The following is a 72,089-nucleotide window of genomic DNA, read 5'->3' as shown; positions in this document are numbered from 1 at the left end:
AGCGTTAGAGGCTCCTAACGCTGGTTTTTACCGCCCTCTGGTATTTGGAGTCAGTCAGGAAAGGGTCTAACGCTCACGTTCCAGCCGCGACTTTTCCATACCGCAGATCCCCCTACGCCAATTGCGTATCCTATCTTTTCAATGGGATCTTTCTAACGCCGGTATTTAGAGTCTTGGCTGAAGTGAGCGTTAGAAATCTAACGACAAAACTCCAGCCGCAGAAAAAAGTCAGTAGTTAAGAGCTTTCTGGGCTAACGCCGGTTTATAAAGCTCTTAACTACTGTGCTCTAAAGTACACTAACACCCATAAACTACCTATGTACCCCTAAACCGAGGTCCCCCCACATCGCCGCCACTATATTAAATTTTTTAACCCCTAATCTGCCGCTAAGTACACCGCGGCCACCTACGTTATCCCTATGTACCCCTAATCTGCTGCCCCTAACACCGCCGACCCCTATATTATATTTATTAACCCCTAATATGCCGCTCCCAACGTCGCCTCCACCTACCTACAATAATTAACCCCTAATCTGCCGACCGGAGCTCACCGCTACTATAATAAATGTATTAACCCCTAATCCGCCTCACTCCCGCCTCAATAACCCTATAATAAATAGTATTAACCCCTAATCTGCTCTCCCTAACATCGCTGACACCTAACTTCAAGTATTAACCCCTAATCTGCCGACCGTAGCTCACCGCTACTCTACTAAATTTTTTAACCCCTAAAACTGGAATCAGCCAATCAGATTCAAGTTCAATCTGATTGGCTGATCCAATCAGCCAAACAGATTGAGCTCGCATTCTATTGGCTGATCGGAACAGCCAATAGAATGCAAGCTCAATCTGATTGGCTGATTGGATCAGCCAATCGGATTGAACTTGAATCTGATTGGCTGATTCCATCAGCCAATCAGAATATTCCTACCTTAATTCCGATTGGCTGATAGAATCCTATCAGCCAATCGGAATTCGAGGGACGCCATCTTGGATGACGTCATTTAAAGGAACCGTCATTCGGCGAGTAGGCGTCGGTTGAAGAGGATCGATCCGCGTCAGCTGGGAAGAAGATGGCTCCGCTCCGCTCCGGAAGAAAGAAGATTGAAGATGCCGCTTGATAGAAGACTTAATCCCGATGATGGACTTCCGACTTCAGCCCGATGATGGAGTTCTTCAGCCGCCGCTTGGATCAAGACTTCGGACCCTCTTCTGGACCGATCGCTGAACCCGGTGAGGTGAAGACAAGGTAGGGAGATCTTCAGGGGCTTAGTGTTAGGTTTATTTAAGGGGGGTTTGGGTTAGATTAGGGGTATGTGGGTGGTGGGTTGTAATGTTGGGGGGGTATTGTATGGTTTTTTTTTACAGTCAAAAGAGCTGAATTCTTTGGGGCATGCCCCACAAAGGGCCCTTTTCAGGGCTGGTAAGGTAAAAGAGCTTTTCTATTTTAATTTTAGAATAGGGTAGGGCATTTTTTTAGTTTGGGGGGCTTTGTTATTTTATTAGGGGGCTTAGAGTAGGTGTAATTAGTTTAAAATTGTTGTAATATTTTTCTAATGTTTGTAAATATTTTTTTATTTTTTGTAACTTAGTTCTTTTTTATTTTTTGTACTTTAGTTAGTTTATTTCATTGTATTTATTTGTTGGTATTGTATTTAATTAATTTATTGATAGTGTAGTGTTAGGTTTAATTGTAGATAATTGTAGGTATTTTATTTAATTTATATATTGATAGTGTAGTGTTAGGTTTAATTGTAACTTAGGTTAGGATTTATTTTACAGGTAATTTTGTAATTATTTTAACTAGGTAACTATTAAATAGTTATTAACTATTTAATAGCTATTGTACCTGGTTAAAATAATTACAAAGTTGCCTGTAAAATAAATATTAATCCTAAAATAGCTACAATATAATTATTATTTATATTGTAGCTATATTAGGGTTTATTTTACAGGTAAGTATTTAGATTTAAATAGGAATAATTTATTTAATAAGAGTTAATTTATTTCGTTAGATAAAAATTATATTTAACTTAGGGGGGTGTTAGTGTTAGGGTTAGACTTAGCTTTAGGGGTTAAAAAATTTAGTAGAGTAGCGGTGAGCTCCAGTCGGCAGATTAGGGGTTAATACTTGAAGTTAGGTGTCGGCGATGTTAGGGAGAGCAGATTAGGGGTTAATACTATTTATTATAGGGTTATTGAGGCGGGAGTGAGGTGGATTAGGGGTTAATACATTTATTATAGTAGCAGTGAGCTCCGGTCGGCAGATTAGGGGTTAATTATTGTAGGTAGGTGGCGGCGACGTTGGGGGCGGAAGATTAGGGGTTAATAAATATAATATAGGGGTCGGCGGTGTTAGGGGCAGCAGATTAGGGGTACATAGGGATAATGTAGGTTGCAGCGGTGTACGGAGCGGAAGATTAGGGGTTAATAATAATATGCAGGGGTCAGCGATAGCGGGGGCGGCAGATTAGGGGTTAATAAGTGTAAGGTTAGGGGTGTTTAGACTCGGGGTACATGTTAGGGTGTTAGGTGCAGACTTAGGAAGTGTTTCCCCATAGAAAACAATGGGGCTGCGTTAAGAGCTGAACGCTGCTTTTTTGGAGGTGTTAGGTTTTTTTTCAGCTCAAACGGCCCCATTGTTTTCTATGGGGGAATCGTGCACGAGCACGTTTTTGAAGCTGGCCGCGTCCGTAAGCAATGCTGGTATTTAGAGTTGCAGTGGCGGTAAATATGCTATACGCTCCCTTTTTGGAGCCTAACGCAGCCATTCTGTGAACTCTAAATACCAGCGGTATTTAAAAGGTGCGGGAGAAAAAAAGCACGCGTAGCTAACGCACCCCTTTGGCCGCCAAACTCTAAATCTAGCCGATAGTAACTTTGGGTCTGCACCAGTATACTAAAAAGTATTTTTTGAAAACGTATTAAGGTACATAATTAATGTGTTGAACTTGCTTACCATTATTAGAAAATACTGAATTATCCTCCTCTGATGAGGATCTATCTGGTTCAGAAGATCCTACCTCAGATATTGACACTGACAAATCTACTTATCTCTTTAAGATGGAGTATATTCGTTCCTTGTTAAAAAAAAAGGTGTTGATTACTTTGGATATTGAGAAAACTAGTCCTCTTGATACTAAAACTAGTAAACGTTTAAATTTTGTTTATAAACCTCCTGTGGTTATTCCAGAGGTTTTTCCAGTTCCTGATGCTATTTCTGATATGATTTCAAAGGAATGGAATAGGCCTAGTACTTCTTTTATTCCTTCTTCTAGGTTTAAAAAATTGTATCCTTTGCCAGCAGTTAGGTTGGAGTTTTGGGAAAAAATCCCTAAAGTTGATGGGGCTATTTACACTCTTGCCAAACGTACTACTATTCCTATGGAAGATAGTACATTTTTAAAGGAACCTTTAGATAGGAAACTTGAATCTTATCTAAGGAAAGCTTATTTATTTTCTGGCTACATTCTTAGGCCTGCTATATCCATTGCTGATGTGGCAGCTGCATCAACGTTTTGGTCGGAAAGCTTAGCGCAACAGGAAACAGATCCTGATTTGTCTAGCATTGTTCGCTTGCTTCAAAATGCTAATCATTTTATCTGTGATGCTATTTTTCATATCATCAATATTGATGTTAAATCTATGTCTTTAGCTATTTTAGCTAAAAGAGCTTTGTGGCTCAAATATTGGAATGCTGATATGGTATCTAAGTCTAGATTACTATCTCTTTCTTTCCAAGGTAACAATTTATTTGGTTCTCAGTTGGATTCAATTATTTCAACTGTCACTGGGAGGAAGGGAGTGATTTTTACCTCCGGATAAAAGATTTAAGGGTAAATCTAAAGCTTCTAATCGTTTTCGTTCTTTTCGACAGAATAAGGAACAGAAAGCCAATCCTTCCCCCCAAAGAATCTGGTTCCAATTGGAAAACTTCAAGTTGGAATAAATCCAAGCCTTTTAAGAAACCAAAACCAGCCCCCAAGTCCGCATGAAGGTGCAGCCCTCATTCCAGCTCAGCTGGTGGGGGGCAGATTAAAATTTTTCCAAGACATTTGGGCAGATTTTGTCCAAAATCAATGGATTCAGAGTATTGTCTCTCAAGGGTATCGAATAGGTTTCAGAGTAAGACCTCCTGTAAGAAGATTTTTTCTCTCACACGTTCCAGCAAATCCAGTGAAGGCTCAGGCTTTCCTAAAGTGTGTTTCAGTACTAGAGCTTTCAGGGGTAATCATACCAGTTCCGTTTCAGGAACAGGGTCTGGGGTTTTATTCAAATCTATTCATTGTCCCCAAAAAAAAAAATTAATTCAGGCCAGTTCTGGATCTGAAAATTTTGTAAGAGTGCCAACTTTCAAAATGGTGACTATAAGGACTATTCTGCCTTTTGTTCAGCAAGGTCATTATATGTCCCCGATAGACTTACAGGATGCATATCTTCATATTCCGATTCATCCAGACTACTATCGGTTTCTGAGATTCTCTTTTCTAGACAAGCGTTACCAATTTGTCGCTCTTCCATTTGGTCTAGCGACAGCTCCAAGAGTTTTTTGAAAGGTTCTTGGTGCCCTACTCTCTGTAATCAGAGAACAGGGTATTGTGGTGTTTCCTTATTTGGACGATATCTTGGTACTAATTCAGTCTTTACATTCTGCCGAATCTCACACGAATCAACTAGTGTTGTTTCTTTAAAGACGGTTGGAGGATCAATTTACCAAAACGTTCCTTGATTCCTCAGACAAGGGTCACCTTTTTAGGTTTCCAGATAGATTCAGTGTCCATGACTCTGTCTCTAACAGACAAGAGACAAATAAAATTGGTTTCAGCTTGTCGAAACCTTCAGTCTCAATCATTCCCTTCAGTGGCTATGTGCATGGAAGTTTTAGGTCTCATGACTGCAGCATCGGAAGCGATCCCCTTTGCTCGTTTTCATATGAGACCTCTTCAGCTTTGTATGCTGAATCAATGGTGCAGGGATTATACAAGTATATCACAATTAATATCCTTAAATCCCAATGTTTGACTCTCTCTGACTTGGTGGTTAAATCACCATCGTATAGTTCAAGGGGCCTCTTTTGTTCGTCCAACCTGAACTGTAATCACAAAAGATGCAAGTCTTTCAGGTTGGGTAGATGTCTGGGGATCTCTGACAGCACAAGGGGTTTGGAAATTTCAAGAGACGAGGTTACCAATCAATATTTTAGAACTCTGTGCTATTTTCAGGGCTCTTCAGGTTTGGCCTCTGTTGAAGAGAGAACCATTCATTTGTTTTCAGACGGACTATGGGGCCTATCTATCAAGCTCCGAAAGGAGCTTGACAGCCCGTGTTTCTGGCGAGTCTTCAGACCGCTGCTCCATAACCCTGTCCGCCTGCTCTGAGCAGGAGGACAGGAATCGCAACAATTTAACCCGATCGAGTACGATCAGGCTGATTGACAGCTCCCTGCTGGCGGCCCATTGGCCGCGAGTCTGCAGGGGGCAGCGTTGCACCAGCAGCTCTTGTGAGCTGCTGGTGCAATGTTAAATGCGGAGAGCGTATTGCTCTCCGCATTCAGCGATGTCTTGCGGCCTTGATCCGCACTGTCGGATCAGGTCTGCAAGACATTTCTTAAATATGCCTCAATATCACAACTGTGGCATATGTCGATCATCAGGGTGGGACTCACAGTCCCCTAGCTTTGAAAGAAGTATCTTGGATACTTTTTTGGGCGGAATCCAGCTCTTGTCTAATTTCTGTGGTACATATCCCAGGTTTAGGCAATTGCGAAGCGGATTATCTCAGCCGTCAGACTTTACATCCGGGGGAGTGGTCTCTCCATCTAGATGTGTTTTTTTTCAGATTGTTCAGATATGGGGTCTTCCAGAAATAGATCTGATGGCTTCCCATCTAAACAAGAAATTTCCCAGGTACTTATCCAGGTCCAGGGATCCTCAGGCAGAGTCGGTGGATGCGTTAGCAGTTCCTTGGTTTTACCAACCTGCTTATATCTTTCCGCCTCTAGTTCTTCTTCGAAGAGTGATCTCCAAGATCATCATGGAACAATTGTTTATGTTTCTGGTAGCACCAGCAGGGCCTCACAGGTTTTGGTATGCGGATCTTGTCTGGCTGTCCAGTTGCCAACCTTGGCCACTTCCTTTAAGACCAGACCTTCTGTCTCAAGGACCGTTTTTCCATCAGGATCTCAAATCGTTAACTTTGAAAGTATGGAAATTGAACGCTTAGTGCTTAGTCATAGAGGTTTCTCTGACTCAGTGATTGATACTATATTACAGGCTCGTAAATCTGTTTCTAGGAAAATTTATTATCGAGTTTGGAAGACTTATATTTCATGGTGTTCTTCTCATAAATTCTCCTGGCATTCTTTTAGAATTCCTAGAATTTTACAGTTTCTTCAGGATGGTTTGGATAAAGGTTTGTCTGCAAGTTCCTTGAAGGGACAAATCTCTGCTCTTTCTGTTTTATTTTACATAAAGATTGCTAAGCTTCCTGATATTCACTGTTTTGTACAGGCTTTGGTCCGTATCAAGCCTGTCATTAAATCAATCTCTCTTCCTTGGAGTCTTAATTTGGTTTTGAAGGCTTTACAGCCTCCTCCTTTTAAGCCTATGCATTCTTTGGATATTAAACTACTTTCTTGGAAAGTGCTGTTCCTTTTGGCTATCTCTTCTGCTAGAAGAGTTTCCAAATTATCTGCTCTTTCTTGTGAGTCTCCTTTTCTGATTTTCCATCAGGATAAGGCAGTTTTGCAAACTTCATTTAAATTTTTACCTAAAGTTGTGAATTCCAACAACATTAATAGGGAAATTGTTGTTCCCTCTTTGTGCCCTAATCCTAAGAATTCTTTGGAGAGATCCTTACATTCTCTGGATGTTGTAAGAGCTTTTAAATATTATGTTGAAACTACTAAAGATTCCAGGAAGACTTCTAGTCTATTTGTTGTCTTTTCTGGTTCTAGGAAAGCTTCTGCCATTTCCTTGGCATCCTGGATAAAGCTTTTGATTCATCAGGCTTATTTGGAGTCGGGTCAGGCCCCACCTCAGAGAATCATTCTACTAGATCAGTTTTCACATTGTGGGCTTTTAAGAATGAAGCTTCAGTTGATCAGATTTGCAAAGCAGCAACTTGGTCTTCTTTGCATACATTTACTAAATTCTACCATTTTTATGTATTTGCCTCTTTGGAAGCAGTTTTTGGTAGAAAAGTTATTCAGGCAGCTGTTTCAGTTTGATTCCTCTGCTTATGTTTTACGTTTTTTCTTTTTAATTATGAGAAAAACTTATTTTTTTGGATGTGGATTAAATTTTTTCAGCGGAAAATGGCAGTTTTTATTTTTATCCCTCCCTCTCTAGTGACTCTTTTGTGGAGTACCACATCTTCGGTATTACTATCACATACGTCACTAGCTCATGGACTCTTGCCAATTACATGAAAGAAAACATAATTTATGTAAGAACTTTTCTGATAAATTCATTTCTTTCATATTGGCAAGAGTCCATGAGACCCACGCTTTTTATGGTAGTTATGTTTTTTTTGTATAAAGCACAATTATATTTCCAGTTCCTTTTTTTTATGCTTTTTACATCACCCCACTACTTGACTATTCATTAAACTGAATTGTGGGTGTGGTGGGGGGTGTATTTATAGGCATTTTGAGGTTTGGGAAACTTTGCCCCTCCTGGTAGGATTGTATATCCCATTGAACTCTTGCCAATATGAAAGAAATGAATTTATCAGGTAAGTTCTTAAATAAATTATGTTTTTTCCGGGGGTCCCCCACCAACCCCCTTGAGTATGAGATATTTGTCAGGGATCCTCTCTTCCCCGTATGTCTTTTCCGCTCTGTATAGGGAGTGTTGGCTGTAGACTCTGAGATCAGGGTGCTTGTCTCTTCTATATCTGCAGGCTGTAATTTGCTAGGTGTCGTCTTGTTGTATTGCGATCTTTGCTCTGCAATGGACTACATCTCCACATGTCTGTGCCACTACTGTTTGTTGCATGGAGCAGAAAAGACTGTCTTCTGTATAGGGATTTCTTGTATTGCATTCACAGCTGGACAGCGTTTCATTAGGAAATCCATCTGTGCGTTGTCTAAGAGGCGCTGAAATAATTTCTCCAATTTTTGCCATTGCACACTGATAGATCCACGTGGGCCTAATTCATCTACCATTATCATTTCAGTTGTAGCGTAATGATATACTATAGTCAGTCGTTATCCTTTTCTGTTATGGTTGTCCCTCTTTGTTCAATTAGGAGACTGAAGGTAATAATATTGATAGAGCAGTTTGTCAGGATAAGGCAAAGTACCTCGACTTGCCGAGGGGGGGGGGGGTAACACCGCCTGTGAAGTGCCGCCGCGCCAGGCCCATATTGTCTGTTTCTGAGCTCCAGTTTCACCCACACAGCGTATAGTACAGAATGTTTGGCTCCACTATATGTTGTGATGCCGCAGAAGGTTAATTCAATTAACTTGCTGTAATTAGTCCTCTTTTAACTGGCGGATTAGCAGAGAATCAGCCGGAGCCCTAGAAAATGTGACTGCTTCAGATTGCTGTCTAGACATGCCCCTAAGTTAGTGTTTTATGTCTAAATGTCTTCAAGGGACATCAAACAGGGCTTGAGTAACAAACATTACACGAGAGCAAAGAATAAACAAAATAATGTCTTTAACAAAATAAAATAATTAATTTACCTGTTATCACTCTAAACAGGAACTTTGAAGTTCCCTGCTAAGCCAATGCTTGCAGGATGCATAGGGAGCTGCCGTTTTAGGGATAAGTTTTCTTTGTGCATCCTGTCACATGACCTTCTCAGAGAAGCTCTACTAGGCATGTGTAAAACCTTGATTCCTGCTGGCAGACTGTATAAGAATGTGCATGTTGTTGGCTAGCAACAGATTTGACAGCTATATTAAAGGGACATTAAACACGTTTAGATGGTAATTTAAAATGATAAATTGTGTGTGTGTATATACGTATATATAAAACTCTAATATACTTTCGTTATTTATTTTGTCCTCTTTTCCTGTAATCCCATTCTGAAATTGTGAGCTTTTCTGTTTCTGTTAGAAATGGAAGTGCAGAACACAGTTATATTCCACACGGCCATTGGCTGCACACACTAGTGACCTATTTATAACTAATTGGCCACAGCAGAGATGGTAACCTAAGTTACAACATGGCAGCTCCCACTGTTTTATAGACACTACAAATTTACATTTGTTTTGTCAATATTTAAAGAGCTAATGAAACTTTTAAAAACATATCTACATGTTATTCTCAGACTAATCCTTTTCTTTAAATGCATCATTCTATCTAGCATTTACTGACGCCTAGATTACGAGTTTTGAACTCCTTCTATGTTTGTGAAAAGCTGGTGAAGCATTTTTGTCCTGTTTTGGAGGTGAGGAACCTTCTGTTTACAAAAGTGCACTGTTTCTGTTTAAAGCTATGGCAGAAAAAAGCAGTACACCCTGTTCTACCTCTGAATCTGGTGTGTTTTCCTACTCTGAAGAGGATTCTGCACGCATTGCTACGTTTGCTTTGGGACCAAGGGAGTTTCTGATGGCACCTGACAAAGATTTATTTTCAAAAGATTTGGAGAAACTCATTAAAAGACAATGTAGTGTTCAGCTACACTCTTCTACTCTAGCTGAATACCACTGGGTCAAACGCATCCCAAGGGGGATGCGCTCAAGATTACAGCCTACTTTCTTTAAAGAGAACTCGGAATTTTGCCAAAGATATCAACAAATTTTCAATAAATGCTCCTTTGACTTGATGATCCTTAACATTGAGTTCTCCAAAATGGAGTTGCTTACCCGTGAGGAAAAGGTTAAAGCGCAGGAGGAACTACTCCGGGAGGCATTGACGGAGAAAGATTTCAAACAGCTGGTACAGACAGCCAAAGATGGCGCAACAGCGTTCTGGAAGGAAGTGGAGGAACGTAAGCGCTGGAAGTTCAGACGTGATGGCAGTCGGGAGCATTTCAAAATCGGCCCCGGGCGAAAGTATGGAAGTCGCAACGAGGAAAAAAGCCTTCCACCGATCTAGCCTCTACCGAAGCAAGTTCCTCTTCAGCGTCCTCGGGGGACGACAGCCCAACTCCAAACGAAGGAGGCAGCGGAGCCAAAAGCGAGCAAGGAGGTCAGAGTCAGGGCATGCAATGGCAAACACGCCGAATGAAGAAATAGGTAATTTTGACAATGTCATTAACATTTCCAGCTATGAACTCTCTATTGCGGAACTTTCAGTGTTGTCAAGGGGATTAACATATTGCCCTGTTGAACCATTAAACTAAAAGCTTTTTTGGGGGAACCTGTATCTAATATGGATACTGGTCTTGATATGGATAAATGTTGTTTTGATTCATCTATGTTTGGTTTACATGTCAAGAGTCAGTTTATTCCATCTGTGTACAATCATTCAGTTGATACCTTTATTAATGTTATCAATAGAGAATTTGATGTGTTGGTCAGCAAGTTTTCAAGTTTGGATTTAAAACATAACTTAACTATGGCTGAGAAGGTGGCCCCTGATAATTTGAAAAACAACCCTGAGGTCACCTTTTCTTCTTTTAGGAAGGGTAATTCTATTGGTAGACAGCTAGTAAGGGCAAGGGTCAAACCCTCAAGGATTACACAACGGGTCTTCAGACCTGTTAATAATGGGACTTTTCCTTGTTTAAATTGTTCTCATTGTAACAGTATTATTAAAGGCAAAACTATTAGTCATCCCTTTTTTGGTAAACTTTTCCATATTAAAGGTCATTTTAATTGTAAATCGTCTTTTGTGTATGCGCTCAAATGCCTATGTGGCTTATTATATATTGGTGAGACGACACAGCCCCTTAAGGATCGCTTAACTCAACATAAGTCAACCATTAGGAATCCTAAAATGAGACACCTTCCTGTCCCCTACCATTTTTTTGATAGGGGACATCAGGTGAATCAATTGCTCTTTATGGTACTAGATCAGGTGTCCAAAGGAACTATAGGCTTTGATAGGGAGAGAATGTTACTTAAAAAAGAAGCCATGTGGATACATAGGCTTAGCACGTTACATCCTAAAGGTCTTAATAGGGAATATAACCTTACAGGTTTTTTCTAGTTTATCTGTTTTTTAGATAGAGAAGGAGGAAATATAAATAAGATAATGGATAAGTAGGGAGATACTAAGTTAGTATTATCTTTTGATAAGATATTAAATTAAAAATGTAATCTAAATTTACAGTGGATAACATTTATAGGAAGTCTAGTTTAAGGGTCACATTTAGCTAAGACTATTTGTGGTACTATAAATATTTTGTATTTTTTTTAAATGGTCATTTATTTTGGTTGTTTTTGGTTATGTTAGGTTAAACATTTTCTTTGTTAAATTGTGTTGGCACTTTAAATTTATATCACATGAGGGTTTTCATGATGTCATGATTGAAAGGGGGTGGGACTGTTTGGCTATTTAAGGGTTGCACTTGGCATTCATTTGTATTGAGCCTGAGGAGGGGGTGTTAACCTACAGTAATGCTGGTATTATGGGTCTTTAGAAACCCGGCGTTACCGCAAAAAAGTGAGCGTAGAGCAAAATTTTGCTCCACATCTCACCTCAATACCAGCGCTGCTTACGTTAGCGGTAAGCTGGCAAAACGTGCTCGTGCACGATTTCCCCATAGGAATCAATGGGGGAGAGCCGGCTGAAAAAAAACCTAACACCTGCAAAAAAGCAGCGTTCAGCTCCTAACACAGCCCCATTGATTCCTATGGGGAAATACTTTTTATGTCTACACCCAACACCCTAACATGAACCCCGAGTCTAAACACCCCTAATATTACACTTATTAACCCCTAATCTGCTGCCCCCGACATCGCCGACACCTACATTATATTATTAACCCCTAATCTGCCGCTCCGGACACCGCCGCCACCTACATTATACTTATGAACCCCTAATATACTGCCCCCAACTTCACCGACACTTACATTATATTTATTAACCCCTAATCTGCCGCCCCCAATGTCGCCGCCACCTACCTACACTTATTAACCCCTAATCTGCCGCCCTCAATGTCGCCGCCACTATATTAAAGTTATTAACCCCTAAATCTAAATCTAACCCTAACCCCCCTTACTTAAATATAATTTAAATAAATATAAATAAATATTCCTATCATTCACTAAATTATTCCTATTTAAAACTAAATACTTACCTATAAAATAAACCCTAAGATAGATACAATATAACTAATAGTTACATTGTATCTAGCTTAGGGTTTATTTTTATTTTACAGGCAACTTTGTATTTATTTTAACTAAGTTCAATAGATATTAAATAGTTATTAACTATTTAATAGCTACCGAGTTAAAATAAATTCAAATTTACCTGTAAAATAAATCCTAACCTAAGTTACAATTACACCTAACACTACACAATAATTAAATGAATTACCTAAACTAACTACAATTAAATACAATTGAAAAAAATTATCTAAAGTACGAAAAAAACAAACACTAAATTACATAAAATAAAAAAATAATTACAAGTTTTTTAAACTAATTACACCTAATCTAATCCCTCTAATAAAATAAAAAAGCCCCCCAAAATAATAAAAAGCCCTACCCTATACTAAATTACAAATAGCCCTTAAAAGGGCCTTTTGAGGGGCAGTGCCCCAAAGTAATCAGCTCTATTACTTGTAAAAAATAAATACAATACCCCCCAACATTAAAACCCACCACCCACACACCCAATCCTACTCTAAAACCCACCTAATACCCCCTTAATAAAACCTTACACTAACCCCTTGAAGATCACCCTACCTTGAGAAGTCTTCACCCAGACGGGCAGAAGTCTTCATCGAAGCCGGCCAGAAGAAGTCCTCCAGGCGGGCGGGTTTTCATCCAGGCGGCATCTTCTATCTTCATCCATCCGGCGCGGAGCGGCTCCATCTTCAAGACATCCGACGCGGAGCATCCTCTTCTGGTGACGCCTTCAAAAAGAATGAATGATCCTTTAAATGACGTAATCCAACATTCATTCTCTTTGAAGACGTCGGTAGAAGAGGATGCTCCGCGTCGGATGTCTTGAAGATGGAGCCGCTCCGCGCAGGAAGGATGAAGATAGAAGGTGCCGCCTGGATGAAGACTTCTGCCTGTCTGGAGGACTTCTGGCCGGCTTCAATGAAGACTTCTGCCCGTCTGGAGGACCACTTCGCCCGGCTTTGTTGAGGACTTCGGCCCGGCTGGGTGAAGACTTCTCAAGGTAGGGTGATCGTCAAGGGGTTAGTGTTAGGTTTTAAGGGGGTATTGGGTGGGTTTTAGAGTAGGGTTGGGTGTGTGGGTGGTGGGTTTTAATGTTGGGGGAGTATTGTATTTATTTTTACAGGTAACTTTGTATTTATTTTAACTAAGTTCAATAGATATTAAATAGTTATTAACTATTTAATAGCTACCGAGTTAAAATAAATTCAAATTTACCTGTAAAATAAATCCTAACCTAAGTTACAATTACACCTAACACTACACAATAATTAAATGAATTACCTAAACTAACTACAATTAAATACAATTGAAAAAAATTATCTAAAGTACGAAAAAAACAAACACTAAATTACATAAAATAAAAAAATAATTACAAGTTTTTTAAACTAATTACACCTAATCTAATCCCTCTAATAAAATAAAAAAGCCCCCCAAAATAATAAAAAGCCCTACCCTATACTAAATTACAAATAGCCCTTAAAAGGGCCTTTTGAGGGGCAGTGCCCCAAAGTAATCAGCTCTATTACCTGTAAAAAAAAAATACAATACCCCCCAACATTAAAACCCACCACCCACACACCCAATCCTACTCTAAAACCCACCTAATACCCCCTTAATAAAACCTTACACTAACCCCTTGAAGATCACCCTACCTTGAGAAGTCTTCACCCAGACGGGCAGAAGTCTTCATCGAAGCCGGCCAGAAGAAGTCCTCCAGGCGGGCGGGTTTTCATCCAGGTGGCATCTTCTATCTTCATCCATCCGGCGCGGAGCGGCTCCATCTTCAAGACATCCGACGCGGAGCATCCTCTTCTGGTGACGCCTTCAAAAAGAATGAATGTTCCTTTAAATGACGTAATCCAACATTCATTCTGTTTGAAGACGTCGGGAGAAGAGGATGCTCCGCGTCGGATGTCTTGAAGATGGAGCCGCTCCGCGCAGGAAGGATGAAGATAGAAGGTGCCGCCTGGATGAAGACTTCTGCCTGTCTGGAGGACTTCTGGCCGGCTTCAATGAAGACTTCTGCCCGTCTGGAGGACCACTTCGCCCGGCTTCGTTGAGGACTTCGGCCCGGCTGGGTGAAGACTTCTCAAGGTAGGGTGATCGTCAAGGGGTTAGTGTTAGGTTTTAAGGGGGTATTGGGTGGGTTTTAGAGTAGGGTTGGGTGTGTGGGTGGTGGGTTTTAATGTTGGGGGAGTATTGTATTTATTTTTACAGGTAATAGAGCTGATTACTTTGGGGCAATGCCCCACAAAAGGCCCTTTTAAGGGCTATTTGTAATTTAGTATAGGGTAGGACTTTTTATTATTTTGGGGGGCTTTTTTATTTTAATAGGGGTATTAGATTAGGTGTAAATAGTTTAAAAAACTTGTAATTATTTTATTATTTTATGTAATTTAGTGGGGGGGTTTTCTTCGTACTTTAGATATTTTTTTTTCAATTGTATTTAATTGTAATTAGTTTAGGTAATTAATTTAATTGTAGTGTTAGGTGTAATTGTAACTTAGGTTAGGATTTATTTTACAGGTAAATTTGAATTTATTTTAACTAGGTAGCTATTAAATAGTTAATAACTATTTAATAACTATTGTACCTAGTTAAAATAAATACAAAGTTGCCTGTAAAATAAAAATAAACCCTAAGCAAGCTACAATGTAACTATTAGTTATATTGTAGCTATCTTAGGATTTATTTTATAGGTAAGTATTTAGTGAATGATAGTAATTTTATTTTGATTTATTAAAATTATATTTAAGTTAGGGGGGTTAGGGTTAGACTTAGATTTTGGGCTTAATACATTTAATATAGTTGCGGCGACGTTGGGGGCGGCAGATTAGGGGTTAATAAATGTAGGTAGGTGTCGGCGATGTTATGGACGGCAGATTAGGGGTTAATAAAATGTAACTAGTGTTTGCGATGCGGGAGGGTGGCAGTTTAGAGGTTAATACATAGTTTATAGTGGCGGCAATGTCCGGTTCGGCAGATTAGGGGTTAAAATTATATTTTAGTGTTTGCGATGGGGGGGGGGCTCGGTTTGGGGTTAATAGGTAGTTTATGGGTGTTAGTGAACTTTTTAGCACTTTAGTTAAGAGCTTTATGTTACGGTGGTAGCCCATAAAACTCTTAAATACTGACTTTTAAATGCGGTACCAGTCTTGACAGGAGAGGCTGTACCGCTCACTTTTTTGCAGACTCGTAATACCGGCGTTATGCAAGTCCCATTGAAAATATAGAATACGCAATTTACATAAGTGGATTGGCGGTATTTTCGAGTCTGGCCAAAAAAGTGAGCGGTGAGCCTGTCATTTCCAGACTCATAATACCAGCGTTAGGAAAAAAGCAGCGTTGGGACCTCTTAACGCTGCTTTTTAAGGCTAACACTAGACTCGTAATCTAGGTGTTAGTGTTTAATGTCCCTTTAAGAAAAAGTAATAGCTAATTAAAGGGATAGGAAAGTTAAAATTAAACTTGCATGATTCACATAGAACATGTATTTTTAAGACACTTTAAAATTCACTTCTATTTTTAAATGTGTTTCGTTCTCTTAGTATCCCTTGTTGAAAAAGAATACGCACATATCATACATCAGTAGGAGCTTCTGCTGCCTGCACACATTTGTCTCTTGTGATTGGCTAACTAGATGTGTTCAGCTTCCTGCCAATAGTGCGATGCTGTTATTTTAGCAATAGATAACAAGAGAATGAAGCAAATTTGATAATGGAAGTAAATTGGAAAGTTGTTTAAAATTGTATGTTCTATCTAAATCATAAGACAATTTTTGGGTTTACCATCCCTTTAAACACATGAAAGGTGGTTTAAAGCAATACATATCTAATTTAAAAAGATAAAAATATAATGGCTGTGATTGCTTTTAACTGCCTTTCAGTAGCTGTATTTATTATAATATATAGGCATACACACACGTTTTGCATTATAATGTAAAATTATATATGGTAGTCATTACTTTGCACAACCTTATAGTAGTGGTATTTGTCATTTTTATTTTTGGCTATGGTGGTTATTAAAAAAAAAACCCAACCAAATCAACTAAAAAGTAGTGCATAGCAATTACCACTATATACAAAAATGTATATAACATTGTAAGACAATAAATATAACTTTAATGAACAGTTGATAATATTCATTTCATTTATACTTTTATATTAAATAAAAAAACAACATAACATAGCAAAATGAACAAAGCATTATAAACAGTTGGACAAAGAAATATGCTCTTCTGGGTTGTCTATCTGACAATAAATTATTTACTCATGTCAGGTTTTTTTTAGGTATATTGAAATAAGTATCGCAGTAGAATCGAATGTTGTGGAAAAGGTCCATATGACCGTTTTAAAAATAGTAATATCTTTCTAGTACCTGTATTAGGGTTTTGTTAAAGGGATAGTATACACTCATTTTCATATAACTGCATGTAATAGACACTACTATAAAGAATAAGATGCACAGATACTGATAAAAAAAAATCCAGTGTAAAACTGTTTAAAAACTTACTTAGAAGCTCTCAGTTTAGCTCTGTTGAAAAGGTAGTTGGAAAGCCCACTGCAAGTGGGAAATAAGACCCCCCCCCCTTCTTTTGCATATGAAAAGACCCTTTACACAAACAGGAGCAAGCTGGAGAAGGTAGCTGACTGTATTCTCATAAAACTTTGGGGCTTGGTTAGGAGTCTATTTAAAAATAAGCAAAACTATATAATTTAAAAAATAAATAAATAACTTTATGGGCTATATAAAGAGATCATCTACAAAACATGTATGCAAAGAAAAAATGAGTGTATAATGTCCCTTTAACCTTGTTTTCCCATGCAGACATGGAAGGTACCTCTTTTTTTCCCAGTTAAGCGCTATCTAGCAGAGTTTAGTAAAATCTGGTATAGAGCCTAGTTTAATTTTGCATCTAATCTCTTCTTGAAGATTAAACAGACATAAATGGGGAATGGGAAGTAAGTCACTAGACAATATTGTGTTAATTTGTTTTATTATTTTAGACCAAAAGGTCTGTATTTTATGGCAAGTCCACCATATATGTGACATATTTCCCTTTGTCTCTCCACATCTCCAGCATTTATCAGATGCAGATGGGAATATTTAACCTTTGTGGGGTAAAATGCCATCTGTGGAAGTTTTGTATTGGTTTCTAAGGCCTGAAGCAAGTGTGTCGTATTCTGGAAGATACGCTTCCATGTGTGGTTAGCAAAATCCTCCTGCAATTAATTTTCCCACGCTAGGGTATATTTGTGTGGATTTGGTGATGAAGCGGTAAGTAATAAGTTATAACAAGTGGAGATGATTTTAGTGTTTATGGCAGGTGTTAAGACATAGTTTTTCAAAGCTTGTGAGTGTTCTCGTTATCTCATTTCTTTGTTTATGGGTGGCCAGATAGTAGATTGACTTGGTGGTATCTAAACCATGATGAAAATAAACCTTCCCAATGTCTCTTAAATCTTGAATTGGTTTTGGTAGCGTTTTATCTAGTAATATGGTAATTGGTATAACGCCTGTAAATGTAGTGTTTAGGATGTTTGGCCAGTGCTGACCTGCGGGAAGATCAAGGTTATTTAAAATTGGTATGAGGGGGGATCAAAGTGATGAGACATAGTGTGTGAGAATGTGTTGCCAATCTGTGAGGTTTCTGTAATAGTGGGGATATTGCTTATTTTTGCCCAATATTTCGAGGTGTCTAGGGTTCCAGCAAGCGCCACGTAATTGTGTTGAGTTTGTCAAATCATATTCTAGCTGCACCCAGCTTCTATAATTTGTAGTGCAGTGCTGGCACCAGGACCATATCCTTTGAAGGGAGATTGCTCTTTTATACAATAGGAGATTAGGAACACAAAGACCTCCCATCGCTTTTGGTGAGTACATGATTTTCTTGGCTTTTTTTCTCATGATTCAGACAAAGCATGCAATTTTAAGCAACTTTCTATCTCCTGGTATCTTTATTTGAAACAGCAGAAATGTAAGCTTACAAACCGGCCCATTCTTGGTTCAGCACCTGGGTAGCACTTGCTGATTGGTGACTAAATGTAGCCACCAATCAGCAAGCGCTATCCAGGGTGCTGAACCAAAAATGGGCCGGCTGCTAAGCTTACATTATTGCTTTTTCAAATAAAGATATCAAGAGAACGAAGAAAAATTGATAATAGGAGTAAATTAAAAAGTTGCTAAAAATTGCATGCTCTGTCTGAATCATGAAAAATAAAAATGAGGTTCAGTATCCCTTTAATGTTAGCATTTTGTCTCTATATGGAGAAATGAACACCAGAATTTTTATTGTTTCTTTCATGTAATTGGCCAGAGTCCATGAGCTAGTGACGGATGGGATATACAATCCTACCAGGAGGGGCAAAGTTTCCCAAACCTCCAAATGCCTATAAATACACCCCTCACCACACCCACAATTCAGTTTTACAACCTTTGCCTCCCTATGGAGGTGGTGAAGTAAGTTTGTGCTTTATTTTCTTCTGTGATATGCGCTTTTCAGCATTTTGAAGCCCGATTCCTCTCAGAGTACAGTGTTTGTCAGAGGGATGTAAAGGGAGTATCACCTATTGAATGCCATGGTTTTCCTCACAGGAGATCTATTTCATAGGTTCGCTGTTATCGGTCGTAGAGATTCATCTCCTATCTCCCTTATTCAGATCGACGATATACTCTCATATTCCATTACCTCTACTGATAACTGTTTCAGTACTGGTTTGGCTATCTGCAATATGTGGATGGGTGTCTTTCGGTAAGTTTGTTTGCATTACTTAAGACACTATCAGCTATGGTTTGGCACTTTATGTATTAATATGAAGTTTTAAATATATGTATTGTACTTTATATTTGCCATGAGTCAGGTTTATGTATATTTCCTTTTGCAGACTATCAGTTTCAAAATTGGGAAACATATTTAGGAAGTTATTTTTTCTTACCTGGGGTATAGTCTCTTCTTCAAATTGACAAATTAGGCTTGTGAGGTCGCAAAATGCTGATATTTATTGAGTCATTCTTGGCGTGAGAATTTTTTTGGCGCGAAGGTACGTTCGGTGACGCAAATTCGTAATTTCCGGTCTCTTAGTTGATGCCAGGTTTCCTTGCACAAGGTCGCGTCTGCCATGACGCGAGTTGCGTCATTTCAGGATGTTGTTAGCGCAAAAAAAAAAAATTCATTTTGGTTGTGCGTCATACTTGGTGCCAAATAATTTAAGTATTTGAACTCCACTTCCTATATGCCCCTTGCCTTTTTTATGCTCAGAGGGCTATACTGTTTGCATTTTTCCCCCATATATAAGGAAATTGATAATTTTGCTAAAATATGTTGTTTTTTTCTCTTACATTTGCAAGATGTCTCAATCTGATCCTGTCTCAGAAACCACTGTTTAAACAGTTCTACCAAAGCTAAGTGTATCTATTGTAAGTTAGCGGAGATTATATCTCCAGCTGTAGTATGTAACAGTTGTCATGATAAACCTTTACTTGCAGAGAATGTATCCATCAGTACTAGTACAATGCCTGTTGTTCCTTCAACATCTAATGTACATGATATCCCTGTGAATATAAAAGATTTTATTGCTGATGCGATTCAGAACACTTTGTCTGCTATTCCGCCTTCTAATAAACGTAAAAGGTCTTTTACAACTTCTCATAAGGTTGATGAAATTTCAAATGACCGACAACATACTTAATTATCCTCCTCTGATGAGGATCTATCTGGTTCAGAAGATCCTACCTCAAATATTGACACTGACAAATCTACTTATCTCTTTAAGATGGAGTATATTCGTTCCTTGTTAAAAAAAAGGTGTTGATTACTTTGGATATTGAGGAAACTAGTCCTCTTGATACTAAAACTAGTAAACGTTTAAATTCTGTTTATAAACCTCCTGTGGTTACTCCAGAGGTTTTTCCAGTTCCTGATGCAATTTCTGATATGATTTCAAATGAATGGAATAGGCCTGGTACTTCTTTTATTCCTTCTTCTAGTTTTAAAAAGTTGTATCCTTTGCCAGTAGTGAGATTGGAGTTTTGGGAAAAAATCCCCAAAGTTGATGGGGCTATTTCTACTCTTGCCAAATGTACTACTATTACTATGGAAGATAGTACTTCTTTTAAAGACCCTTTAGATAGGAAACTTGAATCTTATATAAGGAAAGCTTATTTATTTTCTGGCTACATTCTTAGGCCTGCTATATCCATGGCTGATGTTGCAGCTGCATCAGCTTTTTTGTTGGAAAGCTTAGCGCAACAGGAAACAGATTCTGATTGGTCTAGCATTGTTCGCTTGCTTCAACATGCTAATCATTTTATCTGTGATGCTATTTTTAATATTATCAATATTGATGTTAAATCTATGTCTTTAGCTAGAAGAGCTTTGTGGCTCAAATATTGGAATGCGGACATGGTATCTAAGTCTAGATTACTATCTCTTTCTTTCCAATGTAACAATTTATTTGGTTCTCAGTTGGATTCAATTATTTCAACTGTCACTGGGGGGGAGGGGGAGGGAGTTTTTTTTTACCTCAGGATAAAAGATCTAAGGGTAAATCTAAAGCTTTTAATCGTTTCGTTCTTTTCGACAGAATAAGGAACAGAAAGCCAATCCTTCCCTCAAAGAATATGGTTCCAATTGGAAACCTTCAAGTTAGAATAAATCCAAGCCTTTTAAGAAACCAAAGCCAGCCCCCAAGTCCGCATGAAGGTGCGGCCCTCATTCCAGCTCAGCTGGTGGGGGGTAGATCAAGAATTTTCCAAAACATTTGGGCAGATTCTGTTGTATCCAAAATCAATGGATTCAGAGTATTATCTCTCAAGGGTATCGAATAGGTTTCAGAGTAAGACCTCCTGTGAGAAGATTTTTTTTTCTTTCACACGTTCCAGCAAATCCAGTGAAGGCTCAGGCTTCCGATCTAGAGCTTTCAGGGGTAATCATACCAGTTCCGTTTCAGAAATAGGGTCTGGGGTTTTATTCAAATCTATTCATTGTCCCAAAAAAAGAAAAATTCATTCAGGCCAGTTCTGGATCTGAAATTTTTTAATCGTTTTGTAAGAGTGCCAACTTTCAAAATGGTTACTATAAGGACTATTCTGCCTTTTGTTCAGCAAGGTCATTATATGTCCACCATAGACTTACAGGATGCATATCTTCATATTCCGATTCATCCAGACCACTATCAGTTTCTGAGATTCTCTTTTCTAGACAAGCATTACTAATTTGTCGCTCTTACATTTGGCCTAGCAACAGTTCCAAGAATTTTTAAAAAGGTTCTTTGTGCCCTACTCTCTAATCAGAGAACAGGGTATTGCAGTGTTTCCTTATTTGGACAATATCTTGGTACTAGCTCAGTCTTTACATTCTGCTGAATCTCACATGAATCAACTAGTGTTGTTTCTTCAAAGACATGGTTGGAGGATCAATTTACCAAAAAGTTCCTCGATTCCTCAGACAAGGGTCACCTTTTAAGGTTTCCAGATAGATTCAGTGTCCATGACTCTGTCTCTAACAGACAAGAGATGAATAAAATTGGTTTCAGCTTGTCGAAACCTTCAGTCTCAATCATTCCCTTCAATGGCTATGTGCATGGAAGTTTTAGGTCTTATGACTGCAGCATCGGACGCGATCCCCTTTGCTCGTTTTCATATGGAGACCTCTTCAGCTTTGTATGCTGAATCAATGGTGCAGGGATTATACAATATCACAATTAATATCCTTAAATCCCAATGATCGACTCTCTCTGACTTGGTGATTAGATCACCATCGTATAGTTCAAGGGGCCTCTTTTGTTCATCCAACCTGGACTGTAATCACAACAGATGCAAGTCTTTTAGGTTGGGGAGCCGTTTGGGGATCTTTGACAGCACAAGGGGTTTGGAAATCTCAAGAGGTGAGATTACCAATCAATATTTTAGAACTCCGTGCTATTTTCAGGGCTCTTCAGGTTGGCCTCTGTTGAAGAGAGAACCATTCATTTGTTTTCAGACAGACAATATCACAACTGTGGCATATGTCAATCATCAGGGTGGGACTCACAGTCCCCTAGCTATGAAAGAAGTATCTTGGATACTTTCTTGGGCAGAATCCAGCTCCTGTCTAATTTCTGCGGTACATATCCCAGGTGTAGACAACTGGGAAGCGGATTATCTCAGCCGTCAGACTTTACATCCGGGGGAGTGGTCTCTCCATCCAGATGTGTTTTTTTCCCCAGATTGTCCAGATGTGGGGTCTTCCAGAAATAGATCTGATGGCCTCCCATCTAAACGAAAAACTTCCCAGGTACCTGTCCAGGGATCCTCAGGCGGAGTCAGTGGATGCGTTAACAGTTCCTTGGTTTTACCAACCTGCCTATATCTTTCCGCCTCTAGTTCTTCTTCCAAGAGTGATCTCCAAGATCATCATGGAACAATCGTTTGTGTTTCTGGTAGCATCAGCATGGTCTCACAGGTTTTGGTATGTGGATCTTGTCCGGATGTCCAGTTGCCAACCTTGGCCACTTCCTTTAAAACCAGACCTTCTGTCTCAAGGACCGTTTTTCCATCAGGATCTCAAATCGTTTAATTTGAAGGTATGGATATGGAACGCCTAGTGCTTAGTCATAGAGATTTCTCTGACTCAATGATTGATACTATATTACAGGCTCGTAAATCTGTTTCTAGGAAGATTTATTATCGAGTTTGGAAGACTTATATTTCATGGTGTTCTCATAAATTATCCTGGCATTCTTTTAGAATTCCTAGAATTTTACAGTTTCTTCAGGATGGTTTGGATAAAGGTTTGTTTGCAAGTTCCTTTTTGCTCTGTTTTATTTCACAGAACGATTGCTAAGCTTCCTGATATTCACTGTTTTGTGCAGGCTTTGGTACGTATCAAGCCTGTCATATCAATCTCTCCTCCTTGGAGTCTTAATTTGATTTTGAAAGCTTTACAGGCTCCTCCCTTTGAGCCTATGCATTCTTTGGATATTAAACTACTTTCTTGGAAAGTGTTGTTCCTTTTGGCTGTGTCTTCTGCTAGAAGAGTTTCCGAACTATCTGCTCTCTTTCTTGTGAGTCTCCTTTTCTGATTTTCCATAAGGATAAGGCAGTTTTGCAAACTTCATTTAAGTTCTTACCTAAAGTTGTGAATTCTAACAACATTAATAGGGAAATTGTTGTTCCCTCTTTCTGTCCTAATCCTAAGAATTCTTTGGAGAGATCGTTGCATTCTCTGGATGTTGTAAGAGCTTTGAAATATTATGTTGAAGCTAATAAAGAATTCATGAAGACTTCTAGTCAACTTGTTGTCTTTTCTGGTCCTAGGAAAGGTCAGATAGCTTCTGCCATTTCTTTGGCATCCTGGTTAAAGCTTTTGATTCATCAGGCTTATTTGGAGTCGGGTCAGGCACCACCTCAGAGAATCACAGCTCATTCTACTAGATAAGTTTCCACTTTGTGGGCTTTTAAAAATGAAGCTTCGGTTGATCAGATTTGCAAAGCAGCAACTTGGTCTTCTTTGCATACATTTACTAAATTCTACCGTTTTTATGTATTTGCCTCTTCGGAAGCAGTTTTTTTTTTTTTAAATTTCAAAAGCTTTATTGAAAGTAACATGAGACGGAAGCAGTTTTTGGTAGAAAAGTTCTTCAGGCAGCTGTTTCAGTTTGATTTCTCTGCTTATGTTTTAATTTTTTTCTTTTCAATTATGAGAAAAACGTATTTTTTTGGATTTGGATTTAATTTTTTCAGCGTAAAATGGCTGTTTTTATTTTTATCCCTCCCTCTCTAGTGACTCTTCTGTGTAGTACCACATCTGTGGTATTACTATCCCATACGTCACTAGCTCATGGACTCTTGCCAATGAAATTAAACAATTTATGTAAGAACTTACCTGATAAATTAATTTCTTTCATATTGACAAGAGTCCATGAGACCCACCCTTTTTATGGTGGTTATGTTTTTTTGTATAAAGCACAATTATATTTCCAGTTCCTTTTTTTGATGCTTTTTACTCCTTTTTCTATCACCTCACTACTTGGCTATTCGTTAAACTGAATTGTGGGTGTGGTGAGGGGTGTATTTATAGGCATTTTGAGGTTTGGAAAACTTTGCCCCTCCTGGTAGGATTGTATATCCCATACTTCACTAGCTCATGGACTCTTGCCAATATGAAAGAAATGAATTAATCAGGTTTTATCTTTTATCTAAGCCTCTGCAAACTGCTCCCTTATTTCAGTTCTTTTGACACTTGCATTTTAGCCAATCAGTGCTGACTCCTAGGTAACTCCACAAGCGTGAGCTCAGTGTTAGCTATATGACACACATGTACTAACACCCTCTAGTGGTGAAAAACGGTCAAAATGCATTCAGTTAAAAGGCAGCCTTCAAGAACTAAGAAATTAGCATATTAAAGATACTGACTCCTAGGTAACTCCACAAGCGTGAGCTCAGTGTTAGCTATATGACACACATGTACTAACACCCTCTAGTGGTGAAAAACGGTCAAAATGCATTCAGATAAAAGGCAGCCTTCAAGAACTAAGAAATTAGCATATTAAAGATACTAAGATAATGAAGATAATTTGATAATAGGAGTAAATTAGAAAGTTGCTTAAAATTGCATGTTCTATCTGAATTATGAAAGAAAACATTTGGGTTCAGTATCCCTTTAACGTTTGACAGATTTGTAGTATGTTTCTTTATACATTTACACTTATTAAAGGGACAGTCAACACCAGAAATTTTTTGTTGTTTAAAAAGAAAGATAATCCCTTTATTACCCAATTCCCCAGTTTTGTATAACCAACACAGTTATAATAATACATGTTTTACCTCTGTAATTACCGTGTATCTAAGCTTCTGCTAACTGCCCCCTTATTTCAGTTCTTTTGACAGACTTGCATTTTAGCCAATCAGTGCTCACTCCTAAGTCATTTCACGTGCATGAGCTCAATGTTATCTATATGAAACACTCTAGTGGTCAAAATGCATTTAGATTAGAGGCAGTCTTCAAGGTCTAAGAAATTAGCATATGAACCTCCTAAGTTTAGCTTTCAACTAAGAATAACAAGAGAACAAAGCAAAATTGGTGATAAAAGTAAATTGGGAAGTTGTTTAAAATTACATGCCCTATTTAAATCATGAAAGGTTTTTTTGGACTTGACTGTCCCTTTAATTATGGGGTTCTCTTTGATGGTTTGTACAGTTCATTAAGGAAAAGACTATTTGATTTACTTGCTTTTCTTCAGATTTGAGCATCTGACATTCTTGAGAAAATGTTTTATAGAATGTTACACTGTCAGTAAATAAATCTGGGATCTCAGATTATTATAGTTGCATTTTTGTTAACATGTTTTACTCACCTTTTAATACATAATAAATGAGGTTGAAAAAAGACTGAAGTCCATTGAGTTCAACCTATAAAATAAATCTAATATACTATTAATCTAATGCCAATTAAAACATCCCTATATAATGTACTAAAGACAAATAACTGAACAGAAACACACAAGTGACACAGTATTTAAATGTACATTCATAATTTATTTGGTTGTTTTAAATTAAAACACAATAATAAAATGTAGATGCAGATTTTCTCAAGAAAACTAAGAAGAGAAAGCTTGTATTTCTCAGGCCTCACCAATTATCACAGTATTGACGGAAAGTTTTATTATAAAATATAGGCATTATAACACTCACAGAACCTGTGAAAAACAGCAGCACATTGTTTTAAAAACACATACTAAATACTCTGTTCCCCTATGCGGTGCTTCTATTGAGTGCAGTTGGCAGTAGGATGGATGCTAATCAGTAAAAAGCATGGTTATCTTATCTATACAAGCAGCATGACCACTTCTCAGAAGCAAAATGAGTGTCACTGCAGCATATTCTGAGAGAATTAGTTACAACTGCTCTTGAACAGATAATAGAAATGCAGTTACAGAGGACAACAGGTTTAGGCATAGGGAGGCTGAAACTACAAACAACTTGATGTCCATATGATTATAGTGATTAGAGACTCTCACTACTTCTCAACTACACGTTAAAGAGTTACAATAAACCTGTTCCCAAAAATAAGGTTAGGCAGCTGAGACAACACACAGCTATGGGAAAGTCATTTTGATCACTACAGATCTTACCTAAACTGAAGCTATCAGAGAAGGGGAATGCACATTCAAGTGTAAGCCGCTCCCTTTAACCCACTTTGGTGAAACAGTTTTCAGTGACATAATTAAAAAAAAAACAAAAACAAAAAAACATAATAAAATGCGTCTCCTGTGAGAAGTATTAAAACTAAATATAATAACCGTAATAAATTAATCTGGCATGCATCATTCAATATTACTTATACAAGTGTTTAATTGTTTTGTTTTTGCTTAAATATCTTTAGTCAAAAATTTTAAATGACAAGGTTATCAGTCAGCCCTCTTATTAGCAGCTTATAAGCTTATACTTCAGTTACTCCTGAATACAATGCGGGTATATTCTTGTACTTTTTACTGAATGACTGTAATAGGCATTATAATACAATAAAATCTACATGCACATTTTAAAAGCATAGTCCACCATGAAATTTAGATCTTTTTTTGTACAATCAACTCAATAAGACACTGTAATAACCAGTTTACCAAATATACAAAGTATGATCAATATGCAATAGCCGCTGCTAGACTATAGGATCTTAGCACCATAAGGAATTTGTTACCTATACAGATGATGTAAATGTTCCTTCTACCTCTAGTTTGGAATGAAACAGTATGAACTTGCTAATTAGATTAGCAGCTATCAAACTCTGGTGTTGTTGCTGCTTTACAAACATTTACTTCATTCACAAATTTCTGTAATCTTTGGTCTAGAGGGTTTTCAGAATCCCCAGCTATAGGTCTAAACTGCAGTCATGTTAAAACATAAAATCCCATGGTTATTATGGGTAGCACAATAGCCAGTAAATGGTTGATACATGATTTACTTAACCAATCAGCGGTATATGAAGTACAAGATTGTTCTGCATTGTAGATTCTGTGTCCTTGGCTGGTGAGGGAAGATCCAGCTGAGATACGGAGAAACCAGTCCTTCATTTCTTGGCTAGGACACGCTGCAGGTGCTCTGCTTGGCTTCACGGTTCTGTCCCTGAATCCAGATATTTTGTGAAACGTTTGCAATACCTTGTTTTTACAGATTACCTTTAAACACTTTATTGATGCCGAGGCCAAAGAAAATACATGCAGCAATTCACTATTGAATGGGTTTGAATATTCAGTATAACACCACTCTCTCTCCATTCAACTCTGGGATGGCTATGTAAACTTAAGTTAATGTGGAAACTTTCAAACACCAAAATGACTAAGTGATCAACTCTGTTAAATAAAAAAAGCAATATTGTCTGAATTAGTTTGATGGGTATTAAATAAACGCAAAATAATAATAAAAAAAAAAAAAAAAAACATGCAGATGACACGTTTAAGGGTATAAAATAAAAATATGTAAAGAATTTTTTTTTTTAAATTTTAGAGAATTGGCAAATCTGAAAATCAGTATTAAAACACTCACACCTAAATCTACACTTTGTAAAAGATAACATCAGAATGGAAGAAAAAGAAAAGGCAAGAGTGCATTGCTGACCTTATCAGTTCTATATGCGAGTCTGGTGGTTAATCATTATTACACAGCTAACAATTTGGCACACTCTTATTTAGTGCAAATATCCCCATAACTATTGAGGATGTATTTCACTAAAAGAATATTCAAAACCAATCAGTTTTGGTAATGATCAATTTAATAATGTATTTATAAAAAATACTTTATACTGAAACAAACTTCCATTTTATGTATCTTCATAGCAATTTGTTTAAAGGGACATGAAACCCAAACTTTTTCTTTAAGAGCGACTTTCCAATTTACTTCTATTATTGAATTTGCTTCCTTCTCTTTTTATCCTTTGCTGAAAAGTTTATCTATGCAAGCTCAGGAGCAGTAAAGAACCTAGGTTCTAGCTGCTGATAGGTGGCTGCTTATATATACTGACTGTCATTGGCTCACCCATGTGTTCAGTTAGAAACCAGTAGTGCATTGCTGCTCCTTCAACAAATGATACCAAGAGAAGGAAGCAAATTTGATAATAGGACTAAAGTGGAAAGATGTTTAAAACTGTATGTTCTACCTAAACCATGAAATATTTTTTTGGGGCGTCATGTCCCTTTAACTCTCTTAATGACTTTCTTGGAATGTCTAGGTCACATTTGGAGCTGCATAGTAAACAGTCTCTTAAGGCCACAGCACTAGCAAAGCAGAGATGGACCCCCTTTTTCATACATACTCACCGTCTGTTGCCTTCTGTACTCTTCTTCACTAGCTGACAGTGCTCGTGCTAAAGCCAGATCCTCTTCCTCTTGAGAGCTAAAGAAGTTTTACATTATTTACCTATCTTGCTGATAACACATAACATAAATGAGACGGAGGTATATTTTTCTGTACCATTCAGTGTGAATGATAGTTCATGAATAATAGCAGTTCCCACATGATTTTTATAGAAACAAACCCCAATATGAAATCTATAAATAGGAAGGCACTATACCATCATGTGCATGATTTATTGTTTGAAGTACGCAGCGACATGACTACAGTCCCTACAATAAAACAAGCTCCAGTAGTTTTAGAGAAGAGTATTTAGTGGGTCATGCTTGATAGTCAGCATATTTCCCTTGTGTGATGTAAGATGTGAAGCTGATTAAGTGGAGCGCTACACTAGTGTTCTAAAGTCCTCAGGTGCCGTCAACAGAACAGATTTTAACAACCATTATGAGTTCTACTTTGAGCACAGTGTTAAAGGGACATTGTAATGCAAAATTACATGCTTTAATTTGTTAGATGACTATGTTTAACCCCTGCAAAAGGATGGTGAGTTAATCAGTAAGTAATAAGTGGTAGCCTGACAAACTTATCACTGGTTATGCCCTCGTAGAGAGCTGTAATCCCCTTACAGGAGAGTTAAAGAAAGTTATCAAGGGACACCTATTAAAAAAATGACATGCTCTTACAAATTGGAGGGGGGCAATATTGCATTAGAACAACTCTTTAAGCATAAGTAGGTACTGATTTATTTAAGTAGAAAATCAAAGTCTGTCCTCTATGTAGTCCGTGAGAACTGAAGAAACATATACAAGCTAGGCACTATTTTCTTATAAGGAGTTTCATTTATATGATTGCTGTATGTATCTAATGTGTACCTGTGCTGCTGTGTGTTCCTTGCTGCTTCTGCAAGTGACATTTCCAATGCTCTTTGAAGCGCCTCCTCTTCTGTCTAGGAGAAAACATACTGAAAATAAGCCCAAGAAGGTTGTAGGATAACTACCTTGCAGAATACATTTAAGACAATCTAAGTTGATAAAATTACATGTAGGATAACTACAAGATGTTGTTGGGCATACTGGGCATTTTACAAACCTATCATTTTGTAACTTACACAACCTAAAGACTTAGGCCAATATTACAAATGGAGAGCAATTGATAACATGCTTAGCTTTAATCTTAGCTTAGTTATGCACAATAATGTTTGATGAGAAATTAAAAGTAGTTAGTTAAAATGTTTAACCAAAGCATTTAAATGCACCCTATACATATATAGTACACCTTTAGTACTCTCATTATGGCTCCTATTACAAGTTGGCAGATACGTTTTGTGCTTTTATGCAACCTGTTCTTATTTAAACCTTTTGAAAACCTGGTATTAAACTGTTGGGTATTCAGCATTCGAATATTAAAATGTTCTAAAATAAAATCCTTCCCAAAATTAAATGGATATGGGTGGCTTGGGGCAGTATCTGTTAATGATGTGAAAAGCAGTGCTTATTTCTTTCATGTAATTAGCAAGAGTCCATGAGCTAGTGACGTATGGGATATACATTCCTACCAGGAGGGGCAAAATTTCCCAAATCTTAAAATGCCTATAAATACACCCCTCACCACACCCACAATTCAGTTTTACAAACTTTGCCTCCGATGGAGGTGGTGAAGTAAGTTTGTGCTAGATTCTACGTTGATATGCGCTCCGCAGCAAGTTGGAGCCCGGTTTTCCTCTCAGCGTGCAGTGAATGTCAGAGGGATGTGAGGAGAGTATTGCCTATTTGAATGCAGTGATCTCCTTCTACGGGGTCTATTTCATAGGTTCTCTGTTATCGGTCGTAGAGATTCATCTCTTACCTCCCTTTTCAGATCGACGATATACTCTTATATATACCATTACCTCTGCTGATTCTCGTTTCAGTACTGGTTTGGCTTTCTACAAACATGTAGATGAGTGTCCTGGGGTAAGTAAATCTTATTTTCTGTGACACTCTAAGCTATGGTTGGGCACTTTGTTTATAAAGTTCTAAATATATGTATTCAAACATTTATTTGCCTTGACTCAGAATGTTCAACTTTCCTTATTTTTCAGACAGTCCGTTTCATATTTGGGATAATGCATTTGAATTAATCATTTTTTCTTACCTTCAAAAATTTGACTCTTTTTTTCCTGTGGGCTGTTAGGCTCGCGGGGGCTGAAAATGCTTCATTTTATTGCGTCATTCTTGGCGCGGACTTTTTTGGCGCAAAAATTATTTTCCGTTTCCGGCGTCATACGTGTCGCCGGAAGTTGCGTCATTTTTTGACGTTATTTTGCGCCAAAAATGTCGGCGTTCCGGATGTGGCGTCATTTTTGGCACCAAATAATGTGGGCGTCTTATTTGGCGCTAAAAAATAAGGGCGTCGCTTTTGTCTCCACATTATTTAAGTCTTATTTTTTCATTGCTTCTGGTTGCTAGAAGCTTGTTCTTTGGCATTTTTTCCCATTCCTGAAACTGTCATTTAAGGAATTTGATCAATTTTGCTTTATATGTTGTTTTTTCTCTTACATATTGCAAGATGTCTCACGTTGCATCTGAGTCAGAAGATACTACAGGAAAATCGCTGTCTAGTGCTGGAGCTACCAAGCTAAGTGTATCTGCTATAATTTTTGGTATCTGTTTCTCCAGTTGTTGTTTGTATTGCATGTCATGACAAACTTATTAATGCAGATAAAATTTCCTTTAGTACTGTTACATTACCTGTTGCTGTTCCGTCAACATCTAATTTTCAGAGTGTTCCTGATAAACATAAGAGATTTTATTTTTTAAATCCATTAAGAAGGCTATGTCTGTTATTTCTCCTTCTAGTTTACATAAAAGTCTTTTAAAACTTCTCTTTTTTCAGATGAATTTTTAAATGAACATCATCATTCTGATACTGATAATGGTTCTTCTGGTTCAGAGGTTTCTGTCTCAGAGGTTGATGCTGATAAATCTTTGTATTTGTTCAAGATGGAATTTATTCGTTCTTTTAAAGAAGTATTAATTGCATTAGAAATAGAGGATTCTGGTCCTCTTGATACTAAATCTAAACGTTTAAATAAGGTTTTTAAATCTCCTGTAGTTATTCCAGAAGTGTTTAATCTCCCTGATGCTATTTCTGAAGTAATTTCCAGGGAATGGAATAATTTGGGTAATTCTTTTACTCCTTCTAAACGTTTAAGCAATTATATCCTGTGCCATCTGACAGATTAGAGTTTTTTTGGGACAAAATCCCTAAGGTTATGGGGCTGTCTCTACTCCTGCTAAATATGCTACTATTCCTACGGCAGATAGTAATTCATTTAAGGATCCTTTAGATAGGAAAATTGAATCCTTTCTAAGAAAAGTTTACTTATGTTCAGGTAATCTTCTTAGACCTGCTATATTTTTAGCGGATGTTGCTGCAGCTTCAACTTTTTGGTTAGAAGCTTTAGCGCAACAAGTAACAGATCATAATTTTATAGCATTATTATTATTCTATAACATGCTAATAATTTTATTGGTGATACCATCTTTTGATATCATTAGAGTTGATGTCAGGTATATGTCTCTAGCTATTTTAGCTAGAAAAGCTTTATGGATTAAACTTGGAATGCTGATCTGTCTTCTAAGTCAACTTTGCTTTCCTTTTCTTTCCAGGGTAATAAATTATTATTTCAACTGTTTCTGGAAGGAAGGGAACTTTTTTACCAAAGGATAAAAAATCTAAGGTAAATTTAGGTCTAATAATCATTTTCGTTCCTTTCCTCACAATAAGGAACAAAAGCCTGATCCTTCATCCTCAGGAGCGGTATCAGTTTGGAAACTATTTCCAGTTTGGAATATATCCAAGCCTTATAGAAAACCTATAGCAAGCTCCTAAGTACCCGTGAAGGTGCGGACCTTATTCCAGCTCAGCTGGTATGGGGCAGATTACGTTTTCTTCAAAGAAATTTTGATCAATTCCGTTCTCAATTTCTGGTTTCAGAAAGGTACAGAATTGGCTTCAGTTAAGGCCTCCTGCTAAGAGATTTTTTTCTTTCCCGTGTCCCAGTTAACACAGCAAAGGCTCAGCATTTCTGAAATGTGTTTCAGATCTAGAGTTGGCTGGAGTAATTATGCCAGTTCCAGTTCTGGAACAGGGGCTGGGGTTTTATTTTATCTCTTCATTGTACCAAAGAAGGTCAATTCCTTCAGACCAGTTCCGGATCTATCAATATTGAATCGTTATGTAAGGATACCAACATTCAGTTTCTGTAGGACTGTCCTGCCTTTTGTTTAGCAAGGGCATTATATGTCTACAATAGATTTACAGGATGTGTATCTGCATATTCCGATTCATCCAGATCACTTTTAGTGTCTGAGATTCTCTTTTTAGACAAGCATTACCAGTTTTGTGGCTCTACCGTTTGGCCTAGCCTCAGTTCCAAGAATTTTTTTCAAAGGTTCTCGGTGCCCTTCTTTCTGTAATCAGAGAACAGGGTTTTGGTATTTCCTTATTGGACGATATCTGGGTACTTGCTCAGTCTTCAAATTTTCGAAGAATCTCATACGAATCGACTTGTGTTGTTTCTTCAAGTTCATGGTTGGAGGATCAATTTACCAATCAGTTCATTGATTCCTCAGACAAGGGTAACCTTTTTAGGTTTCTAGAATAGATTCAGTGTCTATGACTCTGTCCTTGTCAGACAAGAGAAGTTTAACATTGATTTCAGCTTGTCAAAACCTTCAGTCACAATCATTCCCTTTGGTAGCCTTATGCATGGAAATTTTAGGTCTTAGGACTGCCGCATCAGATGCGATCTCCTTTGCTCGTTTTCACATGCGACCTCTTCAGCTCTGTATGCTGAACCAATGGTGCAGGGATTACTCAAAGATATCTCAATTAATATCTTTAAACCGATTATACGACACTCTCTGACATGGTTGACAGATCACCATCGTTTAGTTCAGGGGGCTTCTTTGTTCTTCCGACCTGGACTATAATCTCAACAGATGCAAGTCTTACAGGTTGGGGAGCTGTGTGGGGGTATCTGACGGCACAAGGGGTTTGGGAATCTCAGGAGGTGAGATTTCCGATCAATATTTTGGAACTCCGTGCAATTTCAGAGCTCTTCAGTCTTGGCCTCTTCTGAAGAGAGAGTTGTTCATTTGTTTTCAGATAGACAATGTCACAACTGTGGCATACATCAATCATCAAGGAGGGACTCACAGTCCTCTGGCTATGAAAGAAGTATCTCGAATTTTGGTTTGGGCGGAATCCAGCTCCTGTCTAATCTCTGCGGTTCATATCCCAGGTATGGACAATTGGAAAGCGGATTATCTCAGTCGCCAAACGTTGCACCTGGGCGAATGGTCTTCACCCAGAGGTATTTCCTCAGATTGTTCAAACGTGGGAACTCCCAGAAATAGATCTGATGGCTTCTCATCTAAACAAGAAACTTCCCTGGTATCTGTCCGGATCCAGGGATCCTCAGGCGGAGGCAGTGGATGCATTATCTCTTCCTTACAAGTGTCATCCTGCCTATATCTTTCCGCCTCTAGTTCTTCTTCCAAGGGTATCCTCCAATATTCTAAAGGAATGCTCGTTTGTCCTGCTGGTAGCTCCAGCATGGCCTCACAGGTTTTGGTATGCGGATCTTGTCCGGATGGCCTCTTGCCAGCTGTGGACTCTTCCGTTAAGACCAGTCTTTCTGTCTCAAGGTTCTTTTTTCCATCAGGATCTCAAAACCTTAATTTTAAGGTGTGGAGTTTGAATGCTTGATTCTTGGTCAAAGAGGTTTCTTCGACTCTGTGATTGATACTATGTGACAGGCTCGTAAATCTGTATCTAGAGAGATATATTATAGAGTCTGGAAGACTTATATTTCTTCAGGATGGTTTAGATAAAGGTTTGTCCGCAAGTTTCTTGAAAGACAAATCTCTGCTCTTTCTGTTCTTTTTCACAGAAGGATTGCTAATCTTCCTGATATTCATTGTTTTGTACAAGCTTTGGTTCATATAAAACCTGTCATTAAGTCAATTTCTCCTCCTTGGAGTTTGAATTTGGTTCTGGGGGCTCTTCAAGCTCCTCCTTTTGAACCCATGCATTCTTTGGTCATTATATTACTTTTTTGGAAAGTTTTGTTTCTTTTGGCCATCTCTTCTGCCAGAAGAGTCTCTGAATTATCTACTCTTTTTTGTGAGTCTCCTTTTCTGATTTTGCATCAGGATAAGGCGGTGCTGCGAACTTCTTTTGAATTTTTTACCTAAGGTTGTGAATTCTAACAACATTAGTAGAGAAATTGTGGTTCCTTCATTATGTCCTAATCCTATGAATTCTAAGGAGAAATCATTGCATTCTTTGGATGCTGTTAGAGCTTTGTAATATTATGTTGAAGCTATTAAGTCTTTCCGAAAGACTTCTAGTCTATTTGTCATCTTTTCCGGTTCTAGAAAAGACCAGAAAGCTTCTGCCATTTCTTTGGCATCTTGGTTGAAATCTTTATTTCATCATGCCTATGTTGAGTCGGGTAACACTCCGCCTCAAAGGATTACAGCTCATTCTACTAGGTTAGTTTCTACTTCCTGGGCGTTTAAGAATGAAGCTTCGGTTGATCAGATTTGCAAAACAGCAACTTGGTCTTCTTTGCATACTTTTACTAAATTCTACCATTTTGATGTGTTTTCTTCTTCTGAAGCAGTTTTTGGTAGAAACGTACTTCAGGCAGTGGTTTCAGTTTGAATCTTCTGCTTATGTTTTTTCATTAAAAATTTTATTCTGGGTGTGGATTATTTTCAGCAGGAATTGGCTGTCTTTATTTTATCCCTCCCTCTCTAGTGACTCTTGTGTGGAAAGATCCACATCTTGGATAATCATTATCCCATACGTCACTAGCTCATGGACTCTTGCTAATTACATGAAAGAAAACATAATTTATGTAAGAACTTACCTGATAAATTCATTTCTTTCATATTAGCAAGAGTCCATGAGGCCCGCCCTTTTTTTGTGGTGGTTTTGATTTTTTTGTATAAAGCACAATTATTCCAATTCCTTATTTTATATGCTTTCGCACTTTTTTCTTATCACCCCACTTCTTGGCTATTCGTTAAACTGAATTGTGGGTGTGGTGAGGGGTGTATTTATAGGCATTTTAAGGTTTGGGAAACTTTGCCCCTCCTGGTAGGAATGTACATCCCATACGTCACTAGCTCATGGACTCTTGCTAATATGAAAGAAATGAATTTATCAGGTAAGTTCTTACATAAATTATGTTTTTCTCTTTGTTGTGTATTTGTGAATAGTCAACAGCACTGGACATTTATTTTGGTAGCAATGGGCTCCTAATGTAAGTATAAACTAATAAAATAGTGTCTAGCTACACACGATTCTGGCCTGAAGATCTAACTTGGTAAGCGCGACTGCAAAAGTTGTTCGGGTTACAAAATGTCACTGTTTAATTAATACATTTTATTTATTATTAGTTTTTTTCTTAGAATAAACTATGAGACTAAAAAAATTCTGCAACATGATTACAAGAAAACAGCATAAAATATTTAGCATTAAATATGAGTTGCACAGCAATACAATTAGCTTGCTGAAACACAAATAAAACTTACCAAGCCATTCTGCAATGCTGCTGCAGCTGGGGGCTGAGGATTAGAGACGCTTGTTCTGTGGGAAACAGATACAGAGCCCTATAGACAAGGTTATTTATACAAAGATACTGCTACCAGTCACTTACTTTAGAACATTTTATTTAAACATTATGAGACAGATTACAAGTGGAGTAGTATTTAAACGCTCCCGCTCAAGCGTTAAATCCGCTGGAAGTAAGCATTGCGCATGTCGGGTAGTGCTCGTATTACAAGTTTAAACTATTTTCGCTGACGCGTGTAAAAAGCCAAACTTAGAATATTGTGTGCCTTCTTTTTCTTTTTTTCTAACAGCTGGAGACTAAAGCAAATTTAAAGTTTTAGAATATATATCGCAGCAGTTGAAAATTGCATTGCAAATTAGCTGCAGAGGGAAAAAAAAATATTTAAAATGTTGGTCTAATAAATCAAAATACAGCAAAAAAGGTAAAACTGTAGTAATGCTCACAAGAACATCTTGCATTCAGGAGTCACAGCTTTGTAGACCTGGAAAGGCTAGGGGGCGGGGTTAGGGGAAAAAAAACCTGAGTGCCAGTCATCAATTAATATACTGCACTGTTCTTTATTTGTCTGTTCTCTTCTAACTGTGCTTCCTTCTGGCTGCACTGTGTTAAAGGGACATGAAACCCACATTTTTTCTTTCATGCTTTAGAAAGAGAATGAGATTGTTATCAACTTTCCAATTTACTTCTATTGTTTAATTTGTTTCCTTCACTTGTTATCCTTCACTGAAAGGTTTATCTAGGTAAGCTCATGAGCAGCAAAGAACCTAGGTTCTAGCTGTATGTATGTATATATTTATTTATTATCATTGACTCCCTCAAGTGTTCAGTTAGAAACCAGTAGTGCATTGCTGCTCCTTTAACAAATAATACCAAGAGAATGAAGCACATTTGATAACACTGACTTTAAGTCTACATATTAGTTTTGTATCCTCCTGTCTGCAGCTTTTATGTGGGTCTTGAGAGTCTCAAGCATGAACCTACATATTGCCTCTGTGCTGCCGGTCTCTTTCCTCTGGTACAGGACTTTTGCTACTTCCCATCCACTGTTTAACTACACAAGCTATGCTTCCCTAAAGGTTCAAGTAATATAAAGACTGCTCTGTGAGGACAGATAGGATGGCAATATAAGCACCATATGAATAAAGAATCTCTGAATGGTAATAAAAATAACAGAAGAAAAGGTATCCCACCATTTTACTCTTCCCTTTCTGTATCCACCCTTTAAAGCAGTGGCTAAGAGGGGGCAAGGGATAAAGCAAGAGTTTAGCAGCTGCCATCATGAATGCCGAACCACACAGTGCACCTTACCTTCTCTGTTGCACTTTGATTTTCCCTTTGTGCTGTCACCCTGCACCGCACGGGTGTTCAGGAAGTGGGAGGAAAGTGGAGAGAGGAGGGCAGTAAATATTTTACATTGAGCTACAATGGGACAGTGACATCTACAGGTAGAAATGACAATTGCAGGTAGAATCACCAGTTTGACTCCCGCTCTTTCTGCATGCTGCATTTTCTGCGATGACAACACAGATCGCAGCATGTTCTGCTTTGGGGACCCACATTAAAATAAATTAATTAATTTGTCAGGCTCCTTACCACAATAAAAACTATTTCTGTTAAAAATCAGTCTGATTAGACATGTGCATGTGGCAGTTTTGTTAATTGGCGAATGCAATAGAAGGTCGACCCTCGCGGCATTCGGCTATTTTCGGAGCTGGATTTCTTCTTGTGAAAGTGAAACACACTTGCGGCCGCCTTCTTCCGCATAAGGCAGCTAAGATCTGTCGAATGCTCATGCCTAATTAAAATATACTCAAATTAATTACCTACTACAAAAGCAAACTGTTTGAAAAGGAAACAATTCTGACCAAATTATCCCTCAAATACGAAAAATCAGTTTTCTGAGGTTTCTTAGAATACCTGTTACGCTGTGGAGCTGGTTTTGGGGCTGGAAAGCTTGATGGTGCAGACGTCTTTGCAGAGGAGCCATGGGCTCTCATCAATGCTGCATTTCTGCAAAAAACAATGCATTCTTATTGATGTCTAAACTGTGTCTACAGAAACCCTGATTTACAACTTCTAATAATAATTAAAAAAAAACTAAAAGTAGCAAAACAAAAAGGATTCCCTCCAAATGTCATATGCTCAAGGCTTACCCTGCCTTGGAAATGTGAGCATTCTTTCCATTGCAATCATGATCAAGTGGATGTCTGTGCTTGAGACAGAAGTTTCCTTGGCAATCATCACATATAACTTTTATAAGTTCTTTCTGCCGACAGCCTGGCTTTCCACACTTGTTGGTGAAAATCTATTAAACACCAAGACAAACACTATTGTAAATTATATTATAAACCAGGTTAAAAAAACCAACAACAAAAAAAAAACGTAGTATAGGAAGATGAAGTGATTGGTGTACGTTCACATAAACCAATGCATGTCCTGCACCTTGCGCTTCTGTTGTGCTGGGTCAGATTTGCAGTCCCGATCAATATGTTCTCCAACTACAATATCAGGAGTCTGTCCTCGAGTTACTGGGATAGGAGTATTGCAAAGAGGACAAACTGGAACTTGTACATCCTAAAAATAAAGACAGAAACATTACTTGTAAGAGAACCAAGGGGAAAAAAAAAAGTTTTCAAATTCTGAATATAGCAAAATAAAATATAAATTAAAAAGAATTACTTGTTATTAAACTTACACTGTCCATGTTAAAACATATTATAAAATCTATACTATTGAAGGATACAATACACTTTTTAATTACCATAGTTATTCTTAAGAGCTATTGCAGTAAAAAAAAAAAAAAAAAAAAGTATGCTAACCTGATAAATTACGAATGGGATTCACTTCCTAGCCACTAGGAGGAGGCAAAGTTTCCCAAAAACTCTTAAGAGCACTTAATTTTTTCCCACCTCACTGGTATTTCAGTTATACGTAAAGCCAAGCAAGGAGAATATAAAAATAGTAGTAAAAAAAAAAAAAAGTAAAATAGTGCTGCAAAATAGGAACAGTCGCCAAAATAACATTAATTATCCATAATAACTGGGTTGAGCTCATGGACACTCACCACCATGAAAGAAATGTATTTATCAGGTAAGGATACATTTTGTTTTCTTTCATAATGTGGTGAGAGTCCACAATCCATTACAAAAAGCTGTGGAGTCAGCAAGTATTGAAGGGCAGGAAAAATTATAGAAAAATCAAAAAGGGCAGGAATCTATTTTCAAGACACTGCTGCCTGAAAGACTTTTCCATCAAAGGCCGCTTCAGAAGAAGCAAAAAAACATTAAAAAAAAGGTAAGTAGCAAAGTATGTAAGGATGACCAGGTTGCCACCTTTAAAATCTGCTGTACCAAAGCCTCGTTTTTGAAAGCCCAAGAAGTAGAAACAACTAATAGAATGAGCTGTGATACATTTAGGAGGAAGCTTCCCTACCTCCATGTAAGCTTTACAAATCTAAAACTGAAGCCAAGCAACTAAAGAAACAGCTGATACCTTAAGACCTTTCCGTGGAAAATAAATGAAAAGACTAGAAGATTGTCTAAAATCTTTAATAGCCTGTAAGACAACTTCAAAGCCCTAACCACATCCAAACTATGGAGACGTTTTTCCTTTGATTTTTGATGATTAGGACAAAGAGAAAGGACTAAAATCTCTTGATTTATGCTATCAGCTGACACCACTCTTGGCAAAAAAAAACAATTTTCCTCAAAACTGCCTTACCTTGTAGAAAATTAAGATAAGGAGGCTCACAAGAAAGAGTTGACAAGTCAGATAATCTTCTAGCAGAAGCAATTGATAGTAAAAACAAAACCTTCCAAGAGATGCATTGGTTCAAAAGGAGAAACCTGAAATATTTTGAATATCAGGAAACTTTGGAAATATCTTGTGATACAACACAGACAAAGCAGAATCTGACCTTTGAGAGAGCTGGCATATAACTTTTTATTATTAACTTATTTGAGAATATTTATTGAACTGATCAAACTTACTGCCTAGACCTTGCAAAATGTGAGGTTCTAAAAGAATCACCCAGCTAATAACTGCAGAGTGATAAAACACTAAACTGTTAAGCCATTTATAAACAAACCAACTATTCAAATAACTATTAAATGAACCATTCTAAATGTTCATGTCTTTATGGCAGAGTGGTTCTCAGCTTCAGGTATCAAATGTGCCTTCAGCCCCATGCCTTAGTTTGTAGAAAAGGATGATGGTCTCTCTGTGCAGGTCTGTTACAGCACCTCGGTTCCGGACAGGAACGCAATGTAGATCCACATGTGGCCCTGGGGTGCGTGTCATTGATCTGCGTGTGAACAGCCCCAACCTCAAGTAGGAGTCCTTTACCAGTGTCTGGCGTTGCGGTGATCACAGATGATGGATACGGTGGTTTTCATACTCACGGTCCCGCAAAAGCAACCCTCAGACTCCCGCAAGCCTGCAATCTCTGTCGGGTGTTCCCTCATCCGTGGCGGCTGGTTGTGAGTGCCCAAAAGTAAGCTGGTCTTCCTGGCCATGTCTAGCGCAAAAGGTGCCTTTGGGATTACTGCATAGCAACCTTACGGATTGTCCAAAAGTTCCATGTTACCTGATGGCTCACACACTGAGGAGGTAGCCATCTCTATGTATTGAGGTTCTTTTTGTCTGTTGTCCATTATAGGGCTATTGGCCTCTGATGGATCCTCTATCTGCACAGTTGTAGCCCTTATATCGAATAATTTATTCATCAGGAAATCCGATGGGGCTTTTTCAATTAGTCTCTGGCAAAGGTAATCCTGAGGCTGCATGTCTCCTGTAGTGGCCATTTTCGCTGCAGTGTAGTGGCGTTGTGTTGTATTAAAAACCTATTTTTTGGTCTTAATCTACTTCTTTTCACTTATGAATCCCCTTTGCTGTTGATAGGAGTGAGAAGATCCTAACGGGTTTGCCAGTGGTCTCGGCTGTGGACAAGTACCTCGGATTACCGAGGGGGGTAGCGCTACCTATAATGGGCCGCCGCCCTAGGCCTCAGATGTCTGTTTCGGCTCATATTTCATAAACACAGCTTTTTTGAAGGATTGTAAAAGCCCCTACGCAATGTGATGCCTTAGCAAAATGAAGGGATTATTCTTCACTGTAGATTTCTCCCCAAAACGGCGGTTTAGTGGAGTCTCAACAGGAGCTCTGAAGAGTGCAACCACTCGGGCTTGCTGTACAGACACGCCCCCCTCGTCATATAAACTTTTATTCAAATCTTTTTGCAAAAAATGGAAGAATCCTGGGAATTTTAAAAGAATGCCAACTGAAGATATTCTTTTCACACCACAATAAAAAAGTCTTCCAAATCTCGATAAATTTTTTATAGTGAACAGGTTTTCTGGCCTGAATTAAGTTTTCTATCACCTCATACGAAAAACCTCTAAGACGTAAAATCAGGTGTTAAATCTCCAAACCTTCAAGTTGAAAGACTCGAGATCCTGATAAAAAAAAAGGACCTTGTGATAAAAAGATTGTGTATCAGAGGAAGAGACCTTGGGAGTATAAATGGACATCAGAACTAGATCTGTATACCAAGTTCTTCGAAGTCAAGCCAGAGCAATCAAAATTACAGATGATTGTTCCTGTTTGATTTGAGATATCACTCTGGAAAGAAGAACAATAGGTGGAAAAATAAAGGCAAGAAGAAAACACCATAGAGCTGCTAGAGCATCCACTGACTCTACTTGTGGATCTTATAAAATATCTAGGAAGTTTTTTTGTTTAAACAAGAAACCATAAAGTCTGAGGGTGTCTTGGTTTTCTGTGTTTGCTGGGGTACGAGAGGTTTTGGAGTTTGTATTTGTAAGGCGTCACAGAATGTTGACAGGTCGTCCATATTGCGGAAAGTCACTGTTGTGTCCGTTAGGCTAACGGGAAAGCCCCATCTATATGGAATTTGATGAGATCTTAGTTGTGATGTAAGAAATTGCAGGTCTCTTCTTTTTTGTAATGTTGCAGGGCTGAGGTCTTGGAAGACTTGAATTTGTATGCCCGCGTGCATAATTTGACGCTTCTGCCTTGCTTGCCTTAGGATTTCCTCTTTGTCCACATAGTTGAGGAACTTTACTATTATGTCTCTTGGTGGAGCTTTTGGGGACGTTTTCGCTCTCAGTGCCCTATGTGCTCTTTCTAGGGCAACAATGGGCGAATCACTAGTACCATTTATGGTTCTGAATAGGTCCTGTAAATAGTCTTGCATTGCCCCAGGTTGGATAGATTCAGGTGCGCCTCTGATTCTCAAATTGTTTCTGCGGCCCCTGTTGTCCAGATCTTCAATTTTCTCCATTAGATTATGGATTGTTTCTTCTTGGTTATATGTTAACTGTCAGAGATGTTGAATGTCTTGCGTGGTAGTGTTGTGACTTTCTACCAATATTGATACCCGACGATCAACTTTTCTAATATCTTTTTTCATTTCGTTGAACATATATCTCTCATGTCTGACATGGCTGTACGTAGATCATCTTTTGTGGCAAGAAGTTTTAGATCCTCTTTAGTGATTTCTGAGGAGGGGGGCAAATCTGCAATTGCAGGTGCCAGCGCCATCGCTGGTGAAGCCGTCAGAGGCGATGATGCAGGGGAGTTAATGACTTCTGGATGCGGGTTATCAGCCTGTTTAAGGTAGTGGCTGATGTATCTGACTTCTGCTGCTTTTTGGCTGGCATGCCCACGTGGGGAGGACAGATGTTTATTTCAGTTCTTGAGCGGAATATTGTTTAAATATATATTGATAGCTGTTGATACTATAAAGAACTTTACCCTCTCTTAACATGTAACAAGCAAGATTTCAGTACCATGAAATAGAGAGCTTTTATTTTATTCTGCCCCTGAAGGGTGTTCTAAATGGTGGTATAATCTGTGATATTATCTGTGATAATGCAGTTGATTTAGAACCAGGTATTTGTAGTTTCCTCTGTAGTGTAAGAGCTTGTATAGATATTTTATCACTGCAGTGCCTGTATGGAATAGTTTTCATAAAGATGGCTGCTTTGTTTACTGTTATCCCACGTATCTTAATTTGGTTCAGAGCATGCAGGCAGTGTGACTTATGCCCTTGTGTCCGCTCTGCTAAGTGCCCAATAGTTTTCCCTCTGATAATTTTTCAATGGCAGTTAGGTGTCAGGATGGTCAAGCAAAGCATCTAATCGTGTTGATCTTTTCTCCCTTGTTAGTTTAACTTCTTCTTAATCCCTTATCCCTGTGACACCCACGTGGCGTCCGGGAAGCGGCTCTAACTATTTTATTTTATTTAGGGGCTTATGCGTCCAGCAAGTGTAGGCACCTTCTGTCCTATGTCAGTGCAGTACCTCCGTGTATTAAGACTTACTGTTCGGCACTTCTGGAGATCGCTGATCACCTTTCACTGCCTCTCTGCTATGTGTCGGCTTGGATGCGCTCAGGTCCCGCTCTTGTCCTCAGCGTTAGTTGCCGGGTGGTTGCTTCTCAGAAGTGCTTGATTATGCACTTTGTGGTAGCCCAGTGGATCACAGGATGCTTCCTATAAGTGTATTTCACTACGCCAGCCAACTGCTTTATTTTAGGAGCTGCTTTGGGGGATTTTGACTCCAAAGCTAAGTTACAGTGCGGCCATTACCCAGTGCGGCCAAGCCCCGCCTCGAAACCATAAAGTCTATCTCTAGAAGACCCTAAAGATCTAATATCTAATTGAACACTTTCAATGCAGAGACCATTCTCCAAGATTTAGAGACTGATGACTCAGAACTCAGTGCTATCTTCATGGGAAGCAAATTGGCTAAGATGTTTATTGGTAACCTCGCCTCCTGAGGCGACCAAACTCTCTGTGCTCTCCTGGACCCTCATACTGCACCTCAACTTGAAAGACTTGAATCTGTCGAGATTATTGTCCAGGATGGACGGACAAATAACAATCCCTGAAAAATGAATTGGTTCTCTATCGACCAAGATAAGAAAAGTCTTGTAGTTGGATCCAAAAAGATCTTTTGAAAAAAAGCTGATGGTAGTCCTTACCTCACTGCGGAAGCATGCATAACTGAAGAGGTCTCATAGGATACCAAGCAAATGGAATAAGTGTTTGATGCAGCAATCATCAAACCTAAACACTTCCAAACATAGAGCCACAGAAGAACTGGATAGAGACTGAAGATTCACACAAGATGATTGCAATTTGGATCGTCTTAGATCTGTTAGATAAAGTCTCAATGACAGAGTCTATTATGACTCCAAGAAAGGATACTCTGGTTTGAGGCGATAGGGAACTCTTAGGAAAGCTGATTCTCCAGCCACGAATGCTAGGAAACAACCAAAGCCTGTTGACATATGATACATCTAAAAAGGTAAAGATTGAGCCTGTACAAAGATATCGTCCAGGTAAGGAACTACTAAAATACCCTGAGTTCAAATTACAGACAGGAGAGGTCCCAAAACCCTTGTTAAAGATCTTGGGAATGGTAGCAAGACCAAAAGTAACAAACTGATATTGTTGGTCCCCGAAAGACAAAAAACAAAAGGAACTGATGATTTCTCCTTAAGATAGAGATAATAATTGTGGAAATAAATTGGAATAAAAACTTTGGCTTTGTTCTGTAATCGAAACAATTACTCAATAGAGTTTAGTTCTTGAAAAAAAGGCTGGACAGAAAAAAACCTTCCTGAGAGGCCTTGATCTGAAACTGATTTTGTACCCCATCTAGGTTTAGCATCCAAGGATTCTTCACAGAATTAAAATAGTGAACCTGTCCCCTACCAGAATAGAATCTGGATCGAAGGCCACACCCTCATGCAGATTTAGAAAATGGGGGGGAGGCTATTTTTACTTCCTAGCCTTGTTCCAGGAAGAGTTAGATCTCCAGGAAAGACTGGAAGAATCTAACTTTTGAGAAGGAGAGACGGATCTTTGATTCGATAAATGGTGAAAGGAACGAAAACTATTTGAAGTTCTATTTGCCTAGATGAAGAAAACCTCCTTTACCTTGAGTTACAGTAGAAATTATAGTATCTAGTAGACTTGTGCGTTTGGATCCTTCGGATTAAAATGCGGAAATAAGCACTATTCGGCTCTTTTCTGAGACGGATTGATTCTGGTGCAAGATCACCATGTTAAGATCTGTGCAAATCCAGATCTTAAAGTGGTGATTTTGCACCAGAATCAATCCGGCTCCAAAAAGAGCAAAATGGTGCTTACATCCGCATTTTAATCCTAACGAAGGATCCGAATGCACAAGTCTAGTATCTAGACCAGTCCCAAATAAAATCTTTCCTATAAAGAAAGAAGATAGAAGTCTAGATTTTGAAACTATGTCAGCTGACCAAAATTTAAGACACAAAGCTCTCTTTGTCAAAACAGATAACCCCATGTTCTTGGCAATGGTACTGATAATGTTAACAATAGTATTACATACAAAAGCTTTTGCTGATTGAACAAACTTCAGACAACATTGAAAGTTTTAATTTACAGAATCATCTGATATCTGTTTTCAGATAAATATTCCACCAAAGATTAGAGGCTGCTGGAATTCAACCAATACTAATAGTTGGTTTAAACAAATACCTCGCTAGAAGGAAGGCCTCTGTGTGCAAAAAAGTCTACTTCCTATTCACGGGGTCATTAAAGAGGTACTATCTTCTAAAAGGAAGTTAGGCTAAAAGTCAGAGCAGGCACGGTCTACTCTTTGGTTATCATTTCAGTTATCGCCTCAGGAACAGGAAAGAAACCTCTGTAGTCTTAATAGATGGTTTTAAAAATTAAATCCAATTGGTTAATGGACTTTTAGGATCATGTACCCCTAAAATACATAAACCACCTTAAAAATTATTGAAGATATGTTGAAATGATCACAAGATGGGACAATTACATTAAAAATATAGGAGTTACATAAGACATACAACCATAACCTCTTATCACTACCAGCCTGATAATGGGAACAAAAGTCATATTTATTGAAGCAGAGACTTCCAGTCACTTGTTATTATAATGTTTTTCTTCATACGTCACACCTTATAGACCCAGTCTAATTTAAAGGGACACTGAACCCACATTTTTTATTTCCCGATTCACATAGAGCATGCAATTTTATGAAAATTTCTAATTTATTCCTATTATCAAGTTTTCGTCGTTCTCTTTCTATCTTTATTTGAAAAAGAAGGCATCTAAGCTAAGGAGCCAGCAATTTTTTGGTTCAGAACCATAGGCAGCACTTGTTTATCTGTGCTGTCCAATCAGCAAGGACAACCCAGGTTGTTCACCAAAAATGGGCCGGCATCTAAACTGAAATTCTTGCTTTTCAAATAAACATACCAAGAGATTGAAGAAAATTTGATAAAAGGAGTAAATTGGAAAGTTGCATGCTCTGAATCCCAAAAGAAAAAAATTTGGGTTCAGTGTCCCTTTAAATGCTTCCAAGTTTCTTTACCAACGTGACTGTTTTCCTTTCTCTTGTATATTAATACTAATTAAGAAAATGGAATTGGCTTTTGTATACATACTGATGGAGCTGCGCCTCCAAACCCTGTAAACTTTTTCTTTTGACATAAAGCTGATAAATGATCGAAAATAATGAATCTTAAATATAAAGGAGGGTCAATTTCTTGATCGGTTTCTGATCAAGATATTGACCCTCCTTTATATTTAAGATTCATTATTTTCGATCATTTATCTGCTTTATGTCAAATGAAAAAGTTTACAGGGTTTGGAGGCGCAGCTCCATCAGTATGTATACAAAAGCCAATTCCATTTTCTGATCGACAGAAGATGGTATTGAGTAGATAAAGGCCAAGTCTGACAGTATATGAATAGCAGTTCTGATAGTATATGAATAGCAGTTCTGATCTTAGAAGATTCAGAATGGTTGGAAATATCAGCTGTAAAATAATTGACTCTTTTGTGCCTACTTGAGGAGACATGGCCGCCAATTACAAAAATACACGAATAAGTGATCAGGAGGACCTACCATCTAAAGTATATGAAATAATGGGGACAGTCCAGTATGCTTCATATTTTGTAGATAAGACAGTATTATCACAACAAAAGTAATTAATATAGTTCAATAGGAAACAATATAATTATTCAGGGGCAGCTTTAAGGTCCAGGAATAAGAGGGGAAAAGACAGTAAATAAAAAACAACAAGAACCTCTAAAATATTTACACACTAAGAGAAAATTGACATAAAAATGTGCAAAGTCTTTCCCCCAAAATAGCAATCCAGCTCTTAAAAATAAGACAAGCTTACCTCCTCCTGAGAGACTATGAAATATTGCTTCAGACAAAACAGTCTCAGTGTGCAGTGCCCAGTAAAGGCGGGCTTATAGCACGGCTGGAAAAAAGGAAGTTAACCGACTTGTTGCCAGACCCAAGCACAACTGGAAAAAAAAAAAAAAAAAAACTATAACTGGAATGAAAATCGCTAACCCAATACGGGTGCCCACCACAGTAACGCGAGCAGAAGAGAGGCTACATCATTTCATAGTGAAAGGGAGCACAGTTTTCTTTCTGTAAGCAAGAAGCCGTGGGTATAGGGAATGCACTATGAAATGGAGGCTTTAGACACTCAAAGAAAATAATTTGAGATAAAAAAAGTACAAACAAATATATTGCGCACATCATACAGAGGCTCTCATTGTGCCCCAAAGTCTCCAGAAACACACAGACAATAAAAACAGATAAGGTGTAGTGTGAAAGTAATAATGATAATTAAGTCCCCTGGCTATGATGTAACATGAGTGCAAATGTTGGAGCAGTGGAACTTACCTGACAGGCACGCATTTCACATGGCTTATCAGCTGCAGAACAAACTGCTGTCAGAAGATAGACCATCCAGTGCCGAGCACATTACAGCAGAGGATACGAATAAAAGAGTATATCGACAAACCAACAGGAGGCGGCTAGGGACCTGTCCCTGCAACACCTGCGGCAGGCATGTGACTATCTCCCTCACGGAGTGCAATTGTGTCACTACCCATACTTCAGTCTGTCTCTCAGTAGCATCTCTCTGAGAGCTAAACTTGGGCCTCAACTCAGTCTGAGAACCTCTGTCTAATGAAAAATAGAGGAGAACCATAATTATTCGCTCACCTCCTGGGAGGCAAAGTTTAAACTGGAATACTAGTGAGGTGGGAAAGGAGAGGATGAAGTGCTCTTAAGAATTTTTGGGAAACTTTGCATCCCCCTAGTGGCTAGGAAGCAAATCCTATGCATAATCGGTCATGGACTCTCACCACCGTATTAAAGAAAATGACATGATTTAATCCGTAAGAGCATGTAACTTTAAGACTATCAATTCTAGACTACTGTGGGTTAAACACACAGTAGAAATACCCCTGGGAACTCACAAAACACCGCTAGACCTGAGCATAAAACGCAGCTGATCCAATCAGCAGCACTAGTCAGAAGACTTGGATTAGCTGCAGTTTTAGCTTGGAAACCAGCAGTTCTCTGCGAGTCTCTAGGGGTATTTAACCCTGGGCAGTTTAAAATGTATGAGTTTGTTTAAAGGGACAGTCTAGTCCAAAACAAACTTTCATGATTCAGATAGGGCATGTCATTTTAAAGAATTTTCAAATTTACATCTATCACCAATGTTGCTTTGTTCTCTTGGTATTCTTAGCTGAAAGCTAAACCTAGGAGTTTCATATGCTAATTTTTAAGCCCTTGAAGGCCACCTCTCATCTCAGGGCATTTTGACAGTTTTTCACCACTAGAGGGAGTTAGTTCACGTGTTTCATATATATAACAATGTGCTTGTGCATGTGGAGTTCCTAGGAACCAGCACTGATTGGCTAAAATGCAAGTCTGTCAAAAGAACTGAAATAAGAGGGCAGTCTACAGAGGCTTAGATACAAGATAATCACAGAGGTAAAAAGTGTATTAATATAACTGTATTACCCGTTCCGTAGTTTTGCATAACCAACAAAGGGATTATCTATCATTTAAAACAATAAATATTCTGATGTGACTGTCCCTTTAAAAGGATTTTATGTTAACGAGGACTCATTTGGTCAATGTGACAGAACTGTCAACACAAGGACAGAGTACAGGTCATAGTGAGATTACATTACATTAATTTTTGAAAGGCTAAATATTTTAATGGCAATTTCTAGAATATACAACCCTCTAAATTAAAGTTATTAAAGTTCATATTAAATTATTCAATGTAGCAAAAAAATAAGAGTATAGTTCCTTCATTTCTGCAGAAAGTTGAGTGACAGAAGCAGTATAATGAAAAAGTATTAAAATGGCAAACAAATATTCTTTTTATGGGGTGGTGCCTCCTCATGATATAGCCTCTTTAAAGGCACACATCTTTCATAGTAAACTCTCATTCTGGTCCAATCCAAAATCCAATATTCAAAATAACAGTCAAAGTACTACTAAACAAGACATTTTTTAAAGTTTCAGCCTATATTGGCCTTATCAGTGAGGTGCAACTCTGGTTGGTCTTTTTGCAGAAATAAACATTCTACCCCACGTAGGAGTGATTTGATATATTTGCCAGTGTCATTCAATGAACACAGGTACCTTTTTGTATGCAGAAGTGCATTTATGCAGGGCATATGTAATATGATCTTTGCAGAAGATCTGCTCACATGCATCACATTTTAAAGGCAGGAAATCTGTAAAGAAAAATATTAAGATGAGAAAATATAAACACAAAACAATTAAAACCTACAGGTAACATTTCTTTTTGTGATATTTTCTAATTATCGCCAGCGTTTCTAAGGGATTACAAAAGATTTAAAAGCACAAAAGCTAAAGAGTTATGGCACAAGAAGAAAAAAACAAAACAACTTACCAAGCTGTTTGCAAGTTGATTCGGAACAATGTTTTCCCAAGTCAGGAAACTCCATACTGCCTCTGAAAGAAGAGACATGTGAACACATAAATCCTGAATTGTAATACACTAATCCATTAAAAACAAAAAAGAAACAAAACACTGATCATGAAATATAGATAGGTGTAATCTAAATAGACGATTCCAATTAACTGTAAAAGGTCATTCCACTGATTTTAAATGTCCCCATCTCTGTTTCTCTGACACAAGCCTCTCTACCTTCTAAAATAAAAGCAAAAAGAAAGGGCGCCTCCTAGTGCAGGTCAACAGAGCAACCACGACCCAATGATATATGTATGTGTATGATACAAATATGCCTGAGGAAATGGCGCAGTGGACGCCGAGAAACGCGTTGCAATATAGTGCTACTGGTTTTTATATATGCCTATTTGTACTTTTTGATTATAAATCTAAACTTTTATTTTTTATTTGAGCACTTTTTGGAGTCTTTTATATTCGCTATCAATCACTATTTGGAGCGCCAAAGGACCTTCGGTTGGATTATTAGTGTGCTGGATGTCTAGTGAGCTGGGCCACTAAAATAGCCCAGTAGGCTTTACTAGCACTGTCAGGTGCTTTTCTAAATGTGAGTACCTTTCCACATTTGGGATTTCATTGGGTCGTGGTTGCTCTGTTGACCTGCACTAGGAGGCGCCATTTCTTTTTGCTTTTATTTTAGATTGTTAAGTCCCACATTGGTACCGGAAGGAGCAGCCCACATTGGTGCACAGTGTGCTGAGACACACAGATCTCAGCTTGCTTTTCTAGGCATTATCTTTGCCTCTGGATATTGTGAGTACCTTATCTGCTTATTCCTTATGTCCGTTTTGATCAATTGGCTACACTAGGAGGCGCCCTTCTTTGTCTCTCTTTGTCATTCAAGCCTCTCTACCTACCTTGCACCATAGCTATTGAGAAACATAACCAAAGAAACTTCTCTGCCACAGAAAAGCAAGGGCAGAATCTAAGAGATCCCCCCAATTGTTAATGTACCCTGCAATTTGTATATCATCACCCCTTGGGGGGGGGGGGGTAAACAAACGGTAGTCTAGGGTCAACAGTCTTAACATTACATGCTCTGATGGATTATTAGAGCATGCCATTTTTTTATTTATTTTTTACTATAATGGCCTTTTAAGTAAGGTTATAAACGACTCGATCTTCTGGTCTCATTCCTGGGGGACACAAACTATTTCTGAGACACACATGTCCCATGGGCTGCCAGTTGGACATTTCTATATTATTATGTTCAAGGAGCCTTAGCCTGAAAAACAAGAACTGTGCCAAAGCCATCCAAAAGCTAAACAGACTGGAAGCCACAGCCACAGACCCTCAGCAGTTTTCATTAGCCTCTAAAGACAACATAACCTTGCCTTCAGTTACTACTACTCACTAAAGTCTTAGGGGTAGATTTATCAAATGTCGGGATTTATCATTGCACAAGCATTTCTGGTGAAATACTTGTGCAATGCTGTCCCCTGCACATTAACAGCCAATCGGCCGCTAGCAGGGGGTGTCAATCATCTTACGACCGCTGCTTCTTAACTTAAATGGACATGAAACCCAAAAAAAAGTATTTCATGATTCAGATAAAGAATATAATTTTAAACAACTTTCTAATTTACTTCTATTATCTAATTTGTTTCATTCTCTTGGTATCATTTGTTGAAGGAGCATCAATGCATTACTGGTTTCTAACAGAACACATGCGTGAGCCAATGACAATTGTTACATATCTGCAGCCACCAATCAGCAGCTAGAACCTAGGTTCTTTCTGCTCCTAAACTTACCTAGATAAACCTTTCAGCAAAAGATAACATGAGAAGGAAGCAAATGAGATAAAAGAAGTAAATTGGAAAATTGTTTAAAATTGTACTCTCTATCTGAATCATGTAGAGAGCTGCAACAACTAATCGGCATAATCGATAATAATGAAAATAGTTGTCAACGAATCTCATAATCGATTAGTTGGTTTGCAATTAGTTGGTCTGTGCACAGCACCATCTGCTTTACCCTAATGAGCTCCTGCACATGGTATTGTGTTATATGGTTATGCCCTTAGCTTAAAGGACGTCTACAGATATTTTACTTTTCACTTTTTTAGGACAGTATAAGTTTCTTTTTAAAGGGACACTGAACCCAATTTTTTTCTTTCATGATTCAGATAGAGCATGTAATTGTAAGCAACTTTCTAATTTACTTCTATAATCAATTTTTCTTCATTCTCTTGCTATCTTTATTTGAAAAGTAGGCATCTCAGCTAAGGAGCCAGCAAATTTTGGATTCAGGACCATGGACAGCACTTGTTTAAAGGTGCTGTCCAATCAGCAAGGACAACCCAGGTTGTTCACCTGAAATGGGCCGGCATCTAAACTTACATTCTTGCTTTTCAAATAAACATACCAAGAAAATGAAGACAATTTGATAATAGGAGTAAATTAGAAAGTTGCTTAAAATTGCATGCTCTATCTGAATCACATTTTTTTTTTTTTGGCTTCAGTGTCCCTTTAAGTTAAAGAGATGGTAAACTATGCCCATTTCAAACTTGCGTTCCTATGCAGAATAAAAAAATAAGTGGACTTTCATTCATGAAAACATCCAAATCGCTCGTTATATTTAATTATTAAGTCTGAAACAGCTGAATTTGAAGATTTTTTCCTCCTCGTGTACCACGGCCGCCATTGATTTATTCATATCATGTGTTTTTACAAACCAATGACAGCCCAGGCCAGTCGGTGACACTGCTATCATCAAACACGCCTTAAGTTAGTTATGCACATGCACTAGACATTGGTAAAATGACTGACAGTAAAATAGCATGTATTTGTGCATGCACAAGTTTTATTTATTTCATTTAGAAACATATTGAGGAGATCGTAGCTGGCAATATTGTATAAGGCAAGTTATAAAATGAGATTTTTTTTTTTATAATGGCGTCTCATTTCTATCTTATGTATTCAATCTCTTGAGAGAAAAAATAGAAGCTCAGTTTAAATCTTGTCTTCCAAAGCGCTGCGCTAACAATAACTACAATGTATACAATACATTAAATACAATGTATTGCATACAGAATAAAACGCATGCGCATAGCGAAAGTTGAAGAATTACATTCCAATACAATGACGTCACAAGGGGTGGTTCAACTATCTGTCCGGCTATAGAAAATAACAGGAAGTAATGACGGGGGTGGAGCAAGGAGCGATAACGCTCTGTAAGTAAAATATAATTTTTTATAGAAAGAAATAAGGTAAATAAGGAAAAAACATAGCGATTTAGGTTAGACATAACTGAGGATTAATAATATATTAACCAATTGTTGAAAAAGTACCATCACTTTAACAACTACTCCTGTCTTATGTGCAACCCAGAAATAAAATAGGAGTCATAATTTGGATTGTTTATATAAAATTTGTTATATGAATTGATGTCACTATCATCTGTTTGCACAATTTTTAGAAGATTGCTTGCTATTGCTGATATATGTACTCTATAGATAAATGTGTAAGGCTGTGTCCTTTTACTGATGTATAGTCTTTAGCCCTTTTGCCTTTTTTTCTATTTTTAATTGTACCAAATTCAACCTCTAAGAATATATCTGTTATTTTAAGAGTGGACTAGATATTTTTCTCCCTAACCTTATAGATGGTTATTAACCACTGTATATAGATATTCAAAATAATTTTAACATAAAATTAAGTCCAGGCTTACTTTGTTAAGAGGCCCCTTGCATTGGTGGAGAACTAACAAAGATAAATAGCCCACCTTGGTGAAATTGGCAAAACCCTATTTATGCATCTCAGGCACCTCAACACCATCTGAGTGCCTCTTCTCTGCTGCAGGCAAAATAACTTGCAAAAAAGAGAGCCAGCCTCAGCCAGGAGCATGTGGACAATTTGACAATTTTTTGCATTTCACTGCAAAGTTTCTGAAAGACTGAATAACAGAATGGTATAAACAGTGGTAGTCTGCCTATTACTAGTTCTACCTATTTTCAAACAGTTTGTGGCTTTGTTTTGCTTAATTATAAAAATGTGTTCTGATGCTTAACAAATTGGACCAACAGTTGTTTTAATGTAAAGTTTTAGTCGGAAGTTTATATTTGTAACACTCAGTATACTGTATAGATCTTATTTTAAATATAGGAAAAATGAATATATTTATTAGCCGATTAATCGAAAAAATAATCGGCCGATTAATCGATTAAGAAAATAATCGTTAGTTGCAGCCCTAGAATCATGAAAGAAAATGTTTGAGTTTCATGTCCCTTTAAGATTCAGGCAGACCTGAAACTTCGGGGGTACTGACTGCAAGTTCTCTTGTGAGAACCTGCAGTCGTAGGCAGGCGACGGGTTGATAAATCAACCCCTTAGTGTCTAGAAGTTATAAACACACATGCAGATTTGTTTTGTCTTTATGGCTTATTCTATAGAATCATCTCATGATCGTTTGAGCAAACGGTGGTTGTTCTCAACCGTGTTAATCCTAGAAATCTGACCAGTTTGTGAATATTGAGAGAGTTAGGAAATTCTGATTTAACATGTTTTTTTGTGCCTAGCAACAAAGCTGCTTAAACTAACAATGTTTCAAAATAGATGACAATGTGAGGAGTATTTAAAATGGTATGTGGAGACAAGTTCCCAGACAGGGAAGCTGTTCACCCATAATCGTCACTGGGCCTTTATAAACACAGCCTCTTAACAACCTAATGAAATACTGGTGATAAAGTAGCTATATTCTTGAGCCTATTTGACAAAAATAATAATACACAATACTTTTTTAATACCTTAAAATGCCCCTATTTTTTCAGGACTTAGCACTAATGTATATATGTATATTAAAGGGACAGTCAAGTCCAAAAAAAAAAAACCTTTCATGATTCAGATAGAGCATGCAATTTTAAACAACTTTCCAATTTACTTTTATCACCAATTTTGCTTTGTTCTTTTGGTATTGTTAGTTGAAAGCTAAACCTAGAAGGTTCATATGCTAATTTCTTAGACCTTGAAGGCCGCCTCTAATCTAAATGCATTTTGATAGTTTTTCACCATTAGAGGGCATTAGTTCACGTGTTTCATATAGATAACATTGAGCTCATTCACATGAATTTACCATGGAGTCAGCTCTGGTTGGCTAAAATGCAAGGCTGTCAAAAGAACTGAAATAAGGGGGCAGTCTGCTGAGGCTTAGATACAAGGTAATTCCAGAGGTAAAATATGTATAATTATAACTGTGTTGGTTATGCAAAGCTGGGGAATTGGTAATTAAGGGATTATCTATCTTTTAAAACAACAAAAATTATGGTGTTGACTGTCCCTTTAAGTCAAATGGGTATGAAGAAAACAAATTATAAACGTTTGCTCGTGTTCCATCTTTGTATGGCCATGTATATATCTAGGCTCCACAAATGCAGGGAAGCAGGTCAGAATGCAGTCTAAAAATAAGGAATGGTAGTCTCTACCTCTTTACTAATGAGGTAGCAGTATGCACACTCACTTCTGCCCTTTCTATCTTCAACTGGTGTGACTGAAGGCAGATTCATTATGTGCACCAGGTTATACCCCACTTTGCTCTGAAGCATTCACTGCTGCATGGCCAAACATCAGTAGCAACATGAGAGGTCACAAAATTGTCTTTTGGTTGGGAGTGAAATGTGGACCATTCTTTAGTACTGATCTGCCTCTCCTGATAACTTCCATATGAGGAATTCTATCTGCAATCAACACTGACTGTACACAAAATAAGACGTGAGGAGGCAAGAGTTTAATGGAATGTTACTAGCATCTTAGCTGTTAACCTTTTGGATGACAATGCATAAACCTGTAACTGATTGCTGCTCTACCTATCCAAACACAAACTATTTACGTGTGTGTGTGTAAGAAACATGAAAAATAAAAACTTGCTATTAATTGAAATAGCATGTGGAGTATGAAACTATTTGGAAAACATTTAACCCTTTTTTCTAGTGATGCACCGAAATGGAAATTCTGGACCGAAACCGAATCCGAAAATCCGGGATGCCCTTGACCGAAACAGAAAATGTATTTTTTCAAATTATTTTTTTTTTTAGTTTTTTTTTTTTGCATAATTAGAGCCAATAAAAAAAGCCCACACTTTTATTGAAAGTAACACACTTAAATTGGACAAAAATATCTTAAAACAATAATATGCTACACAATAATTTTACAAAAAAAAAATAAAAACAGGCAAAAAATAATGCAATTTTCAGCCAAAATGTTGGTGCATCCCTACTTAAAACAATTATAAATATCAATATACTGTATTATTCTTCATTTAGTTCTATGTAACAGAATCATATTTAACTGTTTTTTTTTTTTACCATATATCCAAATAAAGTATAGTCCTAGAAAACTCATTATATGCAGAACAGTAAGTCAAGTAATAAACTTAAACAGCAGCTCTAGGCTAGCATCAAATTTGAAACATGCTACACAATTTTACCGAAAATAACAGGCAAAAAAAACGAAAAACGAAATAGCCAAAAATGCCATTTTCGGCCGAAACTTTCTGCGGCCGAAATTTCGGCGCATCCCTACTTTTTTCTGCATTTTTTTTTGTTGAAAATAATTTTTATTGATTTTTAAAAAAATAAAATAAAATATACAATTACAAGATTAGGTAACGATCCATTATGCACGATACATAACTAATATTTAAATCAAACCGGTATCATTTAAAGACACAAAAAAAATGATTTGTCCGTGCTCATAAGTACAGGACAATTGCAATATTCTACAATATGTAATTACATGACACAAAATAAAATAGGTTAACCCTGGGATGAGCAATATAGTAGTGGAACAATACATAATAACATTCCCTATATTGCAAATTCTACACATAAAACTGAAACGATCCATCTGATTTTGTTGATGTAAGAAGTACCTATGTTGAATTTAAGAGGCCATAAGAGTGTTAGTGTCATGTAGTCTGATTCTAGATTCAGTAAACATAATCCAAGGTTCCCATAAAGAAATGAACTGCTCTTTAGTATCTAGTAAGTCAGCTCCGTGCTACTTATTTAAAAGTAATATGCAATTTTGTTTTTGATGAGTTGAAAAGCAGGAACCACTGACTTCCAAAATGTGGCTATAGTTTTCAGCCAATTTTAAACAAACCTTGTTTTATAGATAACATAGTTACTTCTTCAATACGTTTATGTGTTGTTATTGAATTGTTACAAAACGTTTTGCTAGCTAACAAATGTTTTTAACACAACTGTAAACAGGAACAAATGTTACTTTGTCCTTATATACTAAACAAAATTGACTGTCACCGTATACTGGGAAGGCCGCCTCTAATCTAAATGCATTTTGATAGTTTTTCACCATTAGAGGGCATTAGTTCACGTGTTTCATATAGATAACATTGAGCTCATTCACATGAATTTACCATGGAGTCAGCTCTGGTTGGCTAAAATGCAAGGCTGTCAAAAGAACTGAAATAAGGGGGCAGTCTGCTGAGGCTTAGATACAAGGTAATTCCAGAGGTAAAATATGTATAATTATAACTGTGTTGGTTATGCAAAGCTGGGGAATTGGTAATTAAGGGATTATCTATCTTTTAAAACAACAAAAATTATGGTGTTGACTGTCCCTTTAAGTCAAATGGGTATGAAGAAAACAAATTATAAACGTTTGCTCGTGTTCCATCTTTGTATGGCCATGTATATATCTAGGCTCCACAAATGCAGGGAAGCAGGTCACAATGCAGTCTAAAAATAGGGAATGGTAGTCTCTACCTCTTTACTAATGAGGTAGCAGTATGCACACTCACTTCTGCCCTTTCTATCTTCAACTGGTGTGACTGAAGGCAGATTCATTATGTGCACCAGGTTATACCCCACTTTGCTCTGAAGCATTCACTGCTGCATGGCCAAACATCAGTAGCAACATGAGAGGTCACAAAATTGTCTTTTGGTTGGGAGTGAAATGTGGACCATTCTTTAGTACTGATCTGCCTCTCCTGATAACTTCCATATGAGGAATTCTATCTGCAATCAACACTGCCTGTACACAAAATAAGACGTGAGGAGGCAAGAGTTTAATGGAATGTTACTAGCATCTTAGCTGTTAACCTTTTGGATGACAATGCATAAACCTGTAACTGATTGCTGCTCTACCTATCCAAACACAAACTATTTACGTGTGTGTGTGTAAGAAACATGAAAAATAAAAACTTGCTATTAATTGAAATAGCATGTGGAGTATGAAACTATTTGGAAAACATTTAACCCTTTTTTCTAGTGATGCACCGAAATGGAAATTCTGGACCGAAACCGAATCCGAAAATCCGGGATGCCCTTGACCGAAACAGAAAATGTATTTTTTCAAATTATTTTTTTTTTTAGGTTTTTTTTTTTGCATAATTAGAGCCAATAAAAAAAGACCACACTTTTATTGAAAGTAACACACTTAAATTGGACAAAAATATCTTAAAACAATAATATGCTACACAATAATTTTACAAAAAAAAAATAAAAACAGGCAAAAAATAATGCAATTTTCAGCCAAAATGTTGGTGCATCCCTACTTAAAACAATTATAAATATCAATATACTGTATTATTCTTCATTTAGTTCTATGTAACAGAATCATATTTAACTGTTTTTTTTTTTTACCATATATCCAAATAAAGTATAGTCCTAGAAAACTCATTATATGCAGAACAGTAAGTCAAGTAATAAACTTAAACAGCAGCTCTAGGCTAGCATCAAATTTGAAACATGCTACACAATTTTACCGAAAATAACAGGCAAAAAAAACGAAAAACGAAATAGCCAAAAATGCCATTTTCGGCCGAAACTTTCTGCGGCCGAAATTTCGGCGCATCCCTACTTTTTTCTGCATTTTTTTTGGTTGAAAATAATTTTTATTGATTTTTAAAAAAATAAAATAAAATATACAATTACAAGATTAGGTAACGATCCATTATGCACGATACATAACTAATATTTAAATCAAACCGGTATCATTTAAAGACACAAAAAAAATGATTTGTCCGTGCTCATAAGTACAGGACAATTGCAATATTCTACAATATGTAATTACATGACACAAAATAAAATAGGTTAACCCTGGGATGAGCAATATAGTAGTGGAACAATACATAATAACATTCCCTATATTGCAAATTCTATACATAAAACTGAAACGATCCATCTGATTTTGTTGATGTAAGAAGTACCTATGTTGAATTTAAGAGGCCATAAGAGTGTTAGTGTCATGTAGTCTGATTCTAGATTCAGTAAACATAATCCAAGGTTCCCATAAAGAAATGAACTGCTCTTTAGTATCTAGTAAGTCAGCTCCGTGCTACTTATTTAAAAGTAATATGCAATTTTGTTTTTGATGAGTTGAAAAGCAGGAACCACTGACTTCCAAAATGTGGCTATAGTTTTCAGCCAATTTTAAACAAACCTTGTTTTATAGATAACATAGTTACTTCTTCAATACGTTTATGTGTTGTTATTGAATTGTTACAAAACGTTTTGCTAGCTAACAAATGTTTTTTTACACAACTGTAAACGGGAACAAATGTTACTTTGTCCTTATATACTAAACAAAATTGACTGTCACCGTATACTGGGAATTCACATAATAAAGTAAAACACCCACGACAATGCAAAAACACTTACACAATCTCATTAAAATTCTTATGAGGGAGTATCCCCAAATATTACTATTTATAGAAACCGCTATCCTATAGCCTGACGATATTGTGCAATAAAAACATAAAGGTTGACACACACACTTGGACATATTAAGCGTATACTTCAAAGGGCGAAAAATCGCACATTTCTAACACAAAATAAAATCACATGACATAAATAACCAACACATACTCTCGGATACAACCACACAAACTCACCAAGGCTCAGCTAAATTTTTTTTGCCAATATACGGAAATTACGTCACACCCCGCCTAGTTACCATGGAGTTTGCGGAAACACTGCCAGATTCATCCTATCACTAGCCCAGATAATTTGTCAATCAATATATGTAAGGAATATGGGCCCATCTTGGTACACCTACATGACCGGAAAAGGTGAAGGGCAGAGTCTTCAGGATTGTGACGTTTTAGGCGATGTTTACACTTCCGGGATATATAGGTTGTTGTGAAGTTTGATTTATAAAATATATTTCTAACTATACTTTCAAGTTGACGTTTTATTTTAGTAAGACAAAAAAATAAGTTACCACAATGTTATAGCTGAGGACAGAAAGTTCCGATTCCATTATGGTATTTCACTTCAAAACACGTTTATTTTATTTTTGGCTGAACTAAAGGGACTTTAAATTATTGAAATGTCAAAATTGAAATCTGCATGGGTGCATTTCCGTTATAAATAGAAACAGTTTGCAATATACTTCCTTTGAAAACTGATTAAAAAAAAAAAAGTTCCTACTGTTCAGCAGCAATGCATACACATGCGCTCTGTGCACCAGCACTGAAACACCACAGGTCTGGCTTTTGTGACACAAATAAAGTTGTCACTGATGCAATACATACCACTGCCAGCTCTTTGAGCAGATCTGGTATTTAAACCCTGATGCTCTAGTCACATGTAGCATATATAGTCACATGTAGCATATATAGGGTTGCCAGCTGTTCTTCAAAAAAATACTGGACAGCCAGCAGATAAAGGGGGTTATTTTTGAATTGCGGTAGGGTCTTGTGGCAGAAATAAAGGAAAAAAGGCACACAGTAGTTTAGATTTATTATATATATATATATATATATATACATATACACAAACTCACATAGTAAGTATGTTTGTATATAATATATGTATAATAATATTGTGTAATATATATATATATATATATATATATATATATATATATATATAAAACATAAGTAAAAAAAAAAAACTACTCACAAAATTACGGAGAGTGCCTTTCTTTCATGTTTCTACGCTACAATTTGAAGTACACCCCGGATGTTGCATTGTATTAGCAATGACTTGTGTGTGTCTGCTTAGGTTTTTTTTTTTTAATAGCCAATTTTGAGCTGTAATTGTTAGAATAAGCTTCTATCAAAACATGTTTACTTTGCATTATTTTTTCAGACTTCATGTTACTTGATTTTAGAAACAATATTTTTTATATACATTTTACAGGTGTAGATCACTATTATAGGGACAGTCTACAATATGATTTTTATTTTTTAAAAGATAGATAATGGGGGGGGGCAGAGTTAGCCTTTGAAGTTACAGGAAGTGTCTCCATGAAGCTCCTCTTTTTAAGGCAACTTTTAGCTATCTTTTCTGCTAAATATGAAATTAATGTGATTTGATATCGCAGGTTATGGGGATATATATACTCCTCAACCTGAAGGAGTGGACAAATTGACTGCACCCTGTCCAAGATTTGCTTTAAACTTTCGGCAGAGATCAGACACCATGGATACCGTCCCTAAGATGGCGGCGATGAGTACATAGGAAGCAAAAGTGCGACATGAGCTGGAACTATGCTTACAGAGAATTAAAGAAAACCTAACAACAGAGAGAACCTCTATTTGCAACGGCTGTTCACAGGATTACTTGTCCACTGCAGTTTTATTCAGGTCGGCAGTCACACAGCATAGTTGCTGCGGCCCCTGAGACGCAGCTAGCCCGGTCGGAGGAAATGACCTCGCATGCAGTAGATTCTCTTGCCCACACTAGAGTCAGCGGCTGCTGTGGGAAGTATTCGTCTTGGAGTTACTCACTTGGTCCACGGGAGACTTACAGAGAACCGGTTCTGAGTTACCCTCAAGAAAATGTGATGTCTCTCTTGTGTGCCGAGAAAGTGCAGGAGGAAAGGTACACAGGCCCTAGGGAGCTGCTGATACAACCTACCAAAGCCGGGTTATATCAGAACCCACGCAGTGCTAACAAACCTCCTCCACCTCTCCATACTAACACACTGCTGTTGGAAGCTGAGGATTCTTTATATCTGAGAGTGCAGCAACAAACGGAGGACAGCAAAGGGAGGATTATACATATGCAGCATGACTCTATACTGTTTGAGACTTTGCATCCATTAAACTGTCTACTTTATAACAGCCCCCAGCAAAGACGCTCAGGTGTAGGATAGATTCAAGGGGGAATTGCATCCCATGCCAAAGGTCTTAGCTGCGACTATTGCATGGTAGCTCTGACTAAGGTTAACTACAATGTTGGCATTGGTTTGTTATATTATGCTGCAGGCATAGGAATGTATAATGGAGACTGAAGTAATAGCCTTGTTTGTTGGTTTATGTTTTTGTTCTCTGATATATATAGCTTAGTCTTCCATTATGGCATGTGGAGGGGAAGTTAGGTCTCAGCATTATTTTATATTTTCCTTCCACCTGACCTCTAAGCCTCTGTTCGATTTCATGTTTATGCCCATTTGAAGATAGCTGATCCTGCCCTTTCACACAATGTATAGCTTACTATGCTCTCAGAGAAAATTATCATATAAAAATCATATTTATTCACCCATATTGCTTGAGACAGAAGAGCTTAGTGCTTACAATCAGAGTTTTGTTCTAAATAGCAGCAAGAGGGAAATGAACAAATGGCGTGGGAGGCTAAAGAATAATGTTAACTTTTACACTTTTACTCCTTATTAAACACTGTTTAAATTGCCACTATTTGTTTCATATGATAGTTTAATATAGGAGTGTCTCTTCATATACAGCAAGCTCCTTATAGTTTGTAAGTACCGATACATCTTATTTATGTGAATAAAACTTATGACTCCTATGGAAGAGACACTCATACATACCTCCTTGCCTCAGTCTATGGGATAGGGCATTAACATTTTCCTGAAGAAAAGACATTAACATTTACCTGACACCTCATTATGTTAAAACCTCCCATATATAGCCCATAAATTTGATCTTAACTGAATCCCCCGCTAGCATGTGTACATAAAAGCACATATAACTGACAGAACTATATGATACAAGTTTATATAGATGTTGTGCAAGGTTGAGTATGTGCTGCCTGCTACCGGGCGGCATGTCTTTGCCTGTGGCTATCTTTGTACTACTAGGACCATTTTCCCGGGACCTACTTCCCTCCAATAGTTACGTACAGCTCCTAGTATATTGTAGGACTATATGGTACATTATCTTCTTTTGTCTAATAATATTAGTCTTGTATTTGCTGAGTATAGTACTCCGCTAGACGTAGAGGGTAAGCTAATCCATGATGTGCCCATATGTTCTAAACAATTTAAAGATTGTACTAGTTTCTGTAAGTATTATAGTGCTATTATAGCCCTACTAGCCACAATTATCTCCCTATTACTCAGCTAAGATAATGGTAAGTTCTTCAGTAACTCTTTATATCGAATAAAAGAAAAGAAAGGTATCTCCCCTCACCCTTTCCCACTCTGTGAGATAGAGTTGGTCATGCCCAATACCCCTTTTCCATCTCCATCCAGTGGTGACAGCAATCCGTGAGGGGAGATACAACGTATATCCCTTTACCATATTGGTTTAGGGGTGATATAATCCCAGATGGGGTGATACAGCTAACTGAGTATCTTATATGTCAGTAAAGTGTGAATCCAAATGGATCTTCTTATTAGACTGCTTACACCCGAAAGGTCTGAATAATAGGGAGGATCTTACCTACCTCTTCAATTTATGATATGTATCTGCCAATGTCCTCATAGGACAGTATAAAATTCCTCTCCAAAAACTTTTTAAAAAAACAAAAAGACCTTTGAATCATCTGGGCTATTGAACAACTAGTCTATATAAAGACACAAGCTAGACTTATAAGATAGTGCTGTATCATTTAGAATTCTATAAACCCGCTGTTTTAAAGCTTCTGGGTTATTACACAATTTAGCCTTTATAAAGACCTAAATTTATAGAAGGTCCGGTATCGTATATATCCAATCCAAAGTCTCATTATATAGGCATTGTAGCCCTCCACCCAAATATATAGAAGTTCATCCATTTTTACTCATTAATTGCGTATCAATTTTTGTCTGCTTAAGGTTACCCTTCACCCTACCACATATTTGTTTACCATCTTCTGTTTGATCTTCTGATCACCATTAAAATCTAAGCTCCACAATACTATATAATTGTGGGTTAGAATGATTTAAAAGTAGGTTTTGCAGATTCAATCTTCAAAGCAATTAGTGTGGACATCTATACAGTTATCCTATTAACATAAGAAGAAGGCTTTTTCCTCTATTTTCCTCTATTGTTCTAGTTCTCAACTATTAAACAGCAAATGTAGACTGTTTCCTATTTATATACCCTTTTATATATATACCCTTAATTACATTCATGAGCATACACTTGAATGTTTCTTTCTCTGACATAGAAATTTATACACTGGACTTGTCCAGCTATCACTAGTTTCCTTATTAAATTACTATGATGGCGTTGTAATCTAATATATTTATGCGACCAGAATCAGGTACATATCCCTTTTATTTCTCGCTAAATATGAGATACCATGTCCTGGTTTTATCTATATCTTTATATACATATAACTAATTTTACATATCAGATAGATGGACAACTAAGTCCAAATTGTTTCTATTGGGACTTTGTATTCTCTATGCTCAAATTTTGGAGCAAACGAGATATATATATATATATATATATATATATATATATATATATATATATATACATTCTAGGACTTTTTTAATAACTAAGCAGTTTGCCCTCTGTAAATAATTCATCACATGTTAATTTCTTCCTCCTCTCACTATGATTCTGATCTTTTATAAAATAAATTAAAATAACTTTATTTCTTATAGCTATGCGAGATCTTACCATCTGAGCATGGCTCAATGACATTGAAGGATCATAAAAGTATATACAACTTCTCTTCTCTTTATGAAATGTCAAACATATCTCAAAATATTTTAACAATATGTTAACACATATTATAATATTTAAGATCACTTAATCCACTACCAGTGTATCTTAAACACACTTTGACAATATGTTAACACATATTATAATATTTGAGATCATTCAATCCATCTACTAGTATAATGATGGATATATAAAATATGGCTATAGAATGAAAATATTATGTGACCCCTTTGGACTTAAGAGAAATAGATAACAAAACCGTTATTTAATTTCCAAAAATACTTGCCGTTATTGTTTTTATTGTTTCCTTGTTTTTATTGTTTCCTTTGTCCCACTGACATAAAATATGTGTTAGTTTTTTGTAAATCTCAATGTTTGTGATTACATAGCCTTTATCTATCGTTATAACGTTTGGGGGCCAATAGTGCCTTGACACTTATCCCCTTTATTGACACATTGGTGGGCATTGTTCTGACATCTTTATCCCCAGGGCTCTCTAAGGATTTAATATACTAGATGGGAGGCGTAACTGACAGCCGCATATATTAGCATTGTACAGCATGCTAATGTTGCTAGCGGCTTGTCTATGTAATATCGCCGGACCGGAAGTGACGTCAACGGTTACGTCACTACCGGGTAGCTCCGATATTGGGCTTGAAACTGGTAAGCCAAAACAAAGATACCGGCAATTGAGAAAGAAACTGGATAAATCTAAGGCCATATACATGCCTTTTGAATTACCTATATATTTAGATATGTATAAAATTAATCCGGGAAAATTTATATACTTCCGGTTTGCCATATGGGGGAATCTTTTAGATGTTACACAGGAAGTGATGCTACACTTTATGGGGGAATCTTTTAGATGTTACACAGGAAGTGGAGGGGAATCTTTTAGATGTTACACAGGAAGTGATACTACACTTTATGGGGGAATCTTTTAGATGTTACACAGGAAGTGGAGGGGAATCTTTTAGATGTTACACAGGAAGTGATGCTACACTTTATGGGGGAATCTTTTAGATGTTACACAGGAAGTGGAGGGGAATCTTTTAGATGTTACACAGGAAGTAATGCTACACTTTATGGGGGAATCTTTTAGATGTTACACAGGAAGTGGAGGGATTTGGCGCCCAAAAAATACAATTAATCAATTAAACTACCATATAGGCTACTTCTAAACTGTATATAAGGCCAGCTGCCATTACCAATATTCTAGTCTTGAGAAAGGCCCTTTTTTGAGGGCAGAAACGCGTTGACATATTGGTAAGCATTACTTTAATCTTTACTTCATTCTCATATTGGATACACTATGTTGTGAATTTCTTTTTTTTACAGGGACACTTTTTAGGATACCATAGGAGCAGCTGACAGGTGCTAGGATCCAATCAGCTACTTCAGCAACCACACTCAGGAATTTGGATCTGTTAAAGTAACTAACATTGGAAGGAATCAATTTCCTCACTTTCACCTTGCTTTTCATCACCCTTTTTCCATTTTTTAGTTTTGATTGACTTATTTTTGTTCTTCACTAACATTTGTTGATCAACTTTTTGAACACTTTTTTGGATTATATTTTATATTTTATTTTTTATTTTTTTTATGTTATTGCATATTGTGTATTTTATTTAATTATATCTTAACCTCACTGGATTAAGTAGCTAGCATTTTTATATCCATTTGCACTCACTCACTACTTGATTGCATCTATACAATTATTTTGCTACCCCCCTTTTTTTGCACTGCAGTGCATTTTTCTATTTTTTGGAACACTATTTTTGTAACACTAATTTTGAACACTATTGTTTGTATTATTGTTTATTAGTTTTTTGCTTGATGCACTTGCTACAGTTGCACTTAGGCTAATTCTGTTTTATCAGTATACACTCTTATTCTGGTGTACCACTCACACTGATCACCTGTTATTACCTCTGTTTTTATTGTAATTATCAGCTTTGGCCCTTTGAGCCGCTTCTGTAAGATATTCCTGTATTTGTAATTTTATTTATATGTGCTTTTTACATTTTTTATATATAGTCTTTTATTACTGATGCTTTTTAACATGGTTCATTAAATAATCTTCTTTTATCTCTCTGTGAGTATATTTATCCCTTGGCCTCTTGTTGGCGCTGTATTCACTTCTTACTACTTGAGTATCTTATATGGTCAAAACTTGATGCAGGGATCTTATTTCTCCTCACAATGTTATATAAACTCTTTTTACCCCCTAACCCCAACCTCTGTGGTTTCTGCTGGCTCCACCCCCCTTCTCCTTATACCTTTGAGCTTACTTCGTAAGCAAGGGAAAATATATCCTATAGAAACCTTTCAATTACCTACTTCATCCCTCAATCATCTTTTCTTTTCGGTGATCCTAAAAGATTTCCAATTACAGATCGACTTTAAAGTGTGACAAACACATACACCTAGATTATGAGTCTTGCGTTAGCCTTAAAAAGCAGCGTTGAGTGGTCCCAACGCTGCTTTTTAACGCCCGCTGGTATACGAGTCTGGCAGATACAGGTGTACCGCTCACTTTTTTTCCGCGATTTTAGCATACCGCAAATCCCCTTATGTCAATTGCGTATCCTATCTTTTCTATGGGATTTTCCTAACGCTGGTATTACGATTGCTGGAAAAAGTGAGCGGTACACCCTCTCCTGTCAAGACTCCTACCGCATTTAAAAGTCAGTAGTTAAGAGTTTTATGGGCTAACGCCGTAACATAAAACTCTTAACTAAAGTGCTATAAAGTACACTAACACCCATAAACTACTTATTAACCCCTAAACCGAGGCCCCCCCCACATCGCCAACACTATAATAAAATTATTTAACCCCTAATCTGCCGACCAGACATCACCGCCACTTAAATAAATGTATTAACCCCTAAACCGCCGCACTCCCGCTTCGCAAACACTAGTTAAATTTTATTAACCCCTAATCTGACGTCCCTAACATCGCAGACACCTACCTACATTTATTAACCCCTAATCTGCCGCCCCCAACTTCGCCGCCACTATACTAAATTTATTAACCCCTAAACCTAAGTCTAACCCTAAAACCCCCCTAACTTAAATATAATTTTAATTAAACTAAATAAAATTACTACAATTAAATAAATTATTCCTATTTAAAACTAAATACTTACCTATAAAATAAACCCTAAGCTAGCTACAATATAACTAATAGTTACATTGTAGCTAGCTTAGGGTTTATTTTTATTTTACAGGCAAGTTTGTATTTATTTTAACTAGGTACAATAGTTATTAAATAGTTATTAACTATTTAATAGCTACCCAGTTAAAATAAATACAAATTTACCTGTAAAATAAACCCTAACCTAAGTTACAGTTACACTTAACACTACACTATAATTAAATGAATTACCTAAACTAACTACAATTAATTACAATTAAATAAACTAAATTACGGAAAAAGAAACCACTAAATTACAGAAAATAAAAAAGAAATTACAAATTTTTAAACTAATTACACCTAATCTAATCCCCCTAATAAAATAAAAAAGCCCCCCAAAATAAAAAAAATTCCCTTCCCTATACTAAATTACAAATAGCCCTTAAAAGAGCCTTTTGCGGGGCATTGCCCCAAAGTAATCAGCTCTTTTACCTGTAAAAAAAAAATACAATACCCCCCAACATTAAAACCCACCACCCACACACCCAACCCTACTCTAAAACCCACCCAATCCCTCCTTAATAAAACCTAACACTACCCCCTTGAAGATCACTCTACCTTGAGACGTCTTCACCCAGCCGGGCACAAGTGGTCCTCCAGAGGGGCCGAAGTCTTCATCCGATCCGGGAAGAAGAGGACATCCAGACGTGCAGAAGTCTTCATCCAGACGGCATCTTCTATCTTCTTCCATGCGGAGTGGGTTCATCTTGAAGACATCCAACGTGGAGCATCCTCTTCCATCCAACGGCGACTGAAGGATGAAGGTTCCTTTAAGTGACGTCATCCAAGATGGTGTCCCTTCAATTCTGATTGGCTGATAGAATCCTATCAGCCAATCGGAATTAAGGTAGGAAAAATCCTATTGGCTGATGCAATCAGCCAATAGAATTGAGCTTGCATTCTATTGGCTGATTGGAACAGCCAATAGAATGCAAGCTCAATCCTATTGGCTGATTAGATCAGCCAATAGGATTGAACTTCAATTCTATTGGCTGATTGCATCAGCCAATAGGATTTTTCCTACCTTAATTCCGATTGGCTGATACGTCTGCACGTCTGGATGTCCTCTTCTTCCCGGATCAGATGAAGACTTCTGCCCCTCTGGAGGACCACTTGTGCCCGGCTGGGTGAAGACGTCTCAAGGTAGGGTGATCTTCAAGGGGGTAGTGTTAGGTTTTATTAAGGGGGGATTGGGTGGGTTTTAGAGTAGGGTTGGGTGTATGAGTGGTGGGTTTTAATGTTGGGGGGGGTATTGTATTTTTTATTTACAGGTAAAAGAGCTGATTACTTTGGGGCAATGCCCCACAAAAGGCCTTTTAATGGCTATTTGTAATTTAGTGTAGGGTAGGGAATTTTATTATTTTGGGGGGCTTTTTTATTTTATTAGGGGGATTAGATTAGGTGTAATTAGTATAAAATATTTGTAATTTCTTTTTTATTTTCTGTAATTTAGTGTTTGTTTGTTTTCTCGTAATTTAGTTTATTTAATTTAATTGTAATTAATTGTAGTTAATTTAGGGATTTAATTTAATTATAGTGTAGTGTTAGGTGTAATTGTAACTTAGGTTAGGATTTATTTTACAGGTAAATTTGTATTTATTTTAGCTAGGTAGTTATTAACTATTTAATAACTATTGTACCTAGTTAAAATAAATACAAACTTGCCTGTAAAATAAAAATAAACCCTGAGATAGATACAATGTAACTATTAGTTATATTGTAGCTATCTTAGGGTTTATTTTATAGGTAAGTATTTAGTTTTAAATAGGAATAATGTAGTTAAAACTAGTAAATTTATTTAGATGTATTGAAAGTATATTTAAGTTAGGGGGGTGTTAGGGTTAGACTTAGGTTTAGGGGTTAATAACTTTATTATAGTGGCGGCGACATTGGCGGAGGCAGATTAGGGGTTAATAAATTTAATATAGTTGCGGCAACGTTGGGGGCGGCAGAATAGGGGTTAATAAATAAAATATAGGTGGCGGCGATGTTGGGGGCAGCAGATTAGGGGTTCATAAGTATAATGTAGGTGGCAGCGGTGTCCGGAGCGGCAGATTAGGGGTTAATAATATAATGCAGGTGGCGGCAATGTCGGGGGCGTCAGATTAGGGGTTAATAAGTGTTTAGACTTGGGGTTCATGTTAGGGTGTTAGGTGCAGACATAAAATGTATTTCCCCATAGGAAACAATGGGGCTGTGTTAGGAGCTGAACGCTGATTTTTTGCAGGTGTTTGGGTTTTTTCCTATGGGGAAATCGTGCACAAGCACGTTTAGCCAGCTCACCGCTACCGTAAGCAGCGCTGGTATTGAGGTAAGATATGGAGCTAAATTTTGCTCAACGCTCACTTTTTAGAGACTATCGCCGGGTTGGAAAAAACCTGTAATACCAGCGTTGTTTGTAGGTGAGCGGTGAGCTGGAACTGAGTGTTAGCACCGCACAGCCTTACCGACAAAAACTCGTAATCTAGCCGATTGTGTATATTCATCTGGAATAGACAGCATGACAAATGATATATTATACTTCTACTACTATTTTTGTAATAAGTGTTCACATTTGTCTGATCACCAGAATTTACCTAGACTGTGATAAAATATTGGTGATTGAAATACACATTTCTACGGAAGAACAAACTTATATAACCATATATAATTTGATAACATCATGCGCTGTATTACAAACCCAAAATGAGATGTCATGTTACTTGTTTAACCTTGTACGTGGATATATTTTGAGAATTTTTTGTTAAGTTACGAACTTACAAAAAAAAGAAAAACTGAGATTGAACATTTGAGGTCCAAGAGTGGCCTCCTTCTGCCCATGAATGCCCTCTGTAACGTTATAATGTTGTACTGGGAGGTCCAAGACTGGCCTCCTTCTGCCCATGAATGCCCTCTGTAACGTTATAATGTTGTACTGGGAGGTCCAAGAGTGGCCTCCTTCTGCCCATGAATGCCCTCTGTAACGTTATAATGTTGTACTGGGAGGTCCAAGAGTGGCCTCCTTCTGCCCATGAATGCCCTCTGTAACGTTATAATGTTGTACTGGGAGATCCAAGAGTGGCTTCCTTCTGCCCATGAATGCCCTCTGTAACGTTATAATGTTGTACTGGGAGGTCCAAGAGTGGCCTCTTCTGCCCATGAATGCCCTCTGTAATGTTATAATGTTGTACTGGGAGGTCCAAGAGTGGCCTCTTCTGCCCATGAATGCCCTCTGTAACGTTATAATGTTGTACTGGGAGATCCAAGAGTGGCTTCCTTCTGCCCATGAATGCCCTCTGTAACGTTATAATGTTGTACTGGGAGGTCCAAGAGTGGCCTCTTCTGCCCATGAATGCCCTCTGTAATGTTATAATGTTGTACTGGGAGATCCAAGAGTGGCCTCTTCTGCCCATGAATGCCCTCTGTAACGTTATAATGTTGTACTGGGAGGTCCAAGAGTGGCCTCTTCTGCCCATGAATGCCCTCTGTAACGTTGTAATGTTGTACTGGGAGGTCCAAGAGTGGCCTCATAGAACATTTAGAGGGCGTACGGTTTCTATGGCACAAAGATTGTTACATTTTACTCATGTGAATTGTCAATTAAACATGTTTAGTCTATTCTATGTAATTCATGTATCGGTTCCTTATTTGAGATTATATGTATAGAAAATATTTTTGCTGTACAGGTTTCCTAGCCATAGAATGTATCTGTGCCTTAATTTGAATCTCAATAAAAATATTATAAAAAAAAAAAAGATAATCCCTTTATTACCCATTCCCCAGTTTTGCATAACCAACAGTTATATTAAAGGGACATAATACTTATATGCTAAATCACTTGAAACTGATGCAGTATAACTGTAAAAAGCTGACAGGAAAATATCACCTGAGCATCTCTATGTAAAAAAGGAAGAGATTTTACCTCACAATCTCCTCAGCTCAGCAGAATAAGTTCTGTGTGAAAAGTTATACTCAGCTGCTCCCAGCTGCAGGTAAAAATAAAATAATAAATGAACAGCAGCCAATCAGCATCAGCAGTGCTGAGG

At 37.4% G+C, this 72,089-nt stretch overlaps 1 protein-coding gene across 4 annotated transcripts; it reads right to left on the bottom strand.

Moving 5' to 3' along the window:
• Positions 1-25,744: 25,744 nt before the first annotated feature.
• ZFAND2B (zinc finger AN1-type containing 2B) lies at positions 25,745-59,998 on the bottom strand. Of its 4 annotated transcripts, none has more exons than XM_053698204.1 (10): positions 59,978-59,998; positions 49,989-50,050; positions 49,715-49,809; positions 38,649-38,780; positions 38,360-38,511; positions 38,124-38,216; positions 36,166-36,220; positions 29,449-29,522; positions 28,543-28,618; positions 25,745-27,352 (listed from the first exon to the last, which is right to left on the bottom strand). In XM_053698204.1, exons 2-10 carry the CDS (start codon positions 50,041-50,043, stop codon positions 27,308-27,310), a joined length of 777 nt encoding a protein of 258 aa, XP_053554179.1. In that variant the 5' UTR covers positions 50,044-50,050; positions 59,978-59,998; the 3' UTR covers positions 25,745-27,307. The 4 variants fall into 4 exon arrangements, 3 of the variants coding, with proteins under 3 accessions (XP_053554179.1, XP_053554178.1, XP_053554181.1); XM_053698203.1 differs by lacking the exon at positions 59,978-59,998 and adding an exon at positions 59,916-59,975; XM_053698206.1 differs by lacking the exon at positions 59,978-59,998 and adding an exon at positions 59,890-59,905.
• Between the last annotated feature and the right edge of the window lie 12,091 nt (positions 59,999-72,089).

This window comes from Bombina bombina, chromosome 1 (assembly GCF_027579735.1).
Source record: "Bombina bombina isolate aBomBom1 chromosome 1, aBomBom1.pri, whole genome shotgun sequence".
Lineage (NCBI taxonomy): Eukaryota > Metazoa > Chordata > Amphibia > Anura > Bombinatoridae > Bombina > Bombina bombina.
Note: the sequence above shows the minus strand (reverse complement) of the source record. Positions and strands in the feature narration are given on the sequence as shown.

Bases quoted from the DNA above. Each gene is read 5' to 3' on its own strand.
- ZFAND2B (XM_053698204.1), bottom strand. From the start codon at position 50,043: ATGGAGTTTCCTGACTTGGGAAAACATTGTTCCGAATCAACTTGCAAA. The intron at 38,217-38,359 runs GTAAGCCTTGAG...TGTTTTTTGCAG, and splicing joins GCTCACATTTCCAAGGCAGG to AAATGCAGCATTGATGAGAG. The intron at 29,523-36,165 runs GTAAGTTTTATT...GTTTTCTCCTAG, and splicing joins CAGCATTGCAGAATGGCTTG to ACAGAAGAGGAGGCGCTTCA.